This window comes from Scardinius erythrophthalmus (assembly GCF_964197995.2).
Source record: "Scardinius erythrophthalmus genome assembly, chromosome: 6".
In the NCBI taxonomy this organism is placed as follows: Eukaryota; Metazoa; Chordata; class Actinopteri; order Cypriniformes; family Leuciscidae; genus Scardinius; species Scardinius erythrophthalmus.
Genome location: NC_138226.1, coordinates 40,424,177 through 40,491,005, shown reverse-complemented (window position 1 = coordinate 40,491,005; position 66,829 = coordinate 40,424,177). Strand labels below are relative to the sequence as shown.

The 66,829-nt window shown below is 43.6% G+C and overlaps 8 protein-coding genes across 96 annotated transcripts in view; all 8 read right to left on the bottom strand.

Annotated features, from left to right (window-relative positions):
• Positions 1-2,870: 2,870 nt before the first annotated feature.
• On the bottom strand, positions 2,871-6,057 carry LOC308692322 (uncharacterized protein). Of its 11 annotated transcripts, none has more exons than XM_081368230.1 (5): positions 5,655-6,057; positions 4,721-4,852; positions 4,319-4,456; positions 3,135-4,063; positions 2,871-3,034 (listed from the first exon to the last, which is right to left on the bottom strand). In XM_081368230.1, exons 1-5 carry the CDS (start codon positions 5,737-5,739, stop codon positions 3,011-3,013), a joined length of 1,308 nt encoding a protein of 435 aa, XP_081224356.1. In that variant the 5' UTR covers positions 5,740-6,057; the 3' UTR covers positions 2,871-3,010. The 11 variants fall into 11 exon arrangements, with proteins under 11 accessions (XP_081224356.1, XP_081224347.1, XP_081224353.1 ...); XM_081368221.1 differs by having other exon boundaries at positions 3,171-4,063; XM_081368227.1 differs by having other exon boundaries at positions 2,871-3,100; positions 3,188-4,063.
• A 5,546-nt stretch (positions 6,058-11,603) lies between these two features.
• On the bottom strand, positions 11,604-14,596 carry LOC308692321 (uncharacterized protein). 8 transcript variants are annotated; one of them, XM_081368213.1, is made up of 4 exons: positions 14,217-14,596; positions 13,283-13,414; positions 12,881-13,018; positions 11,604-12,625 (listed from the first exon to the last, which is right to left on the bottom strand). In XM_081368213.1, the coding sequence occupies exons 1-4, from the start codon at positions 14,299-14,301 to the stop codon at positions 11,679-11,681; spliced, it is 1,302 nt and encodes a 433-aa protein (XP_081224339.1). In that variant the 5' UTR covers positions 14,302-14,596; the 3' UTR covers positions 11,604-11,678. The 8 variants fall into 8 exon arrangements, with proteins under 8 accessions (XP_081224339.1, XP_081224338.1, XP_081224341.1 ...); XM_081368212.1 differs by having other exon boundaries at positions 12,881-13,045; positions 14,217-14,542; XM_081368215.1 differs by having other exon boundaries at positions 11,604-12,592; positions 14,217-14,542.
• Positions 14,597-20,165: 5,569 nt separating this feature from the next.
• Positions 20,166-23,172, bottom strand: LOC308692903 (uncharacterized protein). Of its 8 annotated transcripts, none has more exons than XM_081369406.1 (5): positions 22,793-23,114; positions 21,859-21,990; positions 21,455-21,592; positions 20,430-21,199; positions 20,166-20,329 (listed from the first exon to the last, which is right to left on the bottom strand). In XM_081369406.1, the coding sequence occupies exons 1-5, from the start codon at positions 22,875-22,877 to the stop codon at positions 20,306-20,308; spliced, it is 1,149 nt and encodes a 382-aa protein (XP_081225532.1). In that variant the 5' UTR covers positions 22,878-23,114; the 3' UTR covers positions 20,166-20,305. The 8 variants fall into 8 exon arrangements, with proteins under 8 accessions (XP_081225532.1, XP_081225531.1, XP_081225530.1 ...); XM_081369405.1 differs by having other exon boundaries at positions 20,166-20,315; XM_081369404.1 differs by having other exon boundaries at positions 20,166-20,414; positions 20,466-21,199.
• Positions 23,173-28,743: 5,571 nt separating this feature from the next.
• On the bottom strand, positions 28,744-31,880 carry LOC308692532 (uncharacterized protein). Of its 9 annotated transcripts, none has more exons than XM_081368621.1 (4): positions 31,402-31,880; positions 30,468-30,599; positions 30,066-30,203; positions 28,744-29,810 (listed from the first exon to the last, which is right to left on the bottom strand). In XM_081368621.1, the coding sequence occupies exons 1-4, from the start codon at positions 31,484-31,486 to the stop codon at positions 28,819-28,821; spliced, it is 1,347 nt and encodes a 448-aa protein (XP_081224747.1). In that variant the 5' UTR covers positions 31,487-31,880; the 3' UTR covers positions 28,744-28,818. The 9 variants fall into 9 exon arrangements, with proteins under 9 accessions (XP_081224747.1, XP_081224749.1, XP_081224750.1 ...); XM_081368623.1 differs by having other exon boundaries at positions 28,744-29,777; positions 31,402-31,761; XM_081368624.1 differs by having other exon boundaries at positions 28,744-29,744; positions 31,402-31,727.
• A 5,470-nt stretch (positions 31,881-37,350) lies between these two features.
• LOC308692920 (uncharacterized protein) lies at positions 37,351-40,518 on the bottom strand. 17 transcript variants are annotated; one of them, XM_081369515.1, is made up of 5 exons: positions 40,106-40,446; positions 39,172-39,303; positions 38,769-38,906; positions 37,668-38,513; positions 37,351-37,580 (listed from the first exon to the last, which is right to left on the bottom strand). In XM_081369515.1, exons 1-5 carry the CDS (start codon positions 40,188-40,190, stop codon positions 37,426-37,428), a joined length of 1,356 nt encoding a protein of 451 aa, XP_081225641.1. In that variant the 5' UTR covers positions 40,191-40,446; the 3' UTR covers positions 37,351-37,425. The 17 variants fall into 17 exon arrangements, with proteins under 17 accessions (XP_081225641.1, XP_081225632.1, XP_081225634.1 ...); XM_081369506.1 differs by having other exon boundaries at positions 37,351-37,646; positions 37,702-38,513; XM_081369508.1 differs by having other exon boundaries at positions 37,351-37,646; positions 37,735-38,513.
• Positions 40,519-46,054: 5,536 nt separating this feature from the next.
• Positions 46,055-49,222, bottom strand: LOC308692918 (uncharacterized protein). 17 transcript variants are annotated; one of them, XM_081369497.1, is made up of 5 exons: positions 48,810-49,150; positions 47,876-48,007; positions 47,473-47,610; positions 46,372-47,217; positions 46,055-46,284 (listed from the first exon to the last, which is right to left on the bottom strand). In XM_081369497.1, exons 1-5 carry the CDS (start codon positions 48,892-48,894, stop codon positions 46,130-46,132), a joined length of 1,356 nt encoding a protein of 451 aa, XP_081225623.1. In that variant the 5' UTR covers positions 48,895-49,150; the 3' UTR covers positions 46,055-46,129. The 17 variants fall into 17 exon arrangements, with proteins under 17 accessions (XP_081225623.1, XP_081225614.1, XP_081225616.1 ...); XM_081369488.1 differs by having other exon boundaries at positions 46,055-46,350; positions 46,406-47,217; XM_081369490.1 differs by having other exon boundaries at positions 46,055-46,350; positions 46,439-47,217.
• Positions 49,223-54,699: 5,477 nt separating this feature from the next.
• Positions 54,700-58,147, bottom strand: LOC308692913 (uncharacterized protein). Of its 18 annotated transcripts, none has more exons than XM_081369469.1 (5): positions 57,789-58,143; positions 56,855-56,986; positions 56,451-56,588; positions 54,997-56,195; positions 54,700-54,929 (listed from the first exon to the last, which is right to left on the bottom strand). In XM_081369469.1, exons 1-5 carry the CDS (start codon positions 57,871-57,873, stop codon positions 54,906-54,908), a joined length of 1,578 nt encoding a protein of 525 aa, XP_081225595.1. In that variant the 5' UTR covers positions 57,874-58,143; the 3' UTR covers positions 54,700-54,905. The 18 variants fall into 18 exon arrangements, with proteins under 18 accessions (XP_081225595.1, XP_081225585.1, XP_081225584.1 ...); XM_081369459.1 differs by having other exon boundaries at positions 55,117-56,195; positions 57,789-58,114; XM_081369458.1 differs by having other exon boundaries at positions 54,700-54,969; positions 55,124-56,195; positions 57,789-58,114.
• Positions 58,148-63,739: 5,592 nt separating this feature from the next.
• LOC308692916 (uncharacterized protein) overlaps positions 63,740-66,829 on the bottom strand; it is a 3,111-nt gene continuing 21 nt past the window's right edge. The window contains exons 1-5 of one of the 8 annotated variants that reach the window (XM_081369477.1): positions 66,471-66,811; positions 65,540-65,671; positions 65,137-65,274; positions 64,057-64,881; positions 63,740-63,969 (exon numbers count right to left, since the gene is read on the bottom strand). In XM_081369477.1, the coding sequence (XP_081225603.1) occupies positions 63,815-63,969; positions 64,057-64,881; positions 65,137-65,274; positions 65,540-65,671; positions 66,471-66,555 (1,335 nt within the window). In that variant the 5' untranslated portion in view covers positions 66,556-66,811 and the 3' untranslated portion in view covers positions 63,740-63,814. Of the gene's footprint in view, positions 64,882-65,136; positions 65,275-65,539; positions 65,672-66,470 lie in introns of all 8 variants that reach the window. The other 7 variants (XM_081369480.1, XM_081369478.1, XM_081369474.1 and 4 more) reach the window with 7 other exon arrangements.

The following is a 66,829-nucleotide window of genomic DNA, read 5'->3' as shown; positions in this document are numbered from 1 at the left end:
AAGGCCGCCATTGGCTAACAAGCCATCACCTGCTGTTAGCATTCCATTGACTCACATTCATTTTGGCTTCACTTTGACAGCGAATAACTTTACATCTGAGGCGTTTAAAGACTCTATTTGTCCATTGTTTATTTCTAAAGAAACACGACAATGTATAAAAGGCTCCATTGCCTTGTATCTTACGTTATGGCCCCGTAGAAGCAGTTTTTGTATAAATAGGCTACCGATGGCGTCATAACCACCCGACTCTCTGGAAATTACCGTATAGACAGGAGTAGAAGCTCGCAGTCAATCGGGGGGACGTGGAGGCATACAGTCCGATAAAGTCAAGGCAGAAGCCCATAGAGAGTCATAAAGTTGCTCCTGCTCCTAGCTCATGGACACCCTCTACTCACTCTCTCCGTCTCTGCAAGATTTGTAAGGGAATGATTCAGATTTCTCTTGGCACAGCTACTAGAAGACTTACAACTGTCAGACAGGTTGCTCACGTCACATCTACGTCAGCAAGCTCAGTTTGAGTCTGCTCAATATGTCCCGTCCTGTCTCCCTGTTTCAGTGGATATTACGTCAACACACTGAAAAATGCTGCGCGTTTCAAGGCACTTCAGTTGGTCTTTAAGTGCTCTTAAGCGGCCTTATATTGTATTAATATTAATTCATCTATTTCACAAGAGATTGTATGTTAATATGACTGTGAGAAACTTTTTTTAATTTGATGATAAATCATTAGTTTATTACTGAAATAAAGGATGTTCTTTTGTTCAGTGTCCAAAGAACATGTCAAAATCAAGAAAGGTGAGGATGTTCAAGAAATCAAGCACTTTACACTTCTATTCCAGACTCTTGGATTGTTTGTAATGAGCTAAATCTGGGTAATTAGCATCACTCATTTGAAGGGCTGTTTTACTGGATCAGTGCAGAGTTCACACTGAACAATTTTTCATTCGCCGACAGGTTTTGGGAGATCGCTAGCCTGGGAAAACCCAGACAACTTCCGGCAAATTTAGATTTGCTCTGCAAGTAGTCTGGCAAAGAGCTCATTCAAGCCCATTTCTAATCCGTCGAAATCGCGGCACCAATCAGAAACGTTGGGGCGGGCTCTACACAATGACGATCGCTCTGATTGGTTTTAGGTCTATCCAATTGCGCCCAGAGGCATTTGAGCGACGTCCGTTGGTGAAGCGCACCAACTTTTAAATGCATTATTATATTCAAATTGCAAGCACATGAGGACAGTCTCCATGAAAGACCCACTGGCAGATGAACGTGCTACTACATTTCTCTCCGGAACTGTAGGAAATTTAATTAGATTTAATAGAGGATTTTAACTGTGACAAGATGATTGATAGGGCAGTTTACGTGACAGGATGCACGCGACAGATCCGTCCGATAAAGATGACGAAGTAGTATGTCCCAAAGCTTGCCTACTTTTTTGCTACACATTCAAAAGTAAATACCTTTTCTTCACAAAAAGAGTACATACTTTTATGGCGTAGTGTAATTTACACGATGACGATCGCTCTGATTGGTTTTAGGTCTATCCAATTGCGCCCAGAGGCATTTGAGCGACGTCCGTTGGTGACGCCCCTTTGGAAATGAGTTATTAATGAAGCTTTGCCAGACCATAACTCAGTTACTACTGAGAATGGTCTGGCTTTAACCAGGCTAGGAGATCGCCAACAAATGCCCGAAATCATAGGCTAATCGGTGCTCGTTCACACGAGTGAAATTCACGCAGTGTGAATTATCAACGACGCGATCTGAGAGAATCGCAGATGAGTCGGCGACGCCCGTGAGATATTTGGCATGTTAAATATGTGGATCTGTCTGCGATTCAAAATCCTGCTGTGGTAATGTGTTCTGACTGAAAACTACAGGACAGCGGGATGTTCGGGGAAGAGTTATAGACCAGAATATCAGTATTTTAACAGAAACAAAGCACAAACATTTGCTTGACCAGCAGCAACAGTAGCACATTGTAAAATGATTTATTTGCCCCCAACTCTCTTTGCACGTACAGACAATTTGGATTGCAAATCTTCTTGCAGGCTATCATTTTTAATAACTATTTAAGTCTCAAGTGAGAACTCCAGTCTTACACACGCGTGATCTTGCGTTATTTCCATATCACTTCTCGCGTGGGTTTGCTTGTGAAATGCAGTTTGCAGACCAGTCAGCGATTCTTTCTTTTGTATAGTCATGCAGTGTGAAACTGTCGTCGGTGCATCGTGCAGTGTGCACACAGCAGCAACTGAACGTTACCCCAGATAGTCATGCAGTGTGAAAAGATCAGTGACCTGACTACTTTGAAAATTGTGCAGTGTGAACTCAGCATTACAGGCATTCAGAACTCATTTGGTCACAGGTAACTAAAGGGATCATCTGTTAATAGGCTTGAAGTTGCAACTTCCTAAAATGACCACTAGAAGACACAATTTCACTAAAATGCTTCAGAATGCAGAAGACTATTGGTCAATAGGCAGTACTGGTTGAAACTTCACATCCTATAGCAATCAATAGAATTCTTCGTCCAATCATGGCATTTGGATTCAGACGTTTCCATGTCAACACCGAAATTAATCTGAATCAGTCAGGTGGTACAACTAGAGCACTGCAAGTTGTTTACGTTCATTATCACTGTAATGTTATGCATTTTAGACATGAGTCAATTTAGTGCAGTCTTTCATCTTGTGAGACTTTACAGACTCTGCTGTGTGTTCAAGCGTTTTGAAGGTGGCGTGGCTTTGTAGGGTGGGATTTCATGCATTGATTCCAGTGAGCCATTATGTGAGAGAACAGCCAAACTAACACTGGAATACAAAAATCTAATTCCTTGTTTTCCCACTTAAAAAAAAAAAAAGAGAGGAAAATGGTCTTACAAGTGTGAGATTTATTTGGTGACAAACAGGGAAAACACCATATATCCAATGGTTAAATCAGCACAGTTAACTGCATGCATAGCCACATTGGCCATAAGGGTAAGTTGACTTTGGCGGTTCGGCTGCAGGCTTCATTGGAGGCTTGGGCGGTTCGGCTGCAGGCTTCATTGGAGGCTTGGGCGGTTCGGCTGCAGGCTTCATTGGAGGCTTGGGCGGTTCGGCTGCAGGCTTCATTGGAGGCTTGGGCGGTTCGGCTGCAGGCTTCACAGGAGGCTTCGGAGGTTCGGCTGCAGGCTTCGGAGGTTCGCCCGCAGGCTTCATTGGAGGCTTGGGCGGTTCGGCCGCAGGCTTCATTGGAGGCTTGGGCGGTTCGGCCGCAGGCTTCATTGGAGGCTTGGGCGGTTCGGCCGCAGGCTTCACAGGAGGCTTCGGGGGTTCGGCCACAGGCTTCACTGGAGGCTTCGGGGGTTCGGCCGCAGGCTTCACAGGAGGCTTCGGGGGTTCGGCCGCAGGCTTCACAGGAGGCTTCGGGGGTTCGGCCGCAGGCTTCACTGGCAGTTCGTCTGAAGGCTCTGGCTCAGCAGGTTCGGTAGAAGGCTCCGGCTCCGGCTCTTCGGTAGAAGGCTCCGGCTCTTCGGTAGAAGGCTCCGGCTCGTCGGTAGAAGGCTCCGGCTCGTCGGTAGAAGGCTCCGGCTCTTCGGTAGAAGGCTCCGGCTCTTCGGTAGAAGGCTCCGGCTCTTCGGTAGAAGGCTCCGGCTCTTCGGTAGAAGGCTCCGGCTCTTCGGTAGAAGGCTTTCCTGGAGGTTCGGCTGCAGGCTTTCCTGGAGGCTTTGGTGGTTCGGCTGCAGGCTTTCCTGGAGGCTTTGGTGGTTCGACAGCAGGCTTTCCTGGAGGCTTTGGTGGTTCGACTGCAGGCTTTCCTGGAGGCTTTGGTGGTTCGGCTGCAGGCTTTCCTGGAGGCTTTGGTGGTTCGACAGCAGGCTTTCCTGGAGGCTTTGGTGGTTCGACGGCAGGCTTTCCTGGAGGCTTTGGTGGTTCGGCTGCAGGCTTTCCTGGAGGCTTTGGTGGTTCGACGGCAGGCTTTCCTGGAGGCTTTGGTGGTTCGACGGCAGGCTTTCCTGGAGGCTTTGGTGGTTCGACTGCAGGCTTTCCTGGAGGCTTTGGTGGTTCGGCTGCAGGCTTTCCTGGATGGATCCAGATAGTCAACTTTAGTCAGTCTGTTTAGTGGCATTCAGTCTCAGATACAGCACAAAACCCAAATACCAAGTTTTATTCCTCTTAATTATTAATCATGAGTGTATTAATTAATCGTATGAATTAATTTTGTAAAGCCATCCTGTGCTTTAAACCGTGCTATTGGCTGAATACTTTACATTGAGAACGATTAATTATAAAACAAGACAAAATGAAACGAAGCTGACCCAAACACTAACAAATACCTGCAAATGGATTCATACACTGATGTCCACATCCATTGCAGCAGCATTTCTCATTGTTCGGACAGTCACTGTCATAGGAACACAACTCTGCACACATTCCTGCTCCAAAATTTGTGCTTGGACACTCCCCTGGCTTTGCTGTTACAGAGACACATGACAGAGAAACTACATCACTGAATACTGAATGTCTCATACACTGTATGAAAAAGAGAAAAAAAAAATCGTAGGAGGGTTTACCGGAATATTCAGTCCATCTACTTCATAGTTTCACGTTTAGTTCAATGTGTTACTTGCGGTTTCTTTGCAATTATTTGTGAAACTTACTAGCAATTCCTCAGAAGACATTTTTTCAGCGTTTTTTTTCTGGAAGACGTATAGCATGCATCAATAATTAAAACTCACTGAAAACAGGCGGCACACACGCGGACCCACAGGGAAATTGACAGCATTTGTGTCCTCCAGAGCAGTCTCTATCAGAAGTGCACCCTCGTCGGGAGGGCACGACCGTCAGCGTCGCCGGACACTGACCAGACACTACAGGAGAGGATTCAAGAGGATCATTAGGGGAGACCAGGAAGTGCTGTAATAGTTCGCTTCAGCATTTGCAAGTCAGGGGTTTTGCAATGAGTCTCCCTTTATAATATTCAAACATTTATCTGCTTCAATTCAAGTAGCTTAGAAATCTACCATTTTTCACTAAACGGCATCAATCGGTTTCAAAGACTGAGAGTGCAGTTACAACCTACCCCACTAGTGATATTAACTGATGTCCATGCTTTCTATCAGTCTTTCTATGTTGTATACAAATTTACTGGTGTACATCTTCAAAAATGCCATCCCCATGACCACCCTCATTTTCCTTTTAAGCATTTTAATAAGCTACTCAACAGAAAATAAAACAAATATAGTTCTAAACCCACTATATATGTAAAATGCAGAGTTATCGGTTAGAATTAGCTCCCCACGTTATATTGTAGGCTTATGCATTTCTTAAAACAAAAAAGCTTTAGGCAAAAGTTTCAACTCAGGATTGATACAGTCCGGTAACAATTTTGCAGCCATATTATAACACTAATGTTTGTGTTTAACAGTAAACAAAAAAGCCTATTAGTGATTATATGGGTTTTAGTTGTACAATGAAAAATGCAGAAACTTATGATAGTTTGCATATTTATACTTTGCTTATTATTAACACTAAACCAACATACAAAGATGAACTTCCACTTGACATATGTACTGTATTTTTGTAAGCAGATGTGTCTGAAATCAAATTTTGTAAGGCACTTTATTTATGCACTTCTTCGGGCTGCGTAATGAAGCTAAAAGAACTTCTCACCTAGGACTCCAGCGTCTGTTGTGCTCAAACAAGCAGACAGACACAATAAAACAGCACTAAACGAGCAGTACACTTGAGCTGTCATCCTCTTGACCTGCAATCTCAAAATCAACTCTGCTCGAAGATGCACTGAATTACTGAGTCAGGAGGGGCGGACAGCAAGGACCACAAAACTACAAAGAAAAATCCCTGTTGCTGCATCAAAACATCAGCTGAGTCCCACAACAAACGCTATCAAAAGAGTTCAAAACACTTTTTGAAAATGCGTTTTTAAAGATCCAATTGGGGGTCTGGGTAATTCCAACCCTAATGAAAATCACTTGCCTGTAGTTTTCTCATATAGCCTAATCGTGAAGACCTTGATTAGCTTGTTCAGGTGTGTTTGATTAGGGTTGGATGTCGCAATAATTACCATAATTAGGAGATGATTGATTGTTTTTATGGCAACACTATCAACGGCAAATGAATCTGCAGTGGTCAGGTGGTACAGCGATCACGTGGTACAAGTCGGAGTTCTACCACAAGTTACAAGTTATAATTATGACTAAACTCCTACACCTAAACTCTCCAGGAAATGGATCTCTACTGGAGACTGGCATAAATCTGCATTGATCATCAAGAAACACAGGGGCATGTCTAGAATTTGAATCTGAATTTTTTATTTGCTGATTGATTTGCGATGTGAATCCATGCAAGTAATTATGAATGAAAACAATGTTTCCAGCCACTGTAGTGAATATAGGGGAATACACAGCCACGGTTATATCATAGCCAATTTAATATTGGATGGTTTCATATGGATTGCATAATCAGATAATATCGTGACCGAGGCAAGTAGCCTATAGAGTTTTGGTTCATTTCTGTGACGAGACGGCAGAAAGCGCACCCCGTTTGTTTTCTTTATTTTACAAAAGCACAACATTTAATTGTTATTGTGAGTGTACATAAATAAAAGTTTGTTCGCGTTTGTCGAACGCTAATTTAACATGCCCGAAATAAAATCAGATTTTAGAAGAATTTGTAGCACCACTCGGACAGGTGTGCCAAAACACTTATTTATAAACTAACAATGTCTTCACCTACACAAAAACCTGCTCACTTCAGGCTTGAAAAGAAATGTGGGTTGCCCAATTTTCCGTGTTAGAGAAAAGAGCAGCTCGTACAAAGCTCCTGGATGTCACAATTCCTGTCGCAAATAGACAAAGTGACACGAAGGAGCCACGTAGTCGGCAGGATTCGAACCTGCGCGGAGAGACCCCAATGGTTTTCGAGTCCATCGCCTTAACCTCTCAGCCATGACTACTCCCGCCAGTGAGTCACATGCTATTTTCATTTCTGGATTTGAGCATCAAAGAACACAGGGGCCAACTATCAATGTGGATCAATGTGAGCAGCAGAGGATCAACCCGGCGAAAATATTGTGTTGGCAAAAAGGAGTTCAGCGACGTCTTCACCTACACGAAAAGACTGCCATGATCCGGATTTGGACTGGGGATGCTGCCCGCACAACGCAGAGTAGTAAATGCTACACAGAGAAAGCAATCTTTCCACTCACCCCGGGCCTGCACATACAGTGTCAACGGCAAGCTTCAGCTCAGTTCTCTCAAAGTCCCCCACCACTGCTTGCTTAGACAGTAGGGACTTTAAGCAACGGCCTCTGGTGGAACGGCAATGGCATTCTGTCGTTCTATTGCGCACGCGCGACATTAACTGCTACCTCGCGACGTTCTACTGTAACCGTCTACTACGGGAGAACAGCTGATTTACCGTAGTCGTTACTACGTGACAGATTAAGAAAGTTAATGTTATGTTTTAGGTTATGTGGCATTGTAATCGTTTCTGTATATCATTAAATGCCAAAAGCAACCCTTCTCTTGCTCAAAAATCACCTCCTTTTTTGGTATTTTGTCTGATGATTAAATTACCCCAACGTTGTCCTCTTTACTGTTGCTTAGTGATTTTTGCGCTCTTTAGCTACGGCAGTTAACGCTTACTTCCGGCTGCCTTTGCCATTCCATCAGCAGCTGTTGCTTAAAGTCCCTAGTAACCAAGCATTACATCTTATCTCGGAGAGGAAGACCATCTCCCTCAAAGGCTGGGAAGAGCACAGCAAGAGATTAGGGGAGGTCTGCAACAAACCTTCACCTGAACAGGAACCCTGGACCCTCAGATTAAAAGTCTGATGCTCTACCATTTGAGCTAGCCAGCCAGGCGTTTGCCAGGGAACAGCCACCCTAGGGATATAACAGCACTTTCTCCTTAAAGTGTCACTCCTTTGTCAGCTTAAAGTTTGTGGCATTAAAGGATGAAGACCACAATTTATAAAGGGACGAGAGAGATAGGCTGCTCCTTCCAAAGCTAGGAACATGGAAGATTATGGATTATGGAATATGGAACAATTAGCATCAAGCTACATAACACAATTTAAAATATTAATATTACACTTTTACTCAAAACTCACTTTAAAGGTGCATTGCAAAAGTCTCTGAGTTTTTGCAGAACTATGCCCCCTCTGGCGACAAGCGAAACTGCAACACTGCAACTGAACGCGCATGACGTCACGCCCAGTCTCAAATTCCGACCCGAATCCCTCTTATTTATTTTACTGTACAGGATTATAGAGGCAATCGCAATCATCAGAGAAGGGCTCATTCAGTCCATCAGGCAATTGTTTAAGCATGTATGGGTTAGAAAAACGGGTATTTTTAACATGAAATGTTGCACAATGCACCTTTAAACAACCATAGAGTATTTGTATTATCTTCCGATCGCGATCTAAAATGGAGTTTAGTCATATAATGATGTTGGTTGAAATATGTTATATTTAGAATTTTTTTATGCAGCTAATCGCTACACCTGCTTAGCATGTATACTGTAAACATTCTTTAGTCATATGAAAATACCCCAAATCGCACGAACATCACACACAAACCACATATATTCGAAATCGTGCATTTAATAGTTTCTTGTTTCAGGTGTAGAAAGGTTTCTTTAGCTTTGATTTTCACGGAGCACAGGACGAAGAAGTGTACAGGACAGCTTCAGGGGAGTAATCCAGCTCTCGGATAGCGTACCATCCCTGAAGGCCGCCATTGGCTAACAAGCCATCACCTGCTGTTAGCATTCCATTGACTCACATTCATTTTGGCTTCACTTTGACAGCGAATAACTTTACATCTGAGGCGTTTAAAGACTCTATTTGTCCATTGTTTATTTCTAAAGAAACACGACAATGTATAAAAGGCTCCATTGCCTTGTATCTTACGTTATGGCCCCGTAGAAGCAGTTTTTGTATAAATAGGCTACCGATGGCGTCATAACCACCCGACTCTCTGGAAATTACCGTATAGACAGGAGTAGAAGCTCGCAGTCAATCGGGGGGACGTGGAGGCATACAGTCCGATAAAGTCAAGGCAGAAGCCCATAGAGAGTCATAAAGTTGCTCCTGCTCCTAGCTCATGGACACCCTCTACTCACTCTCTCCGTCTCTGCAAGATTTGTAAGGGAATGATTCAGATTTCTCTTGGCACAGCTACTAGAAGACTTACAACTGTCAGACAGGTTGCTCACGTCACATCTACGTCAGCAAGCTCAGTTTGAGTCTGCTCAATATGTCCCGTCCTGTCTCCCTGTTTCAGTGGATATTACGTCAACACACTGAAAAATGCTGCGCGTTTCAAGGCACTTCAGTTGGTCTTTAAGTGCTCTTAAGCGGCCTTATATTGTATTAATATTAATTCATCTATTTCACAAGAGATTGTATGTTAATATGACTGTGAGAAACTTTTTTTAATTTGATGATAAATCATTAGTTTATTACTGAAATAAAGGATGTTCTTTTGTTCAGTGTCCAAAGAACATGTCAAAATCAAGAAAGGTGAGGATGTTCAAGAAATCAAGCACTTTACACTTCTATTCCAGACTCTTGGATTGTTTGTAATGAGCTAAATCTGGGTAATTAGCATCACTCATTTGAAGGGCTGTTTTACTGGATCAGTGCAGAGTTCACACTGAACAATTTTTCATTCGCCGACAGGTTTTGGGAGATCGCTAGCCTGGGAAAACCCAGACAACTTCCGGCAAATTTAGATTTGCTCTGCAAGTAGTCTGGCAAAGAGCTCATTCAAGCCCATTTCTAATCCGTCGAAATCGCGGCACCAATCAGAAACGTTGGGGCGGGCTCTACACAATGACGATCGCTCTGATTGGTTTTAGGTCTATCCAATTGCGCCCAGAGGCATTTGAGCGACGTCCGTTGGTGAAGCGCACCAACTTTTAAATGCATTATTATATTCAAATTGCAAGCACATGAGGACAGTCTCCATGAAAGACCCACTGGCAGATGAACGTGCTACTACATTTCTCTCCGGAACTGTAGGAAATTTAATTAGATTTAATAGAGGATTTTAACTGTGACAAGATGATTGATAGGGCAGTTTACGTGACAGGATGCACGCGACAGATCCGTCCGATAAAGATGACGAAGTAGTATGTCCCAAAGCTTGCCTACTTTTTTGCTACACATTCAAAAGTAAATACCTTTTCTTCACAAAAAGAGTACATACTTTTATGGCGTAGTGTAATTTACACGATGACGATCGCTCTGATTGGTTTTAGGTCTATCCAATTGCGCCCAGAGGCATTTGAGCGACGTCCGTTGGTGACGCCCCTTTGGAAATGAGTTATTAATGAAGCTTTGCCAGACCATAACTCAGTTACTACTGAGAATGGTCTGGCTTTAACCAGGCTAGGAGATCGCCAACAAATGCCCGAAATCATAGGCTAATCGGTGCTCGTTCACACGAGTGAAATTCACGCAGTGTGAATTATCAACGACGCGATCTGAGAGAATCGCAGATGAGTCGGCGACGCCCGTGAGATATTTGGCATGTTAAATATGTGGATCTGTCTGCGATTCAAAATCCTGCTGTGGTAATGTGTTCTGACTGAAAACTACAGGACAGCGGGATGTTCGGGGAAGAGTTATAGACCAGAATATCAGTATTTTAACAGAAACAAAGCACAAACATTTGCTTGACCAGCAGCAACAGTAGCACATTGTAAAATGATTTATTTGCCCCCAACTCTCTTTGCACGTACAGACAATTTGGATTGCAAATCTTCTTGCAGGCTATCATTTTTAATAACTATTTAAGTCTCAAGTGAGAACTCCAGTCTTACACACGCGTGATCTTGCGTTATTTCCATATCACTTCTCGCGTGGGTTTGCTTGTGAAATGCAGTTTGCAGACCAGTCAGCGATTCTTTCTTTTGTATAGTCATGCAGTGTGAAACTGTCGTCGGTGCATCGTGCAGTGTGCACACAGCAGCAACTGAACGTTACCCCAGATAGTCATGCAGTGTGAAAAGATCAGTGACCTGACTACTTTGAAAATTGTGCAGTGTGAACTCAGCATTACAGGCATTCACAACTCATTTGGTCACAGGTAACTAAAGGGATCATCTGTTAATAGGCTTGAAGTTGCAACTTCCTAAAATGACCACTAGAAGACACAATTTCACTAAAATGCTTCAGAATGCAGAAGACTATTGGTCAATAGGCAGTACTGGTTGAAACTTCACATCCTATAGCAATCAATAGAATTCTTCGTCCAATCATGGCATTTGGATTCAGACGTTTCCATGTCAACACCGAAATTAATCTGAATCAGTCAGGTGGTACAACTAGAGCACTGCAAGTTGTTTACGTTCATTATCACTGTAATGTTATGCATTTTAGACATGAGTCAATTTAGTGCAGTCTTTCATCTTGTGAGACTTTACAGACTCTGCTGTGTGTTCAAGCGTTTTGAAGGTGGCGTGGCTTTGTAGGGTGGGATTTCATGCATTGATTCCAGTGAGCCATTATGTGAGAACAGCCAAACTAACACTGGAATACAAAAATCTAATTCCTTGTTTTCCCACTTAAAAAAAAAAAAGAGAGGAAAATGGTCTTACAAGTGTGAGATTTATTTGGTGACAAACAGGGAAAACACCATATATCCAATGGTTAAATCAGCACAGTTAACTGCATGCATAGCCACATTGGCCATAAGGGTAAGTTGACTTTGGCGGTTCGGCTGCAGGCTTCATTGGAGGCTTGGGCGGTTCGGCTGCAGGCTTCATTGGAGGCTTGGGCGGTTCGGCTGCAGGCTTCATTGGAGGCTTGGGCGGTTCGGCTGCAGGCTTCATTGGAGGCTTGGGCGGTTCGGCTGCAGGCTTCACAGGAGGCTTCGGAGGTTCGGCTGCAGGCTTCACAGGAGGCTTCGGGGGTTCGGCCGCAGGCTTCACAGGAGGCTTCGGGGGTTCGGCCGCAGGCTTCACTGGAGGCTTCGGGGGTTCGGCCGCAGGCTTCACAGGAGGCTTCGGGGGTTCGGCCGCAGGCTTCACAGGAGGCTTCGGGGGTTCCACTGCAGGCGTCACTGGCAGTTCGTCTGAAGGCTCTGGCTCAGCAGGTTCGGTAGAAGGCTCCGGCTCCGGCTCTTCGGTAGAAGGCTCCGGCTCTTCGGTAGAAGGCTCCGGCTCTTCGGTAGAAGGCTCCGGCTCTTCGGTAGAAGGCTCCGGCTCTTCGGTAGAAGGCTTTCCTGGAGGTTCGGCTGCAGGCTTTCCTGGAGGCTTTGGTGGTTCGGCTGCAGGCTTTCCTGGAGGCTTTGGTGGTTCGACAGCAGGCTTTCCTGGAGGCTTTGGTGGTTCGACTGCAGGCTTTCCTGGAGGCTTTGGTGGTTCGGCTGCAGGCTTTCCTGGAGGCTTTGGTGGTTCGACAGCAGGCTTTCCTGGAGGCTTTGGTGGTTCGACGGCAGGCTTTCCTGGAGGCTTTGGTGGTTCGGCTGCAGGCTTTCCTGGAGGCTTTGGTGGTTCGACGGCAGGCTTTCCTGGAGGCTTTGGTGGTTCGACGGCAGGCTTTCCTGGAGGCTTTGGTGGTTCGACTGCAGGCTTTCCTGGAGGCTTTGGTGGTTCGGCTGCAGGCTTTCCTGGATGGATCCAGATAGTCAACTTTAGTCAGTCTGTTTAGTGGCATTCAGTCTCAGATACAGCACAAAACCCAAATACCAAGTTTTATTCCTCTTAATTATTAATCATGAGTGTATTAATTAATCGTATGAATTAATTTTGTAAAGCCATCCTGTGCTTTAAACCGTGCTATTGGCTGAATACTTTACATTGAGAACGATTAATTATAAAACAAGACAAAATGAAACGAAGCTGACCCAAACACTAACAAATACCTGCAAATGGATTCATACACTGATGTCCACATCCATTGCAGCAGCATTTCTCATTGTTCGGACAGTCACTGTCATAGGAACACAACTCTGCACACATTCCTGCTCCAAAATTTGTGCTTGGACACTCCCCTGGCTTTGCTGTTACAGAGACACATGACAGAGAAACTACATCACTGAATACTGAATGTCTCATACACTGTATGAAAAAGAGAAAAAAAAAATCGTAGGAGGGTTTACCGGAATATTCAGTCCATCTACTTCATAGTTTCACGTTTAGTTCAATGTGTTACTTGCGGTTTCTTTGCAATTATTTGTGAAACTTACTAGCAATTCCTCAGAAGACATTTTTTCAGCGTTTTTTTTCTGGAAGACGTATAGCATGCATCAATAATTAAAACTCACTGAAAACAGGCGGCACACACGCGGACCCACAGGGAAATTGACAGCATTTGTGTCCTCCAGAGCAGTCTCTATCAGAAGTGCACCCTCGTCGGGAGGGCACGACCGTCAGCGTCGCCGGACACTGACCAGACACTACAGGAGAGGATTCAAGAGGATCATTAGGGGAGACCAGGAAGTGCTGTAATAGTTCGCTTCAGCATTTGCAAGTCAGGGGTTTTGCAATGAGTCTCCCTTTATAATATTCAAACATTTATCTGCTTCAATTCAAGTAGCTTAGAAATCTACCATTTTTCACTAAACGGCATCAATCGGTTTCAAAGACTGAGAGTGCAGTTACAACCTACCCCACTAGTGATATTAACTGATGTCCATGTTTTCTATCAGTCTTTCTATGTTGTATACAAATTTACTGGTGTACATCTTCAAAAATGCCATCCCCATGACCACCCTCATTTTCCTTTTAAGCATTTTAATAAGCTACTCAACAGAAAATAAAACAAATATAGTTCTAAACCCACTATATATGTAAAATGCAGAGTTATCGGTTAGAATTAGCTCCCCACGTTATATTGTAGGCTTATGCATTTCTTAAAACAAAAAAGCTTTAGGCAAAAGTTTCAACTCAGGATTGATACAGTCCGGTAACAATTTTGCAGCCATATTATAACACTAATGTTTGTGTTTAACAGTAAACAAAAAAGCCTATTAGTGATTATATGGGTTTTAGTTGTACAATGAAAAATGCAGAAACTTATGATAGTTTGCATATTTATACTTTGCTTATTATTAACACTAAACCAACATACAAAGATGAACTTCCACTTGACATATGTACTGTATTTTTGTAAGCAGATGTGTCTGAAATCAAATTTTGTAAGGCACTTTATTTATGCACTTCTTCGGGCTGCGTAATGAAGCTAAAAGAACTTCTCACCTAGGACTCCAGCGTCTGTTGTGCTCAAACAAGCAGACAGACACAATAAAACAGCACTAAACGAGCAGTACACTTGAGCTGTCATCCTCTTGACCTGCAATCTCAAAATCAACTCTGCTCGAAGATGCACTGAATTACTGAGTCAGGAGGGGCGGACAGCAAGGACCACAAAACTACAAAGAAAAATCCCTGTTGCTGCATCAAAACATCAGCTGAGTCCCACAACAAACGCTATCAAAAGAGTTCAAAACACTTTTTGAAAATGCGTTTTTAAAGATCCAATTGGGGGTCTGGGTAATTCCAACCCTAATGAAAATCACTTGCCTGTAGTTTTCTCATATAGCCTAATCGTGAAGACCTTGATTAGCTTGTTCAGGTGTGTTTGATTAGGGTTGGATGTCGCAATAATTACCGTAATTAGGAGATGATTGATTGTTTTTATGGCAACACTATCAACGGCAAATGAATCTGCAGTGGTCAGGTGGTACAGCGATCACGTGGTACAAGTCGGAGTTCTACCACAAGTTACAAGTTATAATTATGACTAAACTCCTACACCTAAACTCTCCAGGAAATGGATCTCTACTGGAGACTGGCATAAATCTGCATTGATCATCAAGAAACACAGGGGCATGTCTAGAATTTGAATCTGAATTTTTTATTTGCTGATTGATTTGCGATGTGAATCCATGCAAGTAATTATGAATGAAAACAATGTTTCCAGCCACTGTAGTGAATATAGGGGAATACACAGCCACGGTTATATCATAGCCAATTTAATATTGGATGGTTTCATATGGATTGCATAATCAGATAATATCGTGACCGAGGCAAGTAGCCTATAGAGTTTTGGTTCATTTCTGTGACGAGACGGCAGAAAGCGCACCCTGTTTGTTTTCTTTATTTTACAAAAGCACAACATTTAATTGTTATTGTGAGTGTACATAAATAAAAGTTTGTTCGCGTTTGTCGAACGCTAATTTAACATGCCCGAAATAAAATCAGATTTTAGAAGAATTTGTAGCACCACTCGGACAGGTGTGCCAAAACACTTATTTATAAACTAACAATGTCTTCACCTACACAAAAACCTGCTCACTTCAGGCTTGAAAAGAAATGTGGGTTGCCCAATTTTCCGTGTTAGAGAAAAGAGCAGCTCGTACAAAGCTCCTGGATGTCACAATTCCTGTCGCAAATAGACAAAGTGACACGAAGGAGCCACGTAGTCGGCAGGATTCGAACCTGCGCGGAGAGACCCCAATGGTTTTCGAGTCCATCGCCTTAACCTCTCAGCCATGACTACTCCCGCCAGTGAGTCACATGCTATTTTCATTTCTGGATTTGAGCATCAAAGAACACAGGGGCCAACTATCAATGTGGATCAATGTGAGCAGCAGAGGATCAACCCGGCGAAAATATTGTGTTGGCAAAAAGGAGTTCAGCGACGTCTTCACCTACACGAAAAGACTGCCATGATCCGGATTTGGACTGGGGATGCTGCCCGCACAACGCAGAGTAGTAAATGCTACACAGAGAAAGCAATCTTTCCACTCACCCCGGGCCTGCACATACAGTGTCAACGGCAAGCTTCAGCTCAGTTCTCTCAAAGTCCCCCACCACTGCTTGCTTAGACAGTAGGGACTTTAAGCAACGGCCTCTGGTGGAACGGCAATGGCATTCTGTCGTTCTATTGCGCACGCGCGACATTAACTGCTACCTCGCGACGTTCTACTGTAACCGTCTACTACGGGAGAACAGCTGATTTACCGTAGTCGTTACTACGTGACAGATTAAGAAAGTTAATGTTATGTTTTAGGTTATGTGGCATTGTAATCGTTTCTGTATATCATTAAATGCCAAAAGCAACCCTTCTCTTGCTCAAAAATCACCTCCTTTTTTGGTATTTTGTCTGATGATTAAATTACCCCAACGTTGTCCTCTTTACTGTTGCTTAGTGATTTTTGCGCTCTTTAGCTACGGCAGTTAACGCTTACTTCCGGCTGCCTTTGCCATTCCATCAGCAGCTGTTGCTTAAAGTCCCTAGTAACCAAGCATTACATCTTATCTCGGAGAGGAAGACCATCTCCCTCAAAGGCTGGGAAGAGCACAGCAAGAGATTAGGGGAGGTCTGCAACAAACCTTCACCTGAACAGGAACCCTGGACCCTCAGATTAAAAGTCTGATGCTCTACCATTTGAGCTAGCCAGCCAGGCGTTTGCCAGGGAACAGCCACCCTAGGGATATAACAGCACTTTCTCCTTAAAGTGTCACTCCTTTGTCAGCTTAAAGTTTGTGGCATTAAAGGATGAAGACCACAATTTATAAAGGGACGAGAGAGATAGGCTGCTCCTTCCAAAGCTAGGAACATGGAAGATTATGGATTATGGAATATGGAACAATTAGCATCAAGCTACATAACACAATTTAAAATATTAATATTACACTTTTACTCAAAACTCACTTTAAAGGTGCATTGCAAAAGTCTCTGAGTTTTTGCAGAACTATGCCCCCTCTGGCGACAAGCGAAACTGCAACACTGCAACTGAACGGGCATGACGTCACGCCCAGTCTCAAATTCCGACCCGAATCCCTCTTATTTATTTTACTGTACAGGATTATAGAGGCAATCGCAATCATCAGAGAAGGGCTCATTCAGCCCATCAGGCAATTGTTTAAGCATGTATGGGTTAGAAAAACGGGTATTTTTAACATGAAATGTTGCACAATGCACCTTTAAACAACCATAGAGTATTTGTATTATCTTCCGATCGCGATCTAAAATGGAGTTTAGTCATATAATGATGTTGGTTGAAATATGTTATATTTAGAATTTTTTTATGCAGCTAATCGCTACACCTGCTTAGCATGTATACTGTAAACATTCTTTAGTCATATGAAAATACCCCAAATCGCACGAACATCACACACAAACCACATATATTCGAAATCGTGCATTTAATAGTTTCTTGTTTCAGGTGTAGAAAGGTTTCTTTAGCTTTGATTTTCACGGAGCACAGGACGAAGAAGTGTACAGGACAGCTTCAGGGGAGTAATCCAGCTCTCGGATAGCGTACCATCCCTGAAGGCCGCCATTGGCTAACAAGCCATCACCTGCTGTTAGCATTCCATTGACTCACATTCATTTTGGCTTCACTTTGACAGCGAATAACTTTACATCTGAGGCGTTTAAAGACTCTATTTGTCCATTGTTTATTTCTAAAGAAACACGACAATGTATAAAAGGCTCCATTGCCTTGTATCTTACGTTATGGCCCCGTAGAAGCAGTTTTTGTATAAATAGGCTACCGATGGCGTCATAACCACCCGACTCTCTGGAAATTACCGTATAGACAGGAGTAGAAGCTCGCAGTCAATCGGGGGGACGTGGAGGCATACAGTCCGATAAAGTCAAGGCAGAAGCCCATAGAGAGTCATAAAGTTGCTCCTGCTCCTAGCTCATGGACACCCTCTACTCACTCTCTCCGTCTCTGCAAGATTTGTAAGGGAATGATTCAGATTTCTCTTGGCACAGCTACTAGAAGACTTACAACTGTCAGACAGGTTGCTCACGTCACATCTACGTCAGCAAGCTCAGTTTGAGTCTGCTCAATATGTCCCGTCCTGTCTCCCTGTTTCAGTGGATATTACGTCAACACACTGAAAAATGCTGCGCGTTTCAAGGCACTTCAGTTGGTCTTTAAGTGCTCTTAAGCGGCCTTATATTGTATTAATATTAATTCATCTATTTCACAAGAGATTGTATGTTAATATGACTGTGAGAAACTTTTTTTAATTTGATGATAAATCATTAGTTTATTACTGAAATAAAGGATGTTCTTTTGTTCAGTGTCCAAAGAACATGTCAAAATCAAGAAAGGTGAGGATGTTCAAGAAATCAAGCACTTTACACTTCTATTCCAGACTCTTGGATTGTTTGTAATGAGCTAAATCTGGGTAATTAGCATCACTCATTTGAAGGGCTGTTTTACTGGATCAGTGCAGAGTTCACACTGAACAATTTTTCATTCGCCGATAGGTTTTGGGAGATCGCTAGCCTGGGAAAACCCAGACAACTTCCGGCAAATTTAGATTTGCTCTGCAAGTAGTCTGGCAAAGAGCTCATTCAAGCCCATTTCTAATCCGTCGAAATCGCGGCACCAATCAGAAACGTTGGGGCGGGCTCTACACAATGACGATCGCTCTGATTGGTTTTAGGTCTATCCAATTGCGCCCAGAGGCATTTGAGCGACGTCCGTTGGTGAAGCGCACCAACTTTTAAATGCATTATTATATTCAAATTGCAAGCACATGAGGACAGTCTCCATGAAAGACCCACTGGCAGATGAACGTGCTACTACATTTCTCTCCGGAACTGTAGGAAATTTAATTAGATTTAATAGAGGATTTTAACTGTGACAAGATGATTGATAGGGCAGTTTACGTGACAGGATGCACGCGACAGATCCGTCCGATAAAGATGACGAAGTAGTATGTCCCAAAGCTTGCCTACTTTTTTGCTACACATTCAAAAGTAAATACCTTTTCTTCACAAAAAGAGTACATACTTTTATGGCGTAGTGTAATTTACACGATGACGATCGCTCTGATTGGTTTTAGGTCTATCCAATTGCGCCCAGAGGCATTTGAGCGACGTCCGTTGGTGACGCCCCTTTGGAAATGAGTTATTAATGAAGCTTTGCCAGACCATAACTCAGTTACTACTGAGAATGGTCTGGCTTTAACCAGGCTAGGAGATCGCCAACAAATGCCCGAAATCATAGGCTAATCGGTGCTCGTTCACACGAGTGAAATTCACGCAGTGTGAATTATCAACGACGCGATCTGAGAGAATCGCAGATGAGTCGGCGACGCCCGTGAGATATTTGGCATGTTAAATATGTGGATCTGTCTGCGATTCAAAATCCTGCTGTGGTAATGTGTTCTGACTGAAAACTACAGGACAGCGGGATGTTCGGGGAAGAGTTATAGACCAGAATATCAGTATTTTAACAGAAACAAAGCACAAACATTTGCTTGACCAGCAGCAACAGTAGCACATTGTAAAATGATTTATTTGCCCCCAACTCTCTTTGCACGTACAGACAATTTGGATTGCAAATCTTCTTGCAGGCTATCATTTTTAATAACTATTTAAGTCTCAAGTGAGAACTCCAGTCTTACACACGCGTGATCTTGCGTTATTTCCATATCACTTCTCGCGTGGGTTTGCTTGTGAAATGCAGTTTGCAGACCAGTCAGCGATTCTTTCTTTTGTATAGTCATGCAGTGTGAAACTGTCGTCGGTGCATCGTGCAGTGTGCACACAGCAGCAACTGAACGTTACCCCAGATAGTCATGCAGTGTGAAAAGATCAGTGACCTGACTACTTTGAAAATTGTGCAGTGTGAACTCAGCATTACAGGCATTCACAACTCATTTGGTCACAGGTAACTAAAGGGATCATCTGTTAATAGGCTTGAAGTTGCAACTTCCTAAAATGACCACTAGAAGACACAATTTCACTAAAATGCTTCAGAATGCAGAAGACTATTGGTCAATAGGCAGTACTGGTTGAAACTTCACATCCTATAGCAATCAATAGAATTCTTCGTCCAATCATGGCATTTGGATTCAGACGTTTCCATGTCAACACCGAAATTAATCTGAATCAGTCAGGTGGTACAACTAGAGCACTGCAAGTTGTTTACGTTCATTATCACTGTAATGTTATGCATTTTAGACATGAGTCAATTTAGTGCAGTCTTTCATCTTGTGAGACTTTACAGACTCTGCTGTGTGTTCAAGCGTTTTGAAGGTGGCGTGGCTTTGTAGGGTGGGATTTCATGCATTGATTCCAGTGAGCCATTATGTGAGAGAACAGCCAAACTAACACTGGAATACAAAAATCTAATTCCTTGTTTTCCCACTTAAAAAAAAAAAAGAGGAAAATGGTCTTACAAGTGTGAGATTTATTTGGTGACAAACAGGGAAAACACCATATATCCAATGGTTAAATCAGCACAGTTAACTGCATGCATAGCCACATTGGCCATAAGGGTAAGTTGACTTTGGCGGTTCGGCTGCAGGCTTCATTGGAGGCTTGGGCGGTTCGGCTGCAGGCTTCATTGGAGGCTTGGGCGGTTCGGCTGCAGGCTTCATTGGAGGCTTGGGCGGTTCGGCTGCAGGCTTCATTGGAGGCTTGGGCGGTTCGGCTGCAGGCTTCACAGGAGGCTTCGGAGGTTCGGCTGCAGGCTTCGGAGGTTCGCCCGCAGGCTTCATTGGAGGCTTGGGCGGTTCGGCCGCAGGCTTCATTGGAGGCTTGGGCGGTTCGGCCGCAGGCTTCATTGGAGGCTTGGGCGGTTCGGCTGCAGGCTTCACAGGAGGCTTCGGGGGTTCGGCCGCAGGCTTCACAGGAGGCTTCGGGGGTTCGGCCGCAGGCTTCACAGGAGGCTTCGGGGGTTCCACTGCAGGCGTCACTGGCAGTTCGTCTGAAGGCTCTGGCTCAGGAGGTTCGGTAGAAGGCTCCGGCTCAGGCAGTTCAGTAGAAGGCTCCGGCAGTTCTGTAGAAGGCTCCGGCTCTTCGGTAGAAGGCTCCGGCTCTTCGGTAGAAGGCTCCGGAGGTTCGGCTGCAGGCTTTCCTGGAGGTTCGGCTGCAGGCTTTCCTGGAGGTTCGGCTGCAGGCTTTCCTGGAGGCTTTGGTGGTTCGGCTGCAGGCTTTCCTGGAGGCTTTGGTGGTTCGACAGCAGGCTTTCCTGGAGGCTTTGGTGGTTCGACTGCAGGCTTTCCTGGAGGCTTTGGTGGTTCGACTGCAGGCTTTCCTGGAGGCTTTGGTGGTTCGACGGCAGGCTTTCCTGGAGGCTTTGGTGGTTCGGCTGCAGGCTTTCCTGGAGGCTTTGGTGGTTCGACAGCAGGCTTTCCTGGAGGCTTTGGTGGTTCGACTGCAGGCTTTCCTGGAGGCTTTGGTGGTTCGACTGCAGGCTTTCCTGGATGGATCCAGATAGTCAACTTTAGTCAGTCTGTTTAGTGGCATTCAGTCTCAGATACAGCACAAAACCCAAATACCAAGTTTTATTCCTCTTAATTATTAATCATGAGTGTATTAATTAATCGTATGAATTAATTTTGTAAAGCCATCCTGTGCTTTAAACCGTGCTATTGGCTGAATACTTTACATTGAGAACGATTAATTATAAAACAAGACAAAATGAAACGAAGCTGACCCAAACACTAACAAATACCTGCAAATGGATTCATACACTGATGTCCACATCCATTGCAGCAGCATTTCTCATTGTTCGGACAGTCACTGTCATAGGAACACAACTCTGCACACATTCCTGCTCCAAAATTTGTGCTTGGACACTCCCCTGGCTTTGCTGTTACAGAGACACATGACAGAGAAACTACATCACTGAATACTGAATGTCTCATACACTGTATGAAAAAGAGAAAAAAAAAATCGTAGGAGGGTTTACCGGAATATTCAGTCCATCTACTTCATAGTTTCACGTTTAGTTCAATGTGTTACTTGCGGTTTCTTTGCAATTATTTGTGAAACTTACTAGCAATTCCTCAGTGAAGACATTTTTTCAGCGTTTTTTTTCTGGAAGACGTATAGCATGCATCAATAATTAAAACTCACTGAAAACAGGCGGCACACACGCGGACCCACAGGGAAATTGACAGCATTTGTGTCCTCCAGAGCAGTCTCTATCAGAAGTGCACCCTCGTCGGGAGGGCACGACCGTCAGCGTCGCCGGACACTGACCAGACACTACAGGAGAGGATTCAAGAGGATCATTAGGGGAGACCAGGAAGTGCTGTAATAGTTCGCTTCAGCATTTGCAAGTCAGGGGTTTTGCAATGAGTCTCCCTTTATAATATTCAAACATTTATCTGCTTCAATTCAAGTAGCTTAGAAATCTACCATTTTTCACTAAACGGCATCAATCGGTTTCAAAGACTGAGAGTGCAGTTACAACCTACCCCACTAGTGATATTAACTGATGTCCATGCTTTCTATCAGTCTTTCTATGTTGTATACAAATTTACTGGTGTACATCTTCAAAAATGCCATCCCCATGACCACCCTCATTTTCCTTTTAAGCATTTTAATAAGCTACTCAACAGAAAATAAAACAAATATAGTTCTAAACCCACTATATATGTAAAATGCAGAGTTATCGGTTAGAATTAGCTCCCCACGTTATATTGTAGGCTTATGCATTTCTTAAAACAAAAAAGCTTTAGGCAAAAGTTTCAACTCAGGATTGATACAGTCCGGTAACAATTTTGCAGCCATATTATAACACTAATGTTTGTGTTTAACAGTAAACAAAAAAGCCTATTAGTGATTATATGGGTTTTAGTTGTACAATGAAAAATGCAGAAACTTATGATAGTTTGCATATTTATACTTTGCTTATTATTAACACTAAACCAACATACAAAGATGAACTTCCACTTGACATATGTACTGTATTTTTGTAAGCAGATGTGTCTGAAATCAAATTTTGTAAGGCACTTTATTTATGCACTTCTTCGGGCTGCGTAATGAAGCTAAAAGAACTTCTCACCTAGGACTCCAGCGTCTGTTGTGCTCAAACAAGCAGACAGACACAATAAAACAGCACTAAACGAGCAGTACACTTGAGCTGTCATCCTCTTGACCTGCAGTCTCAAAATCAACTCTGCTCAAAGATGCACTGAATTACTGAGTCAGGAGGGGCGGACAGCAAGGACCACAAAACTACAAAGAAAAATCCCTGTTGCTGCATCAAAACATCAGCTGAGTCCCACAACAAACGCTATCAAAAGAGTTCAAAACACTTTTTGAAAATGCGTTTTTAAAGATCCAATTGGGGGTCTGGGTAATTCCAACCCTAATGAAAATCACTTGCCTGTAGTTTTCTCATATAGCCTAATCGTGAAGACCTTGATTAGCTTGTTCAGGTGTGTTTGATTAGGGTTGGATGTCGCAATAATTACCGTAATTAGGAGATGATTGATTGTTTTTATGGCAACACTATCAACGGCAAATGGATCTGCAGTGGTCAGGTGGTACAGCGATCACGTGGTACAAGTCGGAGTTCTACCACAAGTTACAAGTTATAATTATGACTAAACTCCTACACCTAAACTCTCCAGGAAATGGATCTCTACTGGAGACTGGCATAAATCTGCATTGATCATCAAGAAACACAGGGGCATGTCTAGAATTTGAATCTGAATTTTTTATTTGCTGATTGATTTGCGATGTGAATCCATGCAAGTAATTATGAATGAAAACAATGTTTCCAGCCACTGTAGTGAATATAGGGGAATACACAGCCACGGTTATATCATAGCCAATTTAATATTGGATGGTTTCATATGGATTGCATAATCAGATAATATCGTGACCGAGGCAAGTAGCCTATAGAGTTTTGGTTCATTTCTGTGACGAGACGGCAGAAAGCGCACCCTGTTTGTTTTCTTTATTTTACAAAAGCACAACATTTAATTGTTAGAGTGAGTGTACATAAATAAAAGTTTGTTCGCGTTTGTCGAACGCTAATTTAACATGCCCGAAATAAAATCAGATTTTAGAAGAATTTGTAGCACCACTCGGACAGGTGTGCCAAAACACTTATTTATAAACTAACAATGTCTTCACCTACACAAAAACCTGCTCACTTCAGGCTTGAAAAGAAATGTGGGTTGCCCAATTTTCCGTGTTAGAGAAAAGAGCAGCTCGTACAAAGCTCCTGGATGTCACAATTCCTGTCGCAAATAGACAAAGTGACACGAAGGAGCCACGTAGTCGGCAGGATTCGAACCTGCGCGGAGAGACCCCAATGGTTTTCGAGTCCATCGCCTTAACCTCTCAGCCATGACTACTCCCGCCAGTGAGTCACATGCTATTTTCATTTCTGGATTTGAGCATCAAAGAACACAGGGGCCAACTATCAATGTGGATCAATGTGAGCAGCAGAGGATCAACCCGGCGAAAATATTGTGTTGGCAAAAAGGAGTTCAGCGACGTCTTCACCTACACGAAAAGACTGCCATGATCCGGATTTGGACTGGGGATGCTGCCCGCACAACGCAGAGTAGTAAATGCTACACAGAGAAAGCAATCTTTCCACTCACCCCGGGCCTGCACATACAGTGTCAACAGCAAGCTTCAGCTCAGTTCTCTCAAAGTCCCCCACCACTGCTTGCTTAGACAGTAGGGACTTTAAGCAACGGCCTCTGGTGGAACGGCAATGGCATTCTGTCGTTCTATTGCGCACGCGCGACATTAACTGCTACCTCGCGACGTTCTACTGTAACCGTCTACTACGGGAGAACAGCTGATTTACCGTAGTCGTTACTACGTGACAGATTAAGAAAGTTAATGTTATGTTTTAGGTTATGTGGCATTGTAATCGTTTCTGTATATCATTAAATGCCAAAAGCAACCCTTCTCTTGCTCAAAAATCACCTCCTTTTTTGGTATTTTGTCTGATGATTAAATTACCCCAACGTTGTCCTCTTTACTGTTGCTTAGTGATTTTTGCGCTCTTTAGCTACGGCAGTTAACGCTTACTTCCGGCTGCCTTTGCCATTCCATCAGCAGCTGTTGCTTAAAGTCCCTAGTAACCAAGCATTACATCTTATCTCGGAGAGGAAGACCATCTCCCTCAAAGGCTGGGAAGAGCACAGCAAGAGATTAGGGGAGGTCTGCAACAAACCTTCACCTGAACAGGAACCCTGGACCCTCAGATTAAAAGTCTGATGCTCTACCATTTGAGCTAGCCAGCCAGGCGTTTGCCAGGGAACAGCCACCCTAGGGATATAACAGCACTTTCTCCTTAAAGTGTCACTCCTTTGTCAGCTTAAAGTTTGTGGCATTAAAGGATGAAGACCACAATTTATAAAGGGACGAGAGAGATAGGCTGCTCCTTCCAAAGCTAGGAACATGGAAGATTATGGATTATGGAATATGGAACAATTAGCATCAAGCTACATAACACAATTTAAAATATTAATATTACACTTTTACTCAAAACTCACTTTAAAGGTGCATTGCAAAAGTCTCTGAGTTTTTGCAGAACTATGCCCCCTCTGGCGACAAGCGAAACTGCAACACTGCAACTGAACGGGCATGACGTCACGCCCAGTCTCAAATTCCGACCCGAATCCCTCTTATTTATTTTACTGTACAGGATTATAGAGGCAATCGCAATCATCAGAGAAGGGCTCATTCAGCCCATCAGGCAATTGTTTAAGCATGTATGGGTTAGAAAAACGGGTATTTTTAACATGAAATGTTGCACAATGCACCTTTAAACAACCATAGAGTATTTGTATTATCTTCCGATCGCGATCTAAAATGGAGTTTAGTCATATAATGATGTTGGTTGAAATATGTTATATTTAGAATTTTTTTATGCAGCTAATCGCTACACCTGCTTAGCATGTATACTGTAAACATTCTTTAGTCATATGAAAATACCCCAAATCGCACGAACATCACACACAAACCACATATATTCGAAATCGTGCATTTAATAGTTTCTTGTTTCAGGTGTAGAAAGGTTTCTTTAGCTTTGATTTTCACGGAGCACAGGACGAAGAAGTGTACAGGACAGCTTCAGGGGAGTAATCCAGCTCTCGGATAGCGTACCATCCCTGAAGGCCGCCATTGGCTAACAAGCCATCACCTGCTGTTAGCATTCCATTGACTCACATTCATTTTGGCTTCACTTTGACAGCGAATAACTTTACATCTGAGGCGTTTAAAGACTCTATTTGTCCATTGTTTATTTCTAAAGAAACACGACAATGTATAAAAGGCTCCATTGCCTTGTATCTTACGTTATGGCCCCGTAGAAGCAGTTTTTGTATAAATAGGCTACCGATGGCGTCATAACCACCCGACTCTCTGGAAATTACCGTATAGACAGGAGTAGAAGCTCGCAGTCAATCGGGGGGACGTGGAGGCATACAGTCCGATAAAGTCAAGGCAGAAGCCCATAGAGAGTCATAAAGTTGCTCCTGCTCCTAGCTCATGGACACCCTCTACTCACTCTCTCCGTCTCTGCAAGATTTGTAAGGGAATGATTCAGATTTCTCTTGGCACAGCTACTAGAAGACTTACAACTGTCAGACAGGTTGCTCACGTCACATCTACGTCAGCAAGCTCAGTTTGAGTCTGCTCAATATGTCCCGTCCTGTCTCCCTGTTTCAGTGGATATTACGTCAACACACTGAAAAATGCTGCGCGTTTCAAGGCACTTCAGTTGGTCTTTAAGTGCTCTTAAGCGGCCTTATATTGTATTAATATTAATTCATCTATTTCACAAGAGATTGTATGTTAATATGACTGTGAGAAACTTTTTTTAATTTGATGATAAATCATTAGTTTATTACTGAAATAAAGGATGTTCTTTTGTTCAGTGTCCAAAGAACATGTCAAAATCAAGAAAGGTGAGGATGTTCAAGAAATCAAGCACTTTACACTTCTATTCCAGACTCTTGGATTGTTTGTAATGAGCTAAATCTGGGTAATTAGCATCACTCATTTGAAGGGCTGTTTTACTGGATCAGTGCAGAGTTCACACTGAACAATTTTTCATTCGCCGACAGGTTTTGGGAGATCGCTAGCCTGGGAAAACCCAGACAACTTCCGGCAAATTTAGATTTGCTCTGCAAGTAGTCTGGCAAAGAGCTCATTCAAGCCCATTTCTAATCCGTCGAAATCGCGGCACCAATCAGAAACGTTGGGGCGGGCTCTACACAATGACGATCGCTCTGATTGGTTTTAGGTCTATCCAATTGCGCCCAGAGGCATTTGAGCGACGTCCGTTGGTGAAGCGCACCAACTTTTAAATGCATTATTATATTCAAATTGCAAGCACATGAGGACAGTCTCCATGAAAGACCCACTGGCAGATGAACGTGCTACTACATTTCTCTCCGGAACTGTAGGAAATTTAATTAGATTTAATAGAGGATTTTAACTGTGACAAGATGATTGATAGGGCAGTTTACGTGACAGGATGCACGCGACAGATCCGTCCGATAAAGATGACGAAGTAGTATGTCCCAAAGCTTGCCTACTTTTTTGCTACACATTCAAAAGTAAATACCTTTTCTTCACAAAAAGAGTACATACTTTTATGGCGTAGTGTAATTTACACGATGACGATCGCTCTGATTGGTTTTAGGTCTATCCAATTGCGCCCAGAGGCATTTGAGCGACGTCCGTTGGTGACGCCCCTTTGGAAATGAGTTATTAATGAAGCTTTGCCAGACCATAACTCAGTTACTACTGAGAATGGTCTGGCTTTAACCAGGCTAGGAGATCGCCAACAAATGCCCGAAATCATAGGCTAATCGGTGCTCGTTCACACGAGTGAAATTCACGCAGTGTGAATTATCAACGACGCGATCTGAGAGAATCGCAGATGAGTCGGCGACGCCCGTGAGATATTTGGCATGTTAAATATGTGGATCTGTCTGCGATTCAAAATCCTGCTGTGGTAATGTGTTCTGACTGAAAACTACAGGACAGCGGGATGTTCGGGGAAGAGTTATAGACCAGAATATCAGTATTTTAACAGAAACAAAGCACAAACATTTGCTTGACCAGCAGCAACAGTAGCACATTGTAAAATGATTTATTTGCCCCCAACTCTCTTTGCACGTACAGACAATTTGGATTGCAAATCTTCTTGCAGGCTATCATTTTTAATAACTATTTAAGTCTCAAGTGAGAACTCCAGTCTTACACACGCGTGATCTTGCGTTATTTCCATATCACTTCTCGCGTGGGTTTGCTTGTGAAATGCAGTTTGCAGACCAGTCAGCGATTCTTTCTTTTGTATAGTCATGCAGTGTGAAACTGTCGTCGGTGCATCGTGCAGTGTGCACACAGCAGCAACTGAACGTTACCCCAGATAGTCATGCAGTGTGAAAAGATCAGTGACCTGACTACTTTGAAAATTGTGCAGTGTGAACTCAGCATTACAGGCATTCAGAACTCATTTGGTCACAGGTAACTAAAGGGATCATCTGTTAATAGGCTTGAAGTTGCAACTTCCTAAAATGACCACTAGAAGACACAATTTCACTAAAATGCTTCAGAATGCAGAAGACTATTGGTCAATAGGCAGTACTGGTTGAAACTTCACATCCTATAGCAATCAATAGAATTCTTCGTCCAATCATGGCATTTGGATTCAGACGTTTCCATGTCAACACCGAAATTAATCTGAATCAGTCAGGTGGTACAACTAGAGCACTGCAAGTTGTTTACGTTCATTATCACTGTAATGTTATGCATTTTAGACATGAGTCAATTTAGTGCAGTCTTTCATCTTGTGAGACTTTACAGACTCTGCTGTGTGTTCAAGCGTTTTGAAGGTGGCGTGGCTTTGTAGGGTGGGATTTCATGCATTGATTCCAGTGAGCCATTATGTGAGAGAACAGCCAAACTAACACTGGAATACAAAAATCTAATTCCTTGTTTTCCCACTTAAAAAAAAAAAAGAGAGGAAAATGGTCTTACAAGTGTGAGATTTATTTGGTGACAAACAGGGAAAACACCATATATCCAATGGTTAAATCAGCACAGTTAACTGCATGCATAGCCACATTGGCCATAAGGGTAAGTTGACTTTGGCGGTTCGGCTGCAGGCTTCATTGGAGGCTTGGGCGGTTCGGCTGCAGGCTTCATTGGAGGCTTGGGCGGTTCGGCTGCAGGCTTCATTGGAGGCTTGGGCGGTTCGGCTGCAGGCTTCATTGGAGGCTTGGGCGGTTCGGCTGCAGGCTTCACAGGAGGCTTCGGAGGTTCGGCTGCAGGCTTCGGAGGTTCGCCCGCAGGCTTCATTGGAGGCTTGGGCGGTTCGGCCGCAGGCTTCATTGGAGGCTTGGGCGGTTCGGCCGCAGGCTTCATTGGAGGCTTGGGCGGTTCGGCTGCAGGCTTCACAGGAGGCTTCGGGGGTTCGGCCGCAGGCTTCACAGGAGGCTTCGGGGGTTCGGCCGCAGGCTTCACAGGAGGCTTCGGGGGTTCCACTGCAGGCGTCACTGGCAGTTCGTCTGAAGGCTCTGGCTCAGGAGGTTCGGTAGAAGGCTCCGGCTCAGGCAGTTCAGTAGAAGGCTCCGGCAGTTCTGTAGAAGGCTCCGGCTCTTCGGTAGAAGGCTCCGGCTCTTCGGTAGAAGGCTCCGGAGGTTCGGCTGCAGGCTTTCCTGGAGGTTCGGCTGCAGGCTTTCCTGGAGGTTCGGCTGCAGGCTTTCCTGGAGGCTTTGGTGGTTCGGCTGCAGGCTTTCCTGGAGGCTTTGGTGGTTCGACAGCAGGCTTTCCTGGAGGCTTTGGTGGTTCGACTGCAGGCTTTCCTGGAGGCTTTGGTGGTTCGACTGCAGGCTTTCCTGGAGGCTTTGGTGGTTCGACGGCAGGCTTTCCTGGAGGCTTTGGTGGTTCGGCTGCAGGCTTTCCTGGAGGCTTTGGTGGTTCGACAGCAGGCTTTCCTGGAGGCTTTGGTGGTTCGACGGCAGGCTTTCCTGGAGGCTTTGGTGGTTCGACTGCAGGCTTTCCTGGAGGCTTTGGTGGTTCGGCTGCAGGCTTTCCTGGATGGATCCAGATAGTCAACTTTAGTCAGTCTGTTTAGTGGCATTCAGTCTCAGATACAGCACAAAACCCAAATACCAAGTTTTATTCCTCTTAATTATTAATCATGAGTGTATTAATTAATCGTATGAATTAATTTTGTAAAGCCATCCTGTGCTTTAAACCGTGCTATTGGCTGAATACTTTACATTGAGAACGATTAATTATAAAACAAGACAAAATGAAACGAAGCTGACCCAAACACTAACAAATACCTGCAAATGGATTCATACACTGATGTCCACATCCATTGCAGCAGCATTTCTCATTGTTCGGACAGTCACTGTCATAGGAACACAACTCTGCACACATTCCTGCTCCAAAATTTGTGCTTGGACACTCCCCTGGCTTTGCTGTTACAGAGACACATGACAGAGAAACTACATCACTGAATACTGAATGTCTCATACACTGTATGAAAAAGAGAAAAAAAAAATCGTAGGAGGGTTTACCGGAATATTCAGTCCATCTACTTCATAGTTTCACGTTTAGTTCAATGTGTTACTTGCGGTTTCTTTGCAATTATTTGTGAAACTTACTAGCAATTCCTCAGAAGACATTTTTTCAGCGTTTTTTTTCTGGAAGACGTATAGCATGCATCAATAATTAAAACTCACTGAAAACAGGCGGCACACACGCGGACCCACAGGGAAATTGACAGCATTTGTGTCCTCCAGAGCAGTCTCTATCAGAAGTGCACCCTCGTCGGGAGGGCACGACCGTCAGCGTCGCCGGACACTGACCAGACACTACAGGAGAGGATTCAAGAGGATCATTAGGGGAGACCAGGAAGTGCTGTAATAGTTCGCTTCAGCATTTGCAAGTCAGGGGTTTTGCAATGAGTCTCCCTTTATAATATTCAAACATTTATCTGCTTCAATTCAAGTAGCTTAGAAATCTACCATTTTTCACTAAACGGCATCAATCGGTTTCAAAGACTGAGAGTGCAGTTACAACCTACCCCACTAGTGATATTAACTGATGTCCATGCTTTCTATCAGTCTTTCTATGTTGTATACAAATTTACTGGTGTACATCTTCAAAAATGCCATCCCCATGACCACCCTCATTTTCCTTTTAAGCATTTTAATAAGCTACTCAACAGAAAATAAAACAAATATAGTTCTAAACCCACTATATATGTAAAATGCAGAGTTATCGGTTAGAATTAGCTCCCCACGTTATATTGTAGGCTTATGCATTTCTTAAAACAAAAAAGCTTTAGGCAAAAGTTTCAACTCAGGATTGATACAGTCCGGTAACAATTTTGCAGCCATATTATAACACTAATGTTTGTGTTTAACAGTAAACAAAAAAGCCTATTAGTGATTATATGGGTTTTAGTTGTACAATGAAAAATGCAGAAACTTATGATAGTTTGCATATTTATACTTTGCTTATTATTAACACTAAACCAACATACAAAGATGAACTTCCACTTGACATATGTACTGTATTTTTGTAAGCAGATGTGTCTGAAATCAAATTTTGTAAGGCACTTTATTTATGCACTTCTTCGGGCTGCGTAATGAAGCTAAAAGAACTTCTCACCTAGGACTCCAGCGTCTGTTGTGCTCAAACAAGCAGACAGACACAATAAAACAGCACTAAACGAGCAGTACACTTGAGCTGTCATCCTCTTGACCTGCAATCTCAAAATCAACTCTGCTCGAAGATGCACTGAATTACTGAGTCAGGAGGGGCGGACAGCAAGGACCACAAAACTACAAAGAAAAATCCCTGTTGCTGCATCAAAACATCAGCTGAGTCCCACAACAAACGCTATCAAAAGAGTTCAAAACACTTTTTGAAAATGCGTTTTTAAAGATCCAATTGGGGGTCTGGGTAATTCCAACCCTAATGAAAATCACTTGCCTGTAGTTTTCTCATATAGCCTAATCGTGAAGACCTTGATTAGCTTGTTCAGGTGTGTTTGATTAGGGTTGGATGTCGCAATAATTACCGTAATTAGGAGATGATTGATTGTTTTTATGGCAACACTATCAACGGCAAATGAATCTGCAGTGGTCAGGTGGTACAGCGATCACGTGGTACAAGTCGGAGTTCTACCACAAGTTACAAGTTATAATTATGACTAAACTCCTACACCTAAACTCTCCAGGAAATGGATCTCTACTGGAGACTGGCATAAATCTGCATTGATCATCAAGAAACACAGGGGCATGTCTAGAATTTGAATCTGAATTTTTTATTTGCTGATTGATTTGCGATGTGAATCCATGCAAGTAATTATGAATGAAAACAATGTTTCCAGCCACTGTAGTGAATATAGGGGAATACACAGCCACGGTTATATCATAGCCAATTTAATATTGGATGGTTTCATATGGATTGCATAATCAGATAATATCGTGACCGAGGCAAGTAGCCTATAGAGTTTTGGTTCATTTCTGTGACGAGACGGCAGAAAGCGCACCCTGTTTGTTTTCTTTATTTTACAAAAGCACAACATTTAATTGTTATTGTGAGTGTACATAAATAAAAGTTTGTTCGCGTTTGTCGAACGCTAATTTAACATGCCCGAAATAAAATCAGATTTTAGAAGAATTTGTAGCACCACTCGGACAGGTGTGCCAAAACACTTATTTATAAACTAACAATGTCTTCACCTACACAAAAACCTGCTCACTTCAGGCTTGAAAAGAAATGTGGGTTGCCCAATTTTCCGTGTTAGAGAAAAGAGCAGCTCGTACAAAGCTCCTGGATGTCACAATTCCTGTCGCAAATAGACAAAGTGACACGAAGGAGCCACGTAGTCGGCAGGATTCGAACCTGCGCGGAGAGACCCCAATGGTTTTCGAGTCCATCGCCTTAACCTCTCAGCCATGACTACTCCCGCCAGTGAGTCACATGCTATTTTCATTTCTGGATTTGAGCATCAAAGAACACAGGGGCCAACTATCAATGTGGATCAATGTGAGCAGCAGAGGATCAACCCGGCGAAAATATTGTGTTGGCAAAAAGGAGTTCAGCGACGTCTTCACCTACACGAAAAGACTGCCATGATCCGGATTTGGACTGGGGATGCTGCCCGCACAACGCAGAGTAGTAAATGCTACACAGAGAAAGCAATCTTTCCACTCACCCCGGGCCTGCACATACAGTGTCAACGGCAAGCTTCAGCTCAGTTCTCTCAAAGTCCCCCACCACTGCTTGCTTAGACAGTAGGGACTTTAAGCAACGGCCTCTGGTGGAACGGCAATGGCATTCTGTCGTTCTATTGCGCACGCGCGACATTAACTGCTACCTCGCGACGTTCTACTGTAACCGTCTACTACGGGAGAACAGCTGATTTACCGTAGTCGTTACTACGTGACAGATTAAGAAAGTTAATGTTATGTTTTAGGTTATGTGGCATTGTAATCGTTTCTGTATATCATTAAATGCCAAAAGCAACCCTTCTCTTGCTCAAAAATCACCTCCTTTTTTGGTATTTTGTCTGATGATTAAATTACCCCAACGTTGTCCTCTTTACTGTTGCTTAGTGATTTTTGCGCTCTTTAGCTACGGCAGTTAACGCTTACTTCCGGCTGCCTTTGCCATTCCATCAGCAGCTGTTGCTTAAAGTCCCTAGTAACCAAGCATTACATCTTATCTCGGAGAGGAAGACCATCTCCCTCAAAGGCTGGGAAGAGCACAGCAAGAGATTAGGGGAGGTCTGCAACAAACCTTCACCTGAACAGGAACCCTGGACCCTCAGATTAAAAGTCTGATGCTCTACCATTTGAGCTAGCCAGCCAGGCGTTTGCCAGGGAACAGCCACCCTAGGGATATAACAGCACTTTCTCCTTAAAGTGTCACTCCTTTGTCAGCTTAAAGTTTGTGGCATTAAAGGATGAAGACCACAATTTATAAAGGGACGAGAGAGATAGGCTGCTCCTTCCAAAGCTAGGAACATGGAAGATTATGGATTATGGAATATGGAACAATTAGCATCAAGCTACATAACACAATTTAAAATATTAATATTACACTTTTACTCAAAACTCACTTTAAAGGTGCATTGCAAAAGTCTCTGAGTTTTTGCAGAACTATGCCCCCTCTGGCGACAAGCGAAACTGCAACACTGCAACTGAACGCGCATGACGTCACGCCCAGTCTCAAATTCCGACCCGAATCCCTCTTATTTATTTTACTGTACAGGATTATAGAGGCAATCGCAATCATCAGAGAAGGGCTCATTCAGCCCATCAGGCAATTGTTTAAGCATGTATGGGTTAGAAAAACGGGTATTTTTAACATGAAATGTTGCACAATGCACCTTTAAACAACCATAGAGTATTTGTATTATCTTCCGATCGCGATCTAAAATGGAGTTTAGTCATATAATGATGTTGGTTGAAATATGTTATATTTAGAATTTTTTTATGCAGCTAATCGCTACACCTGCTTAGCATGTATACTGTAAACATTCTTTAGTCATATGAAAATACCCCAAATCGCACGAACATCACACACAAACCACATATATTCGAAATCGTGCATTTAATAGTTTCTTGTTTCAGGTGTAGAAAGGTTTCTTTAGCTTTGATTTTCACGGAGCACAGGACGAAGAAGTGTACAGGACAGCTTCAGGGGAGTAATCCAGCTCTCGGATAGCGTACCATCCCTGAAGGCCGCCATTGGCTAACAAGCCATCACCTGCTGTTAGCATTCCATTGACTCACATTCATTTTGGCTTCACTTTGACAGCGAATAACTTTACATCTGAGGCGTTTAAAGACTCTATTTGTCCATTGTTTATTTCTAAAGAAACACGACAATGTATAAAAGGCTCCATTGCCTTGTATCTTACGTTATGGCCCCGTAGAAGCAGTTTTTGTATAAATAGGCTACCGATGGCGTCATAACCACCCGACTCTCTGGAAATTACCGTATAGACAGGAGTAGAAGCTCGCAGTCAATCGGGGGGACGTGGAGGCATACAGTCCGATAAAGTCAAGGCAGAAGCCCATAGAGAGTCATAAAGTTGCTCCTGCTCCTAGCTCATGGACACCCTCTACTCACTCTCTCCGTCTCTGCAAGATTTGTAAGGGAATGATTCAGATTTCTCTTGGCACAGCTACTAGAAGACTTACAACTGTCAGACAGGTTGCTCACGTCACATCTACGTCAGCAAGCTCAGTTTGAGTCTGCTCAATATGTCCCGTCCTGTCTCCCTGTTTCAGTGGATATTACGTCAACACACTGAAAAATGCTGCGCGTTTCAAGGCACTTCAGTTGGTCTTTAAGTGCTCTTAAGCGGCCTTATATTGTATTAATATTAATTCATCTATTTCACAAGAGATTGTATGTTAATATGACTGTGAGAAACTTTTTTTAATTTGATGATAAATCATTAGTTTATTACTGAAATAAAGGATGTTCTTTTGTTCAGTGTCCAAAGAACATGTCAAAATCAAGAAAGGTGAGGATGTTCAAGAAATCAAGCACTTTACACTTCTATTCCAGACTCTTGGATTGTTTGTAATGAGCTAAATCTGGGTAATTAGCATCACTCATTTGAAGGGCTGTTTTACTGGATCAGTGCAGAGTTCACACTGAACAATTTTTCATTCGCCGACAGGTTTTGGGAGATCGCTAGCCTGGGAAAACCCAGACAACTTCCGGCAAATTTAGATTTGCTCTGCAAGTAGTCTGGCAAAGAGCTCATTCAAGCCCATTTCTAATCCGTCGAAATCGCGGCACCAATCAGAAACGTTGGGGCGGGCTCTACACAATGACGATCGCTCTGATTGGTTTTAGGTCTATCCAATTGCGCCCAGAGGCATTTGAGCGACGTCCGTTGGTGAAGCGCACCAACTTTTAAATGCATTATTATATTCAAATTGCAAGCACATGAGGACAGTCTCCATGAAAGACCCACTGGCAGATGAACGTGCTACTACATTTCTCTCCGGAACTGTAGGAAATTTAATTAGATTTAATAGAGGATTTTAACTGTGACAAGATGATTGATAGGGCAGTTTACGTGACAGGATGCACGCGACAGATCCGTCCGATAAAGATGACGAAGTAGTATGTCCCAAAGCTTGCCTACTTTTTTGCTACACATTCAAAAGTAAATACCTTTTCTTCACAAAAAGAGTACATACTTTTATGGCGTAGTGTAATTTACACGATGACGATCGCTCTGATTGGTTTTAGGTCTATCCAATTGCGCCCAGAGGCATTTGAGCGACGTCCGTTGGTGACGCCCCTTTGGAAATGAGTTATTAATGAAGCTTTGCCAGACCATAACTCAGTTACTACTGAGAATGGTCTGGCTTTAACCAGGCTAGGAGATCGCCAACAAATGCCCGAAATCATAGGCTAATCGGTGCTCGTTCACACGAGTGAAATTCACGCAGTGTGAATTATCAACGACGCGATCTGAGAGAATCGCAGATGAGTTGGCGACGCCCGTGAGATATTTGGCATGTTAAATATGTGGATCTGTCTGCGATTCAAAATCCTGCTGTGGTAATGTGTTCTGACTGAAAACTACAGGACAGCGGGATGTTCGGGGAAGAGTTATAGACCAGAATATCAGTATTTTAACAGAAACAAAGCACAAACATTTGCTTGACCAGCAGCAACAGTAGCACATTGTAAAATGATTTATTTGCCCCCAACTCTCTTTGCACGTACAGACAATTTGGATTGCAAATCTTCTTGCAGGCTATCATTTTTAATAACTATTTAAGTCTCAAGTGAGAACTCCAGTCTTACACACGCGTGATCTTGCGTTATTTCCATATCACTTCTCGCGTGGGTTTGCTTGTGAAATGCAGTTTGCAGACCAGTCAGCGATTCTTTCTTTTGTATAGTCATGCAGTGTGAAACTGTCGTCGGTGCATCGTGCAGTGTGCACACAGCAGCAACTGAACGTTACCCCAGATAGTCATGCAGTGTGAAAAGATCAGTGACCTGACTACTTTGAAAATTGTGCAGTGTGAACTCAGCATTACAGGCATTCAGAACTCATTTGGTCACAGGTAACTAAAGGGATCATCTGTTAATAGGCTTGAAGTTGCAACTTCCTAAAATGACCACTAGAAGACACAATTTCACTAAAATGCTTCAGAATGCAGAAGACTATTGGTCAATAGGCAGTACTGGTTGAAACTTCACATCCTATAGCAATCAATAGAATTCTTCGTCCAATCATGGCATTTGGATTCAGACGTTTCCATGTCAACACCGAAATTAATCTGAATCAGTCAGGTGGTACAACTAGAGCACTGCAAGTTGTTTACGTTCATTATCACTGTAATGTTATGCATTTTAGACATGAGTCAATTTAGTGCAGTCTTTCATCTTGTGAGACTTTACAGACTCTGCTGTGTGTTCAAGCGTTTTGAAGGTGGCGTGGCTTTGTAGGGTGGGATTTCATGCATTGATTCCAGTGAGCCATTATGTGAGAGAACAGCCAAACTAACACTGGAATACAAAAATCTAATTCCTTGTTTTCCCACTTAAAAAAAAAAAAGAGGAAAATGGTCTTACAAGTGTGAGATTTATTTGGTGACAAACAGGGAAAACACCATATATCCAATGGTTAAATCAGCACAGTTAACTGCATGCATAGCCACATTGGCCATAAGGGTAAGTTGACTTTGGCGGTTCGGCTGCAGGCTTCATTGGAGGCTTGGGCGGTTCGGCTGCAGGCTTCATTGGAGGCTTGGGCGGTTCGGCTGCAGGCTTCATTGGAGGCTTGGGCGGTTCGGCTGCAGGCTTCATTGGAGGCTTGGGCGGTTCGGCTGCAGGCTTCACAGGAGGCTTCGGAGGTTCGGCTGCAGGCTTCGGAGGTTCGCCCGCAGGCTTCATTGGAGGCTTGGGCGGTTCGGCCGCAGGCTTCATTGGAGGCTTGGGCGGTTCGGCCGCAGGCTTCACAGGAGGCTTCGGGGGTTCGGCCGCAGGCTTCACAGGAGGCTTCGGGGGTTCGGCCGCAGGCTTCACTGGAGGCTTCGGGGGTTCGGCCGCAGGCTTCACAGGAGGCTTCGGGGGTTCGGCCGCAGGCTTCACAGGAGGCTTCGGGGGTTCCACTGCAGGCGTCACTGGCAGTTCGTCTGAAGGCTCTGGCTCAGCAGGTTCGGTAGAAGGCTCCGGCTCCGGCTCTTCGGTAGAAGGCTCCGGCTCTTCGGTAGAAGGCTCCGGCTCTTCGGTAGAAGGCTCCGGCTCTTCGGTAGAAGGCTCCGGCTCTTCGGTAGAAGGCTCCGGCTCTTCGGTAGAAGGCTTTCCTGGAGGTTCGGCTGCAGGCTTTCCTGGAGGCTTTGGTGGTTCGGCTGCAGGCTTTCCTGGAGGCTTTGGTGGTTCGACAGCAGGCTTTCCTGGAGGCTTTGGTGGTTCGACTGCAGGCTTTCCTGGAGGCTTTGGTGGTTCGGCTGCAGGCTTTCCTGGAGGCTTTGGTGGTTCGACAGCAGGCTTTCCTGGAGGCTTTGGTGGTTCGACGGCAGGCTTTCCTGGAGGCTTTGGTGGTTCGACGGCAGGCTTTCCTGGAGGCTTTGGTGGTTCGGCTGCAGGCTTTCCTGGAGGCTTTGGTGGTTCGACGGCAGGCTTTCCTGGAGGCTTTGGTGGTTCGACGGCAGGCTTTCCTGGAGGCTTTGGTGGTTCGACTGCAGGCTTTCCTGGAGGCTTTGGTGGTTCGGCTGCAGGCTTTCCTGGATGGATCCAGATAGTCAACTTTAGTCAGTCTGTTTAGTGGCATTCAGTCTCAGATACAGCACAAAACCCAAATACCAAGTTTTATTCCTCTTAATTATTAATCATGAGTGTATTAATTAATCGTATGAATTAATTTTGTAAAGCCATCCTGTGCTTTAAACCGTGCTATTGGCTGAATACTTTACATTGAGAACGATTAATTATAAAACAAGACAAAATGAAACGAAGCTGACCCAAACACTAACAAATACCTGCAAATGGATTCATACACTGATGTCCACATCCATTGCAGCAGCATTTCTCATTGTTCGGACAGTCACTGTCATAGGAACACAACTCTGCACACATTCCTGCTCCAAAATTTGTGCTTGGACACTCCCCTGGCTTTGCTGTTACAGAGACACATGACAGAGAAACTACATCACTGAATACTGAATGTCTCATACACTGTATGAAAAAGAGAAAAAAAAAAATCGTAGGAGGGTTTACCGGAATATTCAGTCCATCTACTTCATAGTTTCACGTTTAGTTCAATGTGTTACTTGCGGTTTCTTTGCAATTATTTGTGAAACTTACTAGCAATTCCTCAGAAGACATTTTTTCAGCGTTTTTTTTCTGGAAGACGTATAGCATGCATCAATAATTAAAACTCACTGAAAACAGGCGGCACACACGCGGACCCACAGGGAAATTGACAGCATTTGTGTCCTCCAGAGCAGTCTCTATCAGAAGTGCACCCTCGTCGGGAGGGCACGACCGTCAGCGTCGCCGGACACTGACCAGACACTACAGGAGAGGATTCAAGAGGATCATTAGGGGAGACCAGGAAGTGCTGTAATAGTTCGCTTCAGCATTTGCAAGTCAGGGGTTTTGCAATGAGTCTCCCTTTATAATATTCAAACATTTATCTGCTTCAATTCAAGTAGCTTAGAAATCTACCATTTTTCACTAAACGGCATCAATCGGTTTCAAAGACTGAGAGTGCAGTTACAACCTACCCCACTAGTGATATTAACTGATGTCCATGCTTTCTATCAGTCTTTCTATGTTGTATACAAATTTACTGGTGTACATCTTCAAAAATGCCATCCCCATGACCACCCTCATTTTCCTTTTAAGCATTTTAATAAGCTACTCAACAGAAAATAAAACAAATATAGTTCTAAACCCACTATATATGTAAAATGCAGAGTTATCGGTTAGAATTAGCTCCCCACGTTATATTGTAGGCTTATGCATTTCTTAAAACAAAAAAGCTTTAGGCAAAAGTTTCAACTCAGGATTGATACAGTCCGGTAACAATTTTGCAGCCATATTATAACACTAATGTTTGTGTTTAACAGTAAACAAAAAAGCCTATTAGTGATTATATGGGTTTTAGTTGTACAATGAAAAATGCAGAAACTTATGATAGTTTGCATATTTATACTTTGCTTATTATTAACACTAAACCAACATACAAAGATGAACTTCCACTTGACATATGTACTGTATTTTTGTAAGCAGATGTGTCTGAAATCAAATTTTGTAAGGCACTTTATTTATGCACTTCTTCGGGCTGCGTAATGAAGCTAAAAGAACTTCTCACCTAGGACTCCAGCGTCTGTTGTGCTCAAACAAGCAGACAGACACAATAAAACAGCACTAAACGAGCAGTACACTTGAGCTGTCATCCTCTTGACCTGCAATCTCAAAATCAACTCTGCTCGAAGATGCACTGAATTACTGAGTCAGGAGGGGCGGACAGCAAGGACCACAAAACTACAAAGAAAAATCCCTGTTGCTGCATCAAAACATCAGCTGAGTCCCACAACAAACGCTATCAAAAGAGTTCAAAACACTTTTTGAAAATGCGTTTTTAAAGATCCAATTGGGGGTCTGGGTAATTCCAACCCTAATGAAAATCACTTGCCTGTAGTTTTCTCATATAGCCTAATCGTGAAGACCTTGATTAGCTTGTTCAGGTGTGTTTGATTAGGGTTGGATGTCGCAATAATTACCGTAATTAGGAGATGATTGATTGTTTTTATGGCAACACTATCAACGGCAAATGAATCTGCAGTGGTCAGGTGGTACAGCGATCACGTGGTACAAGTCGGAGTTCTACCACAAGTTACAAGTTATAATTATGACTAAACTCCTACACCTAAACTCTCCAGGAAATGGATCTCTACTGGAGACTGGCATAAATCTGCATTGATCATCAAGAAACACAGGGGCATGTCTAGAATTTGAATCTGAATTTTTTATTTGCTGATTGATTTGCGATGTGAATCCATGCAAGTAATTATGAATGAAAACAATGTTTCCAGCCACTGTAGTGAATATAGGGGAATACACAGCCACGGTTATATCATAGCCAATTTAATATTGGATGGTTTCATATGGATTGCATAATCAGATAATATCGTGACCGAGGCAAGTAGCCTATAGAGTTTTGGTTCATTTCTGTGACGAGACGGCAGAAAGCGCACCCTGTTTGTTTTCTTTATTTTACAAAAGCACAACATTTAATTGTTATTGTGAGTGTACATAAATAAAAGTTTGTTCGCGTTTGTCGAACGCTAATTTAACATGCCCGAAATAAAATCAGATTTTAGAAGAATTTGTAGCACCACTCGGACAGGTGTGCCAAAACACTTATTTATAAACTAACAATGTCTTCACCTACACAAAAACCTGCTCACTTCAGGCTTGAAAAGAAATGTGGGTTGCCCAATTTTCCGTGTTAGAGAAAAGAGCAGCTCGTACAAAGCTCCTGGATGTCACAATTCCTGTCGCAAATAGACAAAGTGACACGAAGGAGCCACGTAGTCGGCAGGATTCGAACCTGCGCGGAGAGACCCCAATGGTTTTCGAGTCCATCGCCTTAACCTCTCAGCCATGACTACTCCCGCCAGTGAGTCACATGCTATTTTCATTTCTGGATTTGAGCATCAAAGAACACAGGGGCCAACTATCAATGTGGATCAATGTGAGCAGCAGAGGATCAACCCGGCGAAAATATTGTGTTGGCAAAAAGGAGTTCAGCGACGTCTTCACCTACACGAAAAGACTGCCATGATCCGGATTTGGACTGGGGATGCTGCCCGCACAACGCAGAGTAGTAAATGCTACACAGAGAAAGCAATCTTTCCACTCACCCCGGGCCTGCACATACAGTGTCAACGGCAAGCTTCAGCTCAGTTCTCTCAAAGTCCCCCACCACTGCTTGCTTAGACAGTAGGGACTTTAAGCAACGGCCTCTGGTGGAACGGCAATGGCATTCTGTCGTTCTATTGCGCACGCGCGACATTAACTGCTACCTCGCGACGTTCTACTGTAACCGTCTACTACGGGAGAACAGCTGATTTACCGTAGTCGTTACTACGTGACAGATTAAGAAAGTTAATGTTATGTTTTAGGTTATGTGGCATTGTAATCGTTTCTGTATATCATTAAATGCCAAAAGCAACCCTTCTCTTGCTCAAAAATCACCTCCTTTTTTGGTATTTTGTCTGATGATTAAATTACCCCAACGTTGTCCTCTTTACTGTTGCTTAGTGATTTTTGCGCTCTTTAGCTACGGCAGTTAACGCTTACTTCCGGCTGCCTTTGCCATTCCATCAGCAGCTGTTGCTTAAAGTCCCTAGTAACCAAGCATTACATCTTATCTCGGAGAGGAAGACCATCTCCCTCAAAGGCTGGGAAGAGCACAGCAAGAGATTAGGGGAGGTCTGCAACAAACCTTCACCTGAACAGGAACCCTGGACCCTCAGATTAAAAGTCTGATGCTCTACCATTTGAGCTAGCCAGCCAGGCGTTTGCCAGGGAACAGCCACCCTAGGGATATAACAGCACTTTCTCCTTAAAGTGTCACTCCTTTGTCAGCTTAAAGTTTGTGGCATTAAAGGATGAAGACCACAATTTATAAAGGGACGAGAGAGATAGGCTGCTCCTTCCAAAGCTAGGAACATGGAAGATTATGGATTATGGAATATGGAACAATTAGCATCAAGCTACATAACACAATTTAAAATATTAATATTACACTTTTACTCAAAACTCACTTTAAAGGTGCATTGCAAAAGTCTCTGAGTTTTTGCAGAACTATGCCCCCTCTGGCGACAAGCGAAACTGCAACACTGCAACTGAACGGGCATGACGTCACGCCCAGTCTCAAATTCCGACCCGAATCCCTCTTATTTATTTTACTGTACAGGATTATAGAGGCAATCGCAATCATCAGAGAAGGGCTCATTCAGCCCATCAGGCAATTGTTTAAGCATGTATGGGTTAGAAAAACGGGTATTTTTAACATGAAATGTTGCACAATGCACCTTTAAACAACCATAGAGTATTTGTATTATCTTCCGATCGCGATCTAAAATGGAGTTTAGTCATATAATGATGTTGGTTGAAATATGTTATATTTAGAATTTTTTTATGCAGCTAATCGCTACACCTGCTTAGCATGTATACTGTAAACATTCTTTAGTCATATGAAAATACCCCAAATCGCACGAACATCACACACAAACCACATATATTCGAAATCGTGCATTTAATAGTTTCTTGTTTCAGGTGTAGAAAGGTTTCTTTAGCTTTGATTTTCACGGAGCACAGGACGAAGAAGTGTACAGGACAGCTTCAGGGGAGTAATCCAGCTCTCGGATAGCGTACCATCCCTGAAGGCCGCCATTGGCTAACAAGCCATCACCTGCTGTTAGCATTCCATTGACTCACATTCATTTTGGCTTCACTTTGACAGCGAATAACTTTACATCTGAGGCGTTTAAAGACTCTATTTGTCCATTGTTTATTTCTAAAGAAACACGACAATGTATAAAAGGCTCCATTGCCTTGTATCTTACGTTATGGCCCCGTAGAAGCAGTTTTTGTATAAATAGGCTACCGATGGCGTCATAACCACCCGACTCTCTGGAAATTACCGTATAGACAGGAGTAGAAGCTCGCAGTCAATCGGGGGGACGTGGAGGCATACAGTCCGATAAAGTCAAGGCAGAAGCCCATAGAGAGTCATAAAGTTGCTCCTGCTCCTAGCTCATGGACACCCTCTACTCACTCTCTCCGTCTCTGCAAGATTTGTAAGGGAATGATTCAGATTTCTCTTGGCACAGCTACTAGAAGACTTACAACTGTCAGACAGGTTGCTCACGTCACATCTACGTCAGCAAGCTCAGTTTGAGTCTGCTCAATATGTCCCGTCCTGTCTCCCTGTTTCAGTGGATATTACGTCAACACACTGAAAAATGCTGCGCGTTTCAAGGCACTTCAGTTGGTCTTTAAGTGCTCTTAAGCGGCCTTATATTGTATTAATATTAATTCATCTATTTCACAAGAGATTGTATGTTAATATGACTGTGAGAAACTTTTTTTAATTTGATGATAAATCATTAGTTTATTACTGAAATAAAGGATGTTCTTTTGTTCAGTGTCCAAAGAACATGTCAAAATCAAGAAAGGTGAGGATGTTCAAGAAATCAAGCACTTTACACTTCTATTCCAGACTCTTGGATTGTTTGTAATGAGCTAAATCTGGGTAATTAGCATCACTCATTTGAAGGGCTGTTTTACTGGATCAGTGCAGAGTTCACACTGAACAATTTTTCATTCGCCGACAGGTTTTGGGAGATCGCTAGCCTGGGAAAACCCAGACAACTTCCGGCAAATTTAGATTTGCTCTGCAAGTAGTCTGGCAAAGAGCTCATTCAAGCCCATTTCTAATCCGTCGAAATCGCGGCACCAATCAGAAACGTTGGGGCGGGCTCTACACAATGACGATCGCTCTGATTGGTTTTAGGTCTATCCAATTGCGCCCAGAGGCATTTGAGCGACGTCCGTTGGTGAAGCGCACCAACTTTTAAATGCATTATTATATTCAAATTGCAAGCACATGAGGACAGTCTCCATGAAAGACCCACTGGCAGATGAACGTGCTACTACATTTCTCTCCGGAACTGTAGGAAATTTAATTAGATTTAATAGAGGATTTTAACTGTGACAAGATGATTGATAGGGCAGTTTACGTGACAGGATGCACGCGACAGATCCGTCCGATAAAGATGACGAAGTAGTATGTCCCAAAGCTTGCCTACTTTTTTGCTACACATTCAAAAGTAAATACCTTTTCTTCACAAAAAGAGTACATACTTTTATGGCGTAGTGTAATTTACACGATGACGATCGCTCTGATTGGTTTTAGGTCTATCCAATTGCGCCCAGAGGCATTTGAGCGACGTCCGTTGGTGACGCCCCTTTGGAAATGAGTTATTAATGAAGCTTTGCCAGACCATAACTCAGTTACTACTGAGAATGGTCTGGCTTTAACCAGGCTAGGAGATCGCCAACAAATGCCCGAAATCATAGGCTAATCGGTGCTCGTTCACACGAGTGAAATTCACGCAGTGTGAATTATCAACGACGCGATCTGAGAGAATCGCAGATGAGTCGGCGACGCCCGTGAGATATTTGGCATGTTAAATATGTGGATCTGTCTGCGATTCAAAATCCTGCTGTGGTAATGTGTTCTGACTGAAAACTACAGGACAGCGGGATGTTCGGGGAAGAGTTATAGACCAGAATATCAGTATTTTAACAGAAACAAAGCACAAACATTTGCTTGACCAGCAGCAACAGTAGCACATTGTAAAATGATTTATTTGCCCCCAACTCTCTTTGCACGTACAGACAATTTGGATTGCAAATCTTCTTGCAGGCTATCATTTTTAATAACTATTTAAGTCTCAAGTGAGAACTCCAGTCTTACACACGCGTGATCTTGCGTTATTTCCATATCACTTCTCGCGTGGGTTTGCTTGTGAAATGCAGTTTGCAGACCAGTCAGCGATTCTTTCTTTTGTATAGTCATGCAGTGTGAAACTGTCGTCGGTGCATCGTGCAGTGTGCACACAGCAGCAACTGAACGTTACCCCAGATAGTCATGCAGTGTGAAAAGATCAGTGACCTGACTACTTTGAAAATTGTGCAGTGTGAACTCAGCATTACAGGCATTCAGAACTCATTTGGTCACAGGTAACTAAAGGGATCATCTGTTAATAGGCTTGAAGTTGCAACTTCCTAAAATGACCACTAGAAGACACAATTTCACTAAAATGCTTCAGAATGCAGAAGACTATTGGTCAATAGGCAGTACTGGTTGAAACTTCACATCCTATAGCAATCAATAGAATTCTTCGTCCAATCATGGCATTTGGATTCAGACGTTTCCATGTCAACACCGAAATTAATCTGAATCAGTCAGGTGGTACAACTAGAGCACTGCAAGTTGTTTACGTTCATTATCACTGTAATGTTATGCATTTTAGACATGAGTCAATTTAGTGCAGTCTTTCATCTTGTGAGACTTTACAGACTCTGCTGTGTGTTCAAGCGTTTTGAAGGTGGCGTGGCTTTGTAGGGTGGGATTTCATGCATTGATTCCAGTGAGCCATTATGTGAGAGAACAGCCAAACTAACACTGGAATACAAAAATCTAATTCCTTGTTTTCCCACTTAAAAAAAAAAAAGAGGAAAATGGTCTTACAAGTGTGAGATTTATTTGGTGACAAACAGGGAAAACACCATATATCCAATGGTTAAATCAGCACAGTTAACTGCATGCATAGCCACATTGGCCATAAGGGTAAGTTGACTTTGGCGGTTCGGCTGCAGGCTTCATTGGAGGCTTGGGCGGTTCGGCTGCAGGCTTCATTGGAGGCTTGGGCGGTTCGGCTGCAGGCTTCATTGGAGGCTTGGGCGGTTCGGCTGCAGGCTTCATTGGAGGCTTGGGCGGTTCGGCTGCAGGCTTCACAGGAGGCTTCGGAGGTTCGGCTGCAGGCTTCGGAGGTTCGCCCGCAGGCTTCATTGGAGGCTTGGGCGGTTCGGCCGCAGGCTTCATTGGAGGCTTGGGCGGTTCGGCCGCAGGCTTCACAGGAGGCTTCGGGGGTTCGGCCGCAGGCTTCACAGGAGGCTTCGGGGGTTCGGCCGCAGGCTTCACTGGAGGCTTCGGGGGTTCGGCCGCAGGCTTCACAGGAGGCTTCGGGGGTTCGGCCGCAGGCTTCACAGGAGGCTTCGGGGGTTCCACTGCAGGCGTCACTGGCAGTTCGTCTGAAGGCTCTGGCTCAGCAGGTTCGGTAGAAGGCTCCGGCTCCGGCTCTTCGGTAGAAGGCTCCGGCTCTTCGGTAGAAGGCTCCGGCTCTTCGGTAGAAGGCTCCGGCTCTTCGGTAGAAGGCTCCGGCTCTTCGGTAGAAGGCTCCGGCTCTTCGGTAGAAGGCTTTCCTGGAGGTTCGGCTGCAGGCTTTCCTGGAGGCTTTGGTGGTTCGGCTGCAGGCTTTCCTGGAGGCTTTGGTGGTTCGACAGCAGGCTTTCCTGGAGGCTTTGGTGGTTCGACTGCAGGCTTTCCTGGAGGCTTTGGTGGTTCGGCTGCAGGCTTTCCTGGAGGCTTTGGTGGTTCGACAGCAGGCTTTCCTGGAGGCTTTGGTGGTTCGACGGCAGGCTTTCCTGGAGGCTTTGGTGGTTCGACGGCAGGCTTTCCTGGAGGCTTTGGTGGTTCGGCTGCAGGCTTTCCTGGAGGCTTTGGTGGTTCGACGGCAGGCTTTCCTGGAGGCTTTGGTGGTTCGACGGCAGGCTTTCCTGGAGGCTTTGGTGGTTCGACTGCAGGCTTTCCTGGAGGCTTTGGTGGTTCGGCTGCAGGCTTTCCTGGATGGATCCAGATAGTCAACTTTAGTCAGTCTGTTTAGTGGCATTCAGTCTCAGATACAGCACAAAACCCAAATACCAAGTTTTATTCCTCTTAATTATTAATCATGAGTGTATTAATTAATCGTATGAATTAATTTTGTAAAGCCATCCTGTGCTTTAAACCGTGCTATTGGCTGAATACTTTACATTGAGAACGATTAATTATAAAACAAGACAAAATGAAACGAAGCTGACCCAAACACTAACAAATACCTGCAAATGGATTCATACACTGATGTCCACATCCATTGCAGCAGCATTTCTCATTGTTCGGACAGTCACTGTCATAGGAACACAACTCTGCACACATTCCTGCTCCAAAATTTGTGCTTGGACACTCCCCTGGCTTTGCTGTTACAGAGACACATGACAGAGAAACTACATCACTGAATACTGAATGTCTCATACACTGTATGAAAAAGAGAAAAAAAAAAATCGTAGGAGGGTTTACCGGAATATTCAGTCCATCTACTTCATAGTTTCACGTTTAGTTCAATGTGTTACTTGCGGTTTCTTTGCAATTATTTGTGAAACTTACTAGCAATTCCTCAGAAGACATTTTTTCAGCGTTTTTTTTCTGGAAGACGTATAGCATGCATCAATAATTAAAACTCACTGAAAACAGGCGGCACACACGCGGACCCACAGGGAAATTGACAGCATTTGTGTCCTCCAGAGCAGTCTCTATCAGAAGTGCACCCTCGTCGGGAGGGCACGACCGTCAGCGTCGCCGGACACTGACCAGACACTACAGGAGAGGATTCAAGAGGATCATTAGGGGAGACCAGGAAGTGCTGTAATAGTTCGCTTCAGCATTTGCAAGTCAGGGGTTTTGCAATGAGTCTCCCTTTATAATATTCAAACATTTATCTGCTTCAATTCAAGTAGCTTAGAAATCTACCATTTTTCACTAAACGGCATCAATCGGTTTCAAAGACTGAGAGTGCAGTTACAACCTACCCCACTAGTGATATTAACTGATGTCCATGCTTTCTATCAGTCTTTCTATGTTGTATACAAATTTACTGGTGTACATCTTCAAAAATGCCATCCCCATGACCACCCTCATTTTCCTTTTAAGCATTTTAATAAGCTACTCAACAGAAAATAAAACAAATATAGTTCTAAACCCACTATATATGTAAAATGCAGAGTTATCGGTTAGAATTAGCTCCCCACGTTATATTGTAGGCTTATGCATTTCTTAAAACAAAAAAGCTTTAGGCAAAAGTTTCAACTCAGGATTGATACAGTCCGGTAACAATTTTGCAGCCATATTATAACACTAATGTTTGTGTTTAACAGTAAACAAAAAAGCCTATTAGTGATTATATGGGTTTTAGTTGTACAATGAAAAATGCAGAAACTTATGATAGTTTGCATATTTATACTTTGCTTATTATTAACACTAAACCAACATACAAAGATGAACTTCCACTTGACATATGTACTGTATTTTTGTAAGCAGATGTGTCTGAAATCAAATTTTGTAAGGCACTTTATTTATGCACTTCTTCGGGCTGCGTAATGAAGCTAAAAGAACTTCTCACCTAGGACTCCAGCGTCTGTTGTGCTCAAACAAGCAGACAGACACAATAAAACAGCACTAAACGAGCAGTACACTTGAGCTGTCATCCTCTTGACCTGCAATCTCAAAATCAACTCTGCTCGAAGATGCACTGAATTACTGAGTCAGGAGGGGCGGACAGCAAGGACCACAAAACTACAAAGAAAAATCCCTGTTGCTGCATCAAAACATCAGCTGAGTCCCACAACAAACGCTATCAAAAGAGTTCAAAACACTTTTTGAAAATGCGTTTTTAAAGATCCAATTGGGGGTCTGGGTAATTCCAACCCTAATGAAAATCACTTGCCTGTAGTTTTCTCATATAGCCTAATCGTGAAGACCTTGATTAGCTTGTTCAGGTGTGTTTGATTAGGGTTGGATGTCGCAATAATTACCGTAATTAGGAGATGATTGATTGTTTTTATGGCAACACTATCAACGGCAAATGAATCTGCAGTGGTCAGGTGGTACAGCGATCACGTGGTACAAGTCGGAGTTCTACCACAAGTTACAAGTTATAATTATGACTAAACTCCTACACCTAAACTCTCCAGGAAATGGATCTCTACTGGAGACTGGCATAAATCTGCATTGATCATCAAGAAACACAGGGGCATGTCTAGAATTTGAATCTGAATTTTTTATTTGCTGATTGATTTGCGATGTGAATCCATGCAAGTAATTATGAATGAAAACAATGTTTCCAGCCACTGTAGTGAATATAGGGGAATACACAGCCACGGTTATATCATAGCCAATTTAATATTGGATGGTTTCATATGGATTGCATAATCAGATAATATCGTGACCGAGGCAAGTAGCCTATAGAGTTTTGGTTCATTTCTGTGACGAGACGGCAGAAAGCGCACCCTGTTTGTTTTCTTTATTTTACAAAAGCACAACATTTAATTGTTATTGTGAGTGTACATAAATAAAAGTTTGTTCGCGTTTGTCGAACGCTAATTTAACATGCCCGAAATAAAATCAGATTTTAGAAGAATTTGTAGCACCACTCGGACAGGTGTGCCAAAACACTTATTTATAAACTAACAATGTCTTCACCTACACAAAAACCTGCTCACTTCAGGCTTGAAAAGAAATGTGGGTTGCCCAATTTTCCGTGTTAGAGAAAAGAGCAGCTCGTACAAAGCTCCTGGATGTCACAATTCCTGTCGCAAATAGACAAAGTGACACGAAGGAGCCACGTAGTCGGCAGGATTCGAACCTGCGCGGAGAGACCCCAATGGTTTTCGAGTCCATCGCCTTAACCTCTCAGCCATGACTACTCCCGCCAGTGAGTCACATGCTATTTTCATTTCTGGATTTGAGCATCAAAGAACACAGGGGCCAACTATCAATGTGGATCAATGTGAGCAGCAGAGGATCAACCCGGCGAAAATATTGTGTTGGCAAAAAGGAGTTCAGCGACGTCTTCACCTACACGAAAAGACTGCCATGATCCGGATTTGGACTGGGGATGCTGCCCGCACAACGCAGAGTAGTAAATGCTACACAGAGAAAGCAATCTTTCCACTCACCCCGGGCCTGCACATACAGTGTCAACGGCAAGCTTCAGCTCAGTTCTCTCAAAGTCCCCCACCACTGCTTGCTTAGACAGTAGGGACTTTAAGCAACGGCCTCTGGTGGAACGGCAATGGCATTCTGTCGTTCTATTGCGCACGCGCGACATTAACTGCTACCTCGCGACGTTCTACTGTAACCGTCTACTACGGGAGAACAGCTGATTTACCGTAGTCGTTACTACGTGACAGATTAAGAAAGTTAATGTTATGTTTTAGGTTATGTGGCATTGTAATCGTTTCTGTATATCATTAAATGCCAAAAGCAACCCTTCTCTTGCTCAAAAATCACCTCCTTTTTTGGTATTTTGTCTGATGATTAAATTACCCCAACGTTGTCCTCTTTACTGTTGCTTAGTGATTTTTGCGCTCTTTAGCTACGGCAGTTAACGCTTACTTCCGGCTGCCTTTGCCATTCCATCAGCAGCTGTTGCTTAAAGTCCCTAGTAACCAAGCATTACATCTTATCTCGGAGAGGAAGACCATCTCCCTCAAAGGCTGGGAAGAGCACAGCAAGAGATTAGGGGAGGTCTGCAACAAACCTTCACCTGAACAGGAACCCTGGACCCTCAGATTAAAAGTCTGATGCTCTACCATTTGAGCTAGCCAGCCAGGCGTTTGCCAGGGAACAGCCACCCTAGGGATATAACAGCACTTTCTCCTTAAAGTGTCACTCCTTTGTCAGCTTAAAGTTTGTGGCATTAAAGGATGAAGACCACAATTTATAAAGGGACGAGAGAGATAGGCTGCTCCTTCCAAAGCTAGGAACATGGAAGATTATGGATTATGGAATATGGAACAATTAGCATCAAGCTACATAACACAATTTAAAATATTAATATTACACTTTTACTCAAAACTCACTTTAAAGGTGCATTGCAAAAGTCTCTGAGTTTTTGCAGAACTATGCCCCCTCTGGCGACAAGCGAAACTGCAACACTGCAACTGAACGGGCATGACGTCACGCCCAGTCTCAAATTCCGACCCGAATCCCTCTTATTTATTTTACTGTACAGGATTATAGAGGCAATCGCAATCATCAGAGAAGGGCTCATTCAGCCCATCAGGCAATTGTTTAAGCATGTATGGGTTAGAAAAACGGGTATTTTTAACATGAAATGTTGCACAATGCACCTTTAAACAACCATAGAGTATTTGTATTATCTTCCGATCGCGATCTAAAATGGAGTTTAGTCATATAATGATGTTGGTTGAAATATGTTATATTTAGAATTTTTTTATGCAGCTAATCGCTACACCTGCTTAGCATGTATACTGTAAACATTCTTTAGTCATATGAAAATACCCCAAATCGCACGAACATCACACACAAACCACATATATTCGAAATCGTGCATTTAATAGTTTCTTGTTTCAGGTGTAGAAAGGTTTCTTTAGCTTTGATTTTCACGGAGCACAGGACGAAGAAGTGTACAGGACAGCTTCAGGGGAGTAATCCAGCTCTCGGATAGCGTACCATCCCTGAAGGCCGCCATTGGCTAACAAGCCATCACCTGCTGTTAGCATTCCATTGACTCACATTCATTTTGGCTTCACTTTGACAGCGAATAACTTTACATCTGAGGCGTTTAAAGACTCTATTTGTCCATTGTTTATTTCTAAAGAAACACGACAATGTATAAAAGGCTCCATTGCCTTGTATCTTACGTTATGGCCCCGTAGAAGCAGTTTTTGTATAAATAGGCTACCGATGGCGTCATAACCACCCGACTCTCTGGAAATTACCGTATAGACAGGAGTAGAAGCTCGCAGTCAATCGGGGGGACGTGGAGGCATACAGTCCGATAAAGTCAAGGCAGAAGCCCATAGAGAGTCATAAAGTTGCTCCTGCTCCTAGCTCATGGACACCCTCTACTCACTCTCTCCGTCTCTGCAAGATTTGTAAGGGAATGATTCAGATTTCTCTTGGCACAGCTACTAGAAGACTTACAACTGTCAGACAGGTTGCTCACGTCACATCTACGTCAGCAAGCTCAGTTTGAGTCTGCTCAATATGTCCCGTCCTGTCTCCCTGTTTCAGTGGATATTACGTCAACACACTGAAAAATGCTGCGCGTTTCAAGGCACTTCAGTTGGTCTTTAAGTGCTCTTAAGCGGCCTTATATTGTATTAATATTAATTCATCTATTTCACAAGAGATTGTATGTTAATATGACTGTGAGAAACTTTTTTTAATTTGATGATAAATCATTAGTTTATTACTGAAATAAAGGATGTTCTTTTGTTCAGTGTCCAAAGAACATGTCAAAATCAAGAAAGGTGAGGATGTTCAAGAAATCAAGCACTTTACACTTCTATTCCAGACTCTTGGATTGTTTGTAATGAGCTAAATCTGGGTAATTAGCATCACTCATTTGAAGGGCTGTTTTACTGGATCAGTGCAGAGTTCACACTGAACAATTTTTCATTCGCCGACAGGTTTTGGGAGATCGCTAGCCTGGGAAAACCCAGACAACTTCCGGCAAATTTAGATTTGCTCTGCAAGTAGTCTGGCAAAGAGCTCATTCAAGCCCATTTCTAATCCGTCGAAATCGCGGCACCAATCAGAAACGTTGGGGCGGGCTCTACACAATGACGATCGCTCTGATTGGTTTTAGGTCTATCCAATTGCGCCCAGAGGCATTTGAGCGACGTCCGTTGGTGAAGCGCACCAACTTTTAAATGCATTATTATATTCAAATTGCAAGCACATGAGGACAGTCTCCATGAAAGACCCACTGGCAGATGAACGTGCTACTACATTTCTCTCCGGAACTGTAGGAAATTTAATTAGATTTAATAGAGGATTTTAACTGTGACAAGATGATTGATAGGGCAGTTTACGTGACAGGATGCACGCGACAGATCCGTCCGATAAAGATGACGAAGTAGTATGTCCCAAAGCTTGCCTACTTTTTTGCTACACATTCAAAAGTAAATACCTTTTCTTCACAAAAAGAGTACATACTTTTATGGCGTAGTGTAATTTACACGATGACGATCGCTCTGATTGGTTTTAGGTCTATCCAATTGCGCCCAGAGGCATTTGAGCGACGTCCGTTGGTGACGCCCCTTTGGAAATGAGTTATTAATGAAGCTTTGCCAGACCATAACTCAGTTACTACTGAGAATGGTCTGGCTTTAACCAGGCTAGGAGATCGCCAACAAATGCCCGAAATCATAGGCTAATCGGTGCTCGTTCACACGAGTGAAATTCACGCAGTGTGAATTATCAACGACGCGATCTGAGAGAATCGCAGATGAGTCGGCGACGCCCGTGAGATATTTGGCATGTTAAATATGTGGATCTGTCTGCGATTCAAAATCCTGCTGTGGTAATGTGTTCTGACTGAAAACTACAGGACAGCGGGATGTTCGGGGAAGAGTTATAGACCAGAATATCAGTATTTTAACAGAAACAAAGCACAAACATTTGCTTGACCAGCAGCAACAGTAGCACATTGTAAAATGATTTATTTGCCCCCAACTCTCTTTGCACGTACAGACAATTTGGATTGCAAATCTTCTTGCAGGCTATCATTTTTAATAACTATTTAAGTCTCAAGTGAGAACTCCAGTCTTACACACGCGTGATCTTGCGTTATTTCCATATCACTTCTCGCGTGGGTTTGCTTGTGAAATGCAGTTTGCAGACCAGTCAGCGATTCTTTCTTTTGTATAGTCATGCAGTGTGAAACTGTCGTCGGTGCATCGTGCAGTGTGCACACAGCAGCAACTGAACGTTACCCCAGATAGTCATGCAGTGTGAAAAGATCAGTGACCTGACTACTTTGAAAATTGTGCAGTGTGAACTCAGCATTACAGGCATTCAGAACTCATTTGGTCACAGGTAACTAAAGGGATCATCTGTTAATAGGCTTGAAGTTGCAACTTGGTCAATAGGCAGTACTGGTTGAAACTTCACATCCTATAGCAATCAATAGAATTCTTCGTCCAATCATGGCATTTGGATTCAGACGTTTCCATGTCAACACCGAAATTAATCTGAATCAGTCAGGTGGTACAACTAGAGCACTGCAAGTTGTTTACGTTCATTATCACTGTAATGTTATGCATTTTAGACATGAGTCAATTTAGTGCAGTCTTTCATCTTGTGAGACTTTACAGACTCTGCTGTGTGTTCAAGCGTTTTGAAGGTGGCGTGGCTTTGTAGGGTGGGATTTCATGCATTGATTCCAGTGAGCCATTATGTGAGAGAACAGCCAAACTAACACTGGAATACAAAAATCTAATTCCTTGTTTTCCCACTTAAAAAAAAAAAAGAGAGGAAAATGGTCTTACAAGTGTGAGATTTATTTGGTGACAAACAGGGAAAACACCATATATCCAATGGTTAAATCAGCACAGTTAACTGCATGCATAGCCACATTGGCCATAAGGGTAAGTTGACTTTGGCGGTTCGGCTGCAGGCTTCATTGGAGGCTTGGGCGGTTCGGCTGCAGGCTTCATTGGAGGCTTGGGCGGTTCGGCTGCAGGCTTCATTGGAGGCTTGGGCGGTTCGGCTGCAGGCTTCATTGGAGGCTTGGGCGGTTCGGCTGCAGGCTTCATTGGAGGCTTGGGCGGTTCGGCTGCAGGCTTCATTGGAGGCTTGGGTGGTTCGGCTGCAGGCTTCACAGGAGGCTTCGGAGGTTCGGCTGCAGGCTTCGGAGGTTCGCCCGCAGGCTTCATTGGAGGCTTGGGCGGTTCGGCTGCAGGCTTCACAGGAGGCTTCGGAGGTTCGGCTGCAGGCTTCGGAGGTTCGCCCGCAGGCTTCATTGGAGGCTTGGGCGGTTCGGCCGCAGGCTTCATTGGAGGCTTGGGCGGTTCGGCCGCAGGCTTCATTGGAGGCTTGGGCGGTTCGGCCGCAGGCTTCACAGGAGGCTTCGGGGGTTCGGCCGCAGGCTTCACAGGAGGCTTCGGGGGTTCGGCCGCAGGCTTCACTGGAGGCTTCGGGGGTTCGGCCGCAGGCTTCACAGGAGGCTTCGGGGGTTCGGCCGCAGGCTTCACAGGAGGCTTCGGGGGTTCCACTGCAGGCGTCACTGGCAGTTCGTCTGAAGGCTCTGGCTCAGGAGGTTCGGTAGAAGGCTCCGGCTCAGGCAGTTCAGTAGAAGGCTCCGGCAGTTCTGTAGAAGGCTCCGGCTCTTCGGTAGAAGGCTCCGGCTCTTCGGTAGAAGGCTCCGGCTCTTCGGTAGAAGGCTCCGGCTCTTCGGTAGAAGGCTCCGGCTCTTCGGTAGAAGGCTCCGGCTCTTCGGTAGAAGGCTCCGGCTCTTCGGTAGAAGGCTCCGGAGGTTCGGCTGCAGGCTTTCCTGGAGGTTCGGCTGCAGGCTTTCCTGGAGGTTCGGCTGCAGGCTTTCCTGGAGGTTCGGCTGCAGGCTTTCCTGGAGGTTCGGCTGCAGGCTTTCCTGGAGGTTCGGCTGCAGGCTTTCCTGGAGGCTTTGGTGGTTCGGCTGCAGGCTTTCCTGGAGGCTTTGGTGGTTCGACTGCAGGCTTTCCTGGAGGCTTTGGTGGTTCGGCTGCAGGCTTTCCTGGAGGCTTTGGTGGTTCGACGGCAGGCTTTCCTGGAGGCTTTGGTGGTTCGACTGCAGGCTTTCCTGGAGGCTTTGGTGGTTCGGCTGCAGGCTTTCCTGGAGGCTTTGGTGGTTCGACGGCAGGCTTTCCTGGAGGCTTTGGTGGTTCGGCTGCAGGCTTTCCTGGAGGCTTTGGTGGTTCGACAGCAGGCTTTCCTGGAGGCTTTGGTGGTTCGACTGCAGGCTTTCCTGGAGGCTTTGGTGGTTCGGCTGCAGGCTTTCCTGGATGGATCCAGATAGTCAACTTTAGTCAGTCTGTTTAGTGGCATTCAGTCTCAGATACAGCACAAAACCCAAATACCAAGTTTTATTCCTCTTAATTATTAATCATGAGTGTATTAATTAATCGTATGAATTAATTTTGTAAAGCCATCCTGTGCTTTAAACCGTGCTATTGGCTGAATACTTTACATTGAGAACGATTAATTATAAAACAAGACAAAATGAAACGAAGCTGACCCAAACACTAACAAATACCTGCAAATGGATTCATACACTGATGTCCACATCCATTGCAGCAGCATTTCTCATTGTTCGGACAGTCACTGTCATAGGAACACAACTCTGCACACATTCCTGCTCCAAAATTTGTGCTTGGACACTCCCCTGGCTTTGCTGTTACAGAGACACATGACAGAGAAACTACATCACTGAATACTGAATGTCTCATACACTGTATGAAAAAGAGAAAAAAAAAATCGTAGGAGGGTTTACCGGAATATTCAGTCCATCTACTTCATAGTTTCACGTTTAGTTCAATGTGTTACTTGCGGTTTCTTTGCAATTATTTGTGAAACTTACTAGCAATTCCTCAGTGAAGACATTTTTTCAGCGTTTTTTTTCTGGAAGACGTATAGCATGCATCAATAATTAAAACTCACTGAAAACAGGCGGCACACACGCGGACCCACAGGGAAATTGACAGCATTTGTGTCCTCCAGAGCAGTCTCTATCAGAAGTGCACCCTCGTCGGGAGGGCACGACCGTCAGCGTCGCCGGACACTGACCAGACACTACAGGAGAGGATTCAAGAGGATCATTAGGGGAGACCAGGAAGTGCTGTAATAGTTCGCTTCAGCATTTGCAAGTCAGGGGTTTTGCAATGAGTCTCCCTTTATAATATTCAAACATTTATCTGCTTCAATTCAAGTAGCTTAGAAATCTACCATTTTTCACTAAACGGCATCAATCGGTTTCAAAGACTGAGAGTGCAGTTACAACCTACCCCACTAGTGATATTAACTGATGTCCATGCTTTCTATCAGTCTTTCTATGTTGTATACAAATTTACTGGTGTACATCTTCAAAAATGCCATCCCCATGACCACCCTCATTTTCCTTTTAAGCATTTTAATAAGCTACTCAACAGAAAATAAAACAAATATAGTTCTAAACCCACTATATATGTAAAATGCAGAGTTATCGGTTAGAATTAGCTCCCCACGTTATATTGTAGGCTTATGCATTTCTTAAAACAAAAAAACTTTAGGCAAAAGTTTCAACTCAGGATTGATACAGTCCGGTAACAATTTTGCAGCCATATTATAACACTAATGTTTGTGTTTAACAGTAAACAAAAAAGCCTATTAGTGATTATATGGGTTTTAGTTGTACAATGAAAAATGCAGAAACTTATGATAGTTTGCATATTTATACTTTGCTTATTATTAACACTAAACCAACATACAAAGATGAACTTCCACTTGACATATGTACTGTATTTTTGTAAGCAGATGTGTCTGAAATCAAATTTTGTAAGGCACTTTATTTATGCACTTCTTCGGGCTGCGTAATGAAGCTAAAAGAACTTCTCACCTAGGACTCCAGCGTCTGTTGTGCTCAAACAAGCAGACAGACACAATAAAACAGCACTAAACGAGCAGTACACTTGAGCTGTCATCCTCTTGACCTGCAGTCTCAAAATCAACTCTGCTCAAAGATGCACTGAATTACTGAGTCAGGAGGGGCGGACAGCAAGGACCACAAAACTACAAAGAAAAATCCCTGTTGCTGCATCAAAACATCAGCTGAGTCCCACAACAAACGCTATCAAAAGAGTTCAAAACACTTTTTGAAAATGCGTTTTTAAAGATCCAATTGGGGGTCTGGGTAATTCCAACCCTAATGAAAATCACTTGCCTGTAGTTTTCTCATATAGCCTAATCGTGAAGACCTTGATTAGCTTGTTCAGGTGTGTTTGATTAGGGTTGGATGTCGCAATAATTACCGTAATTAGGAGATGATTGATTGTTTTTATGGCAACACTATCAACGGCAAATGGATCTGCAGTGGTCAGGTGGTACAGCGATCACGTGGTACAAGTCGGAGTTCTACCACAAGTTACAAGTTATAATTATGACTAAACTCCTACACCTAAACTCTCCAGGAAATGGATCTCTACTGGAGACTGGCATAAATCTGCATTGATCATCAAGAAACACAGGGGCATGTCTAGAATTTGAATCTGAATTTTTTATTTGCTGATTGATTTGCGATGTGAATCCATGCAAGTAATTATGAATGAAAACAATGTTTCCAGCCACTGTAGTGAATATAGGGGAATACACAGCCACGGTTATATCATAGCCAATTTAATATTGGATGGTTTCATATGGATTGCATAATCAGATAATATCGTGACCGAGGCAAGTAGCCTATAGAGTTTTGGTTCATTTCTGTGACGAGACGGCAGAAAGCGCACCCTGTTTGTTTTCTTTATTTTACAAAAGCACAACATTTAATTGTTAGAGTGAGTGTACATAAATAAAAGTTTGTTCGCGTTTGTCGAACGCTAATTTAACATGCCCGAAATAAAATCAGATTTTAGAAGAATTTGTAGCACCACTCGGACAGGTGTGCCAAAACACTTATTTATAAACTAACAATGTCTTCACCTACACAAAAACCTGCTCACTTCAGGCTTGAAAAGAAATGTGGGTTGCCCAATTTTCCATGTTAGAGAAAAGAGCAGCTCGTACAAAGCTCCTGGATGTCACAATTCCTGTCGCAAATAGACAAAGTGACACGAAGGAGCCACGTAGTCGGCAGGATTCGAACCTGCGCGGAGAGACCCCAATGGTTTTCGAGTCCATCGCCTTAACCTCTCAGCCATGACTACTCCCGCCAGTGAGTCACATGCTATTTTCATTTCTGGATTTGAGCATCAAAGAACACAGGGGCCAACTATCAATGTGGATCAATGTGAGCAGCAGAGGATCAACCCGGCGAAAATATTGTGTTGGCAAAAAGGAGTTCAGCGACGTCTTCACCTACACGAAAAGACTGCCATGATCCGGATTTGGACTGGGGATGCTGCCCGCACAACGCAGAGTAGTAAATGCTACACAGAGAAAGCAATCTTTCCACTCACCCCGGGCCTGCACATACAGTGTCAACAGCAAGCTTCAGCTCAGTTCTCTCAAAGTCCCCCACCACTGCTTGCTTAGACAGTAGGGACTTTAAGCAACGGCCTCTGGTGGAACGGCAATGGCATTCTGTCGTTCTATTGCGCACGCGCGACATTAACTGCTACCTCGCGACGTTCTACTGTAACCGTCTACTACGGGAGAACAGCTGATTTACCGTAGTCGTTACTACGTGACAGATTAAGAAAGTTAATGTTATGTTTTAGGTTATGTGGCATTGTAATCGTTTCTGTATATCATTAAATGCCAAAAGCAACCCTTCTCTTGCTCAAAAATCACCTCCTTTTTTGGTATTTTGTCTGATGATTAAATTACCCCAACGTTGTCCTCTTTACTGTTGCTTAGTGATTTTTGCGCTCTTTAGCTACGGCAGTTAACGCTTACTTCCGGCTGCCTTTGCCATTCCATCAGCAGCTGTTGCTTAAAGTCCCTAGTAACCAAGCATTACATCTTATCTCGGAGAGGAAGACCATCTCCCTCAAAGGCTGGGAAGAGCACAGCAAGAGATTAGGGGAGGTCTGCAACAAACCTTCACCTGAACAGGAACCCTGGACCCTCAGATTAAAAGTCTGATGCTCTACCATTTGAGCTAGCCAGCCAGGCGTTTGCCAGGGAACAGCCACCCTAGGGATATAACAGCACTTTCTCCTTAAAGTGTCACTCCTTTGTCAGCTTAAAGTTTGTGGCATTAAAGGATGAAGACCACAATTTATAAAGGGACGAGAGAGATAGGCTGCTCCTTCCAAAGCTAGGAACATGGAAGATTATGGATTATGGAATATGGAACAATTAGCATCAAGCTACATAACACAATTTAAAATATTAATATTACACTTTTACTCAAAACTCACTTTAAAGGTGCATTGCAAAAGTCTCTGAGTTTTTGCAGAACTATGCCCCCTCTGGCGACAAGCGAAACTGCAACACTGCAACTGAACGGGCATGACGTCACGCCCAGTCTCAAATTCCGACCCGAATCCCTCTTATTTATTTTACTGTACAGGATTATAGAGGCAATCGCAATCATCAGAGAAGGGCTCATTCAGCCCATCAGGCAATTGTTTAAGCATGTATGGGTTAGAAAAACGGGTATTTTTAACATGAAATGTTGCACAATGCACCTTTAAACAACCATAGAGTATTTGTATTATCTTCCGATCGCGATCTAAAATGGAGTTTAGTCATATAATGATGTTGGTTGAAATATGTTATATTTAGAATTTTTTTATGCAGCTAATCGCTACACCTGCTTAGCATGTATACTGTAAACATTCTTTAGTCATATGAAAATACCCCAAATCGCACGAACATCACACACAAACCACATATATTCGAAATCGTGCATTTAATAGTTTCTTGTTTCAGGTGTAGAAAGGTTTCTTTAGCTTTGATTTTCACGGAGCACAGGACGAAGAAGTGTACAGGACAGCTTCAGGGGAGTAATCCAGCTCTCGGATAGCGTACCATCCCTGAAGGCCGCCATTGGCTAACAAGCCATCACCTGCTGTTAGCATTCCATTGACTCACATTCATTTTGGCTTCACTTTGACAGCGAATAACTTTACATCTGAGGCGTTTAAAGACTCTATTTGTCCATTGTTTATTTCTAAAGAAACACGACAATGTATAAAAGGCTCCATTGCCTTGTATCTTACGTTATGGCCCCGTAGAAGCAGTTTTTGTATAAATAGGCTACCGATGGCGTCATAACCACCCGACTCTCTGGAAATTACCGTATAGACAGGAGTAGAAGCTCGCAGTCAATCGGGGGGACGTGGAGGCATACAGTCCGATAAAGTCAAGGCAGAAGCCCATAGAGAGTCATAAAGTTGCTCCTGCTCCTAGCTCATGGACACCCTCTACTCACTCTCTCCGTCTCTGCAAGATTTGTAAGGGAATGATTCAGATTTCTCTTGGCACAGCTACTAGAAGACTTACAACTGTCAGACAGGTTGCTCACGTCACATCTACGTCAGCAAGCTCAGTTTGAGTCTGCTCAATATGTCCCGTCCTGTCTCCCTGTTTCAGTGGATATTACGTCAACACACTGAAAAATGCTGCGCGTTTCAAGGCACTTCAGTTGGTCTTTAAGTGCTCTTAAGCGGCCTTATATTGTATTAATATTAATTCATCTATTTCACAAGAGATTGTATGTTAATATGACTGTGAGAAACTTTTTTTAATTTGATGATAAATCATTAGTTTATTACTGAAATAAAGGATGTTCTTTTGTTCAGTGTCCAAAGAACATGTCAAAATCAAGAAAGGTGAGGATGTTCAAGAAATCAAGCACTTTACACTTCTATTCCAGACTCTTGGATTGTTTGTAATGAGCTAAATCTGGGTAATTAGCATCACTCATTTGAAGGGCTGTTTTACTGGATCAGTGCAGAGTTCACACTGAACAATTTTTCATTCGCCGACAGGTTTTGGGAGATCGCTAGCCTGGGAAAACCCAGACAACTTCCGGCAAATTTAGATTTGCTCTGCAAGTAGTCTGGCAAAGAGCTCATTCAAGCCCATTTCTAATCCGTCGAAATCGCGGCACCAATCAGAAACGTTGGGGCGGGCTCTACACAATGACGATCGCTCTGATTGGTTTTAGGTCTATCCAATTGCGCCCAGAGGCATTTGAGCGACGTCCGTTGGTGAAGCGCACCAACTTTTAAATGCATTATTATATTCAAATTGCAAGCACATGAGGACAGTCTCCATGAAAGACCCACTGGCAGATGAACGTGCTACTACATTTCTCTCCGGAACTGTAGGAAATTTAATTAGATTTAATAGAGGATTTTAACTGTGACAAGATGATTGATAGGGCAGTTTACGTGACAGGATGCACGCGACAGATCCGTCCGATAAAGATGACGAAGTAGTATGTCCCAAAGCTTGCCTACTTTTTTGCTACACATTCAAAAGTAAATACCTTTTCTTCACAAAAAGAGTACATACTTTTATGGCGTAGTGTAATTTACACGATGACGATCGCTCTGATTGGTTTTAGGTCTATCCAATTGCGCCCAGAGGCATTTGAGCGACGTCCGTTGGTGACGCCCCTTTGGAAATGAGTTATTAATGAAGCTTTGCCAGACCATAACTCAGTTACTACTGAGAATGGTCTGGCTTTAACCAGGCTAGGAGATCGCCAACAAATGCCCGAAATCATAGGCTAATCGGTGCTCGTTCACACGAGTGAAATTCACGCAGTGTGAATTATCAACGACGCGATCTGAGAGAATCGCAGATGAGTTGGCGACGCCCGTGAGATATTTGGCATGTTAAATATGTGGATCTGTCTGCGATTCAAAATCCTGCTGTGGTAATGTGTTCTGACTGAAAACTACAGGACAGCGGGATGTTCGGGGAAGAGTTATAGACCAGAATATCAGTATTTTAACAGAAACAAAGCACAAACATTTGCTTGACCAGCAGCAACAGTAGCACATTGTAAAATGATTTATTTGCCCCCAACTCTCTTTGCACGTACAGACAATTTGGATTGCAAATCTTCTTGCAGGCTATCATTTTTAATAACTATTTAAGTCTCAAGTGAGAACTCCAGTCTTACACACGCGTGATCTTGCGTTATTTCCATATCACTTCTCGCGTGGGTTTGCTTGTGAAATGCAGTTTGCAGACCAGTCAGCGATTCTTTCTTTTGTATAGTCATGCAGTGTGAAACTGTCGTCGGTGCATCGTGCAGTGTGCACACAGCAGCAACTGAACGTTACCCCAGATAGTCATGCAGTGTGAAAAGATCAGTGACCTGACTACTTTGAAAATTGTGCAGTGTGAACTCAGCATTACAGGCATTCAGAACTCATTTGGTCACAGGTAACTAAAGGGATCATCTGTTAATAGGCTTGAAGTTGCAACTTCCTAAAATGACCACTAGAAGACACAATTTCACTAAAATGCTTCAGAATGCAGAAGACTATTGGTCAATAGGCAGTACTGGTTGAAACTTCACATCCTATAGCAATCAATAGAATTCTTCGTCCAATCATGGCATTTGGATTCAGACGTTTCCATGTCAACACCGAAATTAATCTGAATCAGTCAGGTGGTACAACTAGAGCACTGCAAGTTGTTTACGTTCATTATCACTGTAATGTTATGCATTTTAGACATGAGTCAATTTAGTGCAGTCTTTCATCTTGTGAGACTTTACAGACTCTGCTGTGTGTTCAAGCGTTTTGAAGGTGGCGTGGCTTTGTAGGGTGGGATTTCATGCATTGATTCCAGTGAGCCATTATGTGAGAGAACAGCCAAACTAACACTGGAATACAAAAATCTAATTCCTTGTTTTCCCACTTAAAAAAAAAAAAGAGAGGAAAATGGTCTTACAAGTGTGAGATTTATTTGGTGACAAACAGGGAAAACACCATATATCCAATGGTTAAATCAGCACAGTTAACTGCATGCATAGCCACATTGGCCATAAGGGTAAGTTGACTTTGGCGGTTCGGCTGCAGGCTTCATTGGAGGCTTGGGCGGTTCGGCTGCAGGCTTCATTGGAGGCTTGGGCGGTTCGGCTGCAGGCTTCATTGGAGGCTTGGGCGGTTCGGCTGCAGGCTTCATTGGAGGCTTGGGCGGTTCGGCTGCAGGCTTCACAGGAGGCTTCGGAGGTTCGGCTGCAGGCTTCGGAGGTTCGCCCGCAGGCTTCATTGGAGGCTTGGGCGGTTCGGCCGCAGGCTTCATTGGAGGCTTGGGCGGTTCGGCCGCAGGCTTCACAGGAGGCTTCGGGGGTTCGGCCGCAGGCTTCACAGGAGGCTTCGGGGGTTCGGCCGCAGGCTTCACTGGAGGCTTCGGGGGTTCGGCCGCAGGCTTCACAGGAGGCTTCGGGGGTTCGGCCGCAGGCTTCACAGGAGGCTTCGGGGGTTCCACTGCAGGCGTCACTGGCAGTTCGTCTGAAGGCTCTGGCTCAGCAGGTTCGGTAGAAGGCTCCGGCTCCGGCTCTTCGGTAGAAGGCTCCGGCTCTTCGGTAGAAGGCTCCGGCTCTTCGGTAGAAGGCTCCGGCTCTTCGGTAGAAGGCTCCGGCTCTTCGGTAGAAGGCTTTCCTGGAGGTTCGGCTGCAGGCTTTCCTGGAGGCTTTGGTGGTTCGGCTGCAGGCTTTCCTGGAGGCTTTGGTGGTTCGACAGCAGGCTTTCCTGGAGGCTTTGGTGGTTCGACTGCAGGCTTTCCTGGAGGCTTTGGTGGTTCGGCTGCAGGCTTTCCTGGAGGCTTTGGTGGTTCGACAGCAGGCTTTCCTGGAGGCTTTGGTGGTTCGACGGCAGGCTTTCCTGGAGGCTTTGGTGGTTCGACGGCAGGCTTTCCTGGAGGCTTTGGTGGTTCGGCTGCAGGCTTTCCTGGAGGCTTTGGTGGTTCGACGGCAGGCTTTCCTGGAGGCTTTGGTGGTTCGACGGCAGGCTTTCCTGGAGGCTTTGGTGGTTCGACTGCAGGCTTTCCTGGAGGCTTTGGTGGTTCGGCTGCAGGCTTTCCTGGATGGATCCAGATAGTCAACTTTAGTCAGTCTGTTTAGTGGCATTCAGTCTCAGATACAGCACAAAACCCAAATACCAAGTTTTATTCCTCTTAATTATTAATCATGAGTGTATTAATTAATCGTATGAATTAATTTTGTAAAGCCATCCTGTGCTTTAAACCGTGCTATTGGCTGAATACTTTACATTGAGAACGATTAATTATAAAACAAGACAAAATGAAACGAAGCTGACCCAAACACTAACAAATACCTGCAAATGGATTCATACACTGATGTCCACATCCATTGCAGCAGCATTTCTCATTGTTCGGACAGTCACTGTCATAGGAACACAACTCTGCACACATTCCTGCTCCAAAATTTGTGCTTGGACACTCCCCTGGCTTTGCTGTTACAGAGACACATGACAGAGAAACTACATCACTGAATACTGAATGTCTCATACACTGTATGAAAAAGAGAAAAAAAAAAATCGTAGGAGGGTTTACCGGAATATTCAGTCCATCTACTTCATAGTTTCACGTTTAGTTCAATGTGTTACTTGCGGTTTCTTTGCAATTATTTGTGAAACTTACTAGCAATTCCTCAGAAGACATTTTTTCAGCGTTTTTTTTCTGGAAGACGTATAGCATGCATCAATAATTAAAACTCACTGAAAACAGGCGGCACACACGCGGACCCACAGGGAAATTGACAGCATTTGTGTCCTCCAGAGCAGTCTCTATCAGAAGTGCACCCTCGTCGGGAGGGCACGACCGTCAGCGTCGCCGGACACTGACCAGACACTACAGGAGAGGATTCAAGAGGATCATTAGGGGAGACCAGGAAGTGCTGTAATAGTTCGCTTCAGCATTTGCAAGTCAGGGGTTTTGCAATGAGTCTCCCTTTATAATATTCAAACATTTATCTGCTTCAATTCAAGTAGCTTAGAAATCTACCATTTTTCACTAAACGGCATCAATCGGTTTCAAAGACTGAGAGTGCAGTTACAACCTACCCCACTAGTGATATTAACTGATGTCCATGCTTTCTATCAGTCTTTCTATGTTGTATACAAATTTACTGGTGTACATCTTCAAAAATGCCATCCCCATGACCACCCTCATTTTCCTTTTAAGCATTTTAATAAGCTACTCAACAGAAAATAAAACAAATATAGTTCTAAACCCACTATATATGTAAAATGCAGAGTTATCGGTTAGAATTAGCTCCCCACGTTATATTGTAGGCTTATGCATTTCTTAAAACAAAAAAGCTTTAGGCAAAAGTTTCAACTCAGGATTGATACAGTCCGGTAACAATTTTGCAGCCATATTATAACACTAATGTTTGTGTTTAACAGTAAACAAAAAAGCCTATTAGTGATTATATGGGTTTTAGTTGTACAATGAAAAATGCAGAAACTTATGATAGTTTGCATATTTATACTTTGCTTATTAACACTAAACCAACATACAAAGATGAACTTCCACTTGACATATGTACTGTATTTTTGTAAGCAGATGTGTCTGAAATCAAATTTTGTAAGGCACTTTATTTATGCACTTCTTCGGGCTGCGTAATGAAGCTAAAAGAACTTCTCACCTAGGACTCCAGCGTCTGTTGTGCTCAAACAAGCAGACAGACACAATAAAACAGCACTAAACGAGCAGTACACTTGAGCTGTCATCCTCTTGACCTGCAATCTCAAAATCAACTCTGCTCGAAGATGCACTGAATTACTGAGTCAGGAGGGGCGGACAGCAAGGACCACAAAACTACAAAGAAAAATCCCTGTTGCTGCATCAAAACATCAGCTGAGTCCCACAACAAACGCTATCAAAAGAGTTCAAAACACTTTTTGAAAATGCGTTTTTAAAGATCCAATTGGGGGTCTGGGTAATTCCAACCCTAATGAAAATCACTTGCCTGTAGTTTTCTCATATAGCCTAATCGTGAAGACC

Excerpts from the sequence above, each read along its gene's own strand:
- LOC308692322 (XM_081368220.1), bottom strand. The coding sequence starts at position 5,739 with ATGACAGCTCAAGTGTACTGCTCGTTTAGTGCTGTTTTATTGTGTCTG. Across the intron at positions 4,853-5,654 it reads AACAGACGCTGGAGTCCTAG|TGTCTGGTCAGTGTCCGGCG; the intron begins GTGAGAAGTTCT and ends CCTCTCCTGTAG. Across the intron at positions 4,484-4,720 it reads GTGTGTGCCGCCTGTTTTCA|TTTCTCTGTCATGTGTCTCT; the intron begins GTGAGTTTTAAT and ends TCAGTGATGTAG.
- LOC308692321 (XM_081368212.1), bottom strand. The coding sequence starts at position 14,301 with ATGACAGCTCAAGTGTACTGCTCGTTTAGTGCTGTTTTATTGTGTCTG. Across the intron at positions 13,415-14,216 it reads AACAGACGCTGGAGTCCTAG|TGTCTGGTCAGTGTCCGGCG; the intron begins GTGAGAAGTTCT and ends CCTCTCCTGTAG. Across the intron at positions 13,046-13,282 it reads GTGTGTGCCGCCTGTTTTCA|TTTCTCTGTCATGTGTCTCT; the intron begins GTGAGTTTTAAT and ends TCAGTGATGTAG.
- LOC308692903 (XM_081369401.1), bottom strand. The coding sequence starts at position 22,877 with ATGACAGCTCAAGTGTACTGCTCGTTTAGTGCTGTTTTATTGTGTCTG. Across the intron at positions 21,991-22,792 it reads AACAGACGCTGGAGTCCTAG|TGTCTGGTCAGTGTCCGGCG; the intron begins GTGAGAAGTTCT and ends CCTCTCCTGTAG. Across the intron at positions 21,620-21,858 it reads GTGTGTGCCGCCTGTTTTCA|TTTCTCTGTCATGTGTCTCT; the intron begins GTGAGTTTTAAT and ends TCAGTGATGTAG.
- LOC308692532 (XM_081368620.1), bottom strand. The coding sequence starts at position 31,486 with ATGACAGCTCAAGTGTACTGCTCGTTTAGTGCTGTTTTATTGTGTCTG. Across the intron at positions 30,600-31,401 it reads AACAGACGCTGGAGTCCTAG|TGTCTGGTCAGTGTCCGGCG; the intron begins GTGAGAAGTTCT and ends CCTCTCCTGTAG. Across the intron at positions 29,811-30,065 it reads GTGTATGAATCCATTTGCAG|GAAAGCCTGCAGCCGAACCA; the intron begins GTATTTGTTAGT and ends GGATCCATCCAG.
- LOC308692920 (XM_081369501.1), bottom strand. The coding sequence starts at position 40,190 with ATGACAGCTCAAGTGTACTGCTCGTTTAGTGCTGTTTTATTGTGTCTG. Across the intron at positions 39,304-40,105 it reads AACAGACGCTGGAGTCCTAG|TGTCTGGTCAGTGTCCGGCG; the intron begins GTGAGAAGTTCT and ends CCTCTCCTGTAG. Across the intron at positions 38,934-39,171 it reads GTGTGTGCCGCCTGTTTTCA|TTTCTCTGTCATGTGTCTCT; the intron begins GTGAGTTTTAAT and ends TCAGTGATGTAG.
- LOC308692918 (XM_081369483.1), bottom strand. The coding sequence starts at position 48,894 with ATGACAGCTCAAGTGTACTGCTCGTTTAGTGCTGTTTTATTGTGTCTG. Across the intron at positions 47,638-47,875 it reads GTGTGTGCCGCCTGTTTTCA|TTTCTCTGTCATGTGTCTCT; the intron begins GTGAGTTTTAAT and ends TCAGTGATGTAG. Across the intron at positions 47,218-47,472 it reads GTGTATGAATCCATTTGCAG|GAAAGCCTGCAGCCGAACCA; the intron begins GTATTTGTTAGT and ends GGATCCATCCAG.
- LOC308692913 (XM_081369452.1), bottom strand. The coding sequence starts at position 57,873 with ATGACAGCTCAAGTGTACTGCTCGTTTAGTGCTGTTTTATTGTGTCTG. Across the intron at positions 56,616-56,854 it reads GTGTGTGCCGCCTGTTTTCA|TTTCTCTGTCATGTGTCTCT; the intron begins GTGAGTTTTAAT and ends TCAGTGATGTAG. Across the intron at positions 56,196-56,450 it reads GTGTATGAATCCATTTGCAG|GAAAGCCTGCAGCCGAACCA; the intron begins GTATTTGTTAGT and ends GGATCCATCCAG.